The sequence below is a fragment of the Procambarus clarkii genome, chromosome 66, assembly GCF_040958095.1.
Source record: "Procambarus clarkii isolate CNS0578487 chromosome 66, FALCON_Pclarkii_2.0, whole genome shotgun sequence".
In the NCBI taxonomy this organism is placed as follows: Eukaryota; Metazoa; Arthropoda; class Malacostraca; order Decapoda; family Cambaridae; genus Procambarus; species Procambarus clarkii.
In genome coordinates this window covers 9,947,240-10,019,328 of record NC_091215.1, presented here as the reverse complement: position 1 = coordinate 10,019,328, position 72,089 = coordinate 9,947,240, and the positions used below count along the sequence as shown (strand labels likewise).

Genomic DNA, 72,089 nt, shown 5'->3' with positions numbered 1-72,089 from the left:
TTTTTTCGATGCCTCAGTGGTCCATGCACATGTTCGTTCAAGGGGATTAAATAGCCGGTCTATGGCCCCTGGGTTTTACAAACTTTTTTTTCCCAAGCCGGTCTATGGCTCGTGTTTTTTTTTCGATGCCTCTGGTCCATGCACATGTCCGTTCAAGGGGATTAAATAGCCGGTCTATGGCCCCTGGGTTTTACGAACTTTTTTTTCCCAAGCCGGTCTATGGCCCGTGTTTTTTTTCGATGCCTCAGTGGTCCATGCACAGGTCCGTTCAAGGGGATTAAATAGCCATTCTATGGCCCCAGGATTTTCTCAAATTTTCTTTCATAGCCGGTCTATGGCCCCTGGGTTTTACGAACTTTTTTTTCCCAAGCCGGTCTATGGCCCATGGGTTTTACGAACTTTTTTTTCCCAAGCCGGTCTATGGCCCGTGTTTTTTTTCGATGCCTCAGTGGTCCATGCACATGTCCATTCAAGGGGATTAAATAGCCGGTCTATGGCCCCTGGGTTTTACGAACTTTTTTTTCCCAAGCCGGTCTATGGCCCATGTTTTTTTCGATGCCTCAGTGGTCCATGCACAGGTCCGTTCAAGGGGATTAAATAGCCGTTCTATGGCCCCAGGGTTTTCTCAAATTTTCTTTCATAGCCGGTCTATGGCCCCTGGGTTTTACAAACTTTTTTTTCCCAAGCCGGTCTATGGCCCCTGGGTTTTACGAACTTTTTTTTCCCAAGCCGGTCTATGGCCCGTGTTTTTTTTCGATGCCTCAGTGGTCCATGCACATGTCCGTTCAAGGGGATTAAATAGCCGGTCTATGGCCCCTGGGTTTTACAAACTTTTTTTTCCCAAGCCGGTCTATGGCCCGTGTTTTTTTTCGATGCCTCAGTGGTCCATGCACAGGTCCGTTCAAGGGGATTAAATAGCCGTTCTATGGCCCCAGGGTTTTCTCAAATTTTCTTTCATAGCCGGTCTATGGCCCCTGGGTTTTACAAACTTTTTTTTCCCAAGCCGGTCTATGGCGTGTATGTTAAATAAACCAAATTTTTCACTTTTGACAATTGAGCACCTGCTACATCCAGATTCTAGGGAGGAAAGGAATATAATATAATATCTAATATATCTATCTGTGTGAAATAGATTAAATCCATTTATTTGATATTCAGCTAATAGTTCTGTATTTTCTACATTCATCCATGTTTTGGTAAGTGCAATAATATGTATTGTTTCATTGCAGATTAGAGATTCTAGATAGTTCTAGATTTCCGAAGTACTGAAACGCGCACCATACAGGCTTGGTGGATCTAGGTGCAAGGTAAAATTATTTACATTTACTTGTTTTTTATTTATATGCATATATGCATTTATATGCATTATTCTATAGAATAATAGATCTCGTAATAATTTTGCAAAAAATAGTGGCATTTACTATTTTTAAAAGATTATTAAAAAATTTACCGATATGGTGCATTTGGAAGACAAACCCAATTTTTCACTTTTGACAATTGAGCTCGGGTGCAGGGGGGGGGGGGTTGTGTAAAAGCCTGGTTTGTGCCTCGGAGAGGCTATGGGATCCAGTAAGATCGTCCTTCCTTTCCTCCCTAGAATCTGGATGTAGCAGGTGCTCAATTGTCAAAAGTGAAAAATTGGGTTTGTCTTCCGAATGCACCATATCGGTAAATTTTTTAATAATCTTTTAAAAATAGTAAATGCCACTATTTTTGCAAAATTATTACGAGATCTATTATTCTAATAAGGGTTTGATAAAATACAGTAGACTGCCTACTGGTTTTACCTGTAATAAGGTTTGATACAGATGATTATGATTATGGTTTTGGCCTCCACCACCCTCTCACCTAACTTGTTCCAACCGTGTCTACCACGCTGCTTGCGAAAGTTAATTTTCTAATATTTCTGTGGCATATTTGTTTGGTTACCTTTTACAATATCTTCTTTTTATTCTACCATCTAGTTTTGGCATTTTATGCCTCTAACCTGGGAGCCACTTATTGGCATGTCTATACCTTTTCCAGTTGATGTGATTCTTTAGATATGGGCACCATATCTCCAGGTGTTCTTCACATTTAGCTTTAATTATTTTTTCCAATATTTTCACTTACTCTTGTAATACAGGGTTCGAGGTTTCCTATAGTGTCCTTTATTGAAATAGAGTTTAACAACAATTTCAATGTCCCTATTTTCTTTTAGATTATATCTCAACATATAATTAATGTCCAACAGGACATGATTACTCTTTCCAAAGGGAGGATGGTATTGAATATTTGATCTAGTACTGATGGAATAATTTATATAATAATCACTAGAAATTATTTAGATAAGAATTTGAATTTATGCATGTCTTTGTTTTGGCATGCCTCTATTTCCACATGTTACATTTCTGCATGTCTCTAATTCTGGAAGTGTTCACTTTTGCATGTGCTTGACAAGGATGTTATATGCACCAGCTTTAATTATCACACATTGTATATAATGAATGACTTATTTTTAGAATTTTAGTACATATTGCATCTGTCAATACATTATTAACCGATGCCTCAGTGGTCCATGCACAGGTCCGTTCAAGGGGATTAAATAGCCGTTCTATGGCCCCAGGGTTTTCTCAAATTTTCTTTCATAGCCGGTCTATGGCCCCTGGGTTTTACGAACTTTTTTTTTCCAAGCCGGTCTATGGCCCCTGGGTTTTACGAACTTTTTTTTCCCAAGCCGGTCTATGGCCCGTGTTTTTTTCGATGCCTCAGTGGTCCATGCACATGTCCGTTCAAGGGGATTAAATAGCCGGTCTATGGCCCCTGGGTTTTACGAACTTTTTTTTCCCAAGCCGGTCTATGGCCCGTGTTTTTTTTCGATGCCTCAGTGGTCCATGCACAGGTCCGTTCAAGGGGATTAAATAGCTGTTCTATGGCCCCAGGGTTTTCTCAAATTTTCTTTCATAGCCGGTCTATGGCCCCTGGGTTTTACAAACTTTTTTTTCCCAAGCCGGTCTATGGCGTGTATGTTAAATAAACCAAATTTTTCACTTTTGACAATTGAGCACCTGCTACATCCAGATTCTAGGGAGGAAAGGAATATAATATAATATCTAATATATCTATCTGTGTGAAATAGATTAAATCCATTTATTTGATATTCAGCTAATAGTTCTGTATTTTCTACATTGATCCATGTTTTGGTAAGTGCAATAATATGTATTGTTTCATTGCAGATTAGAGATTCTAGATAGTTCTAGATTTCTGAAGTACTGAAACGCGCGCCATGCAGGCTTGGTGGATCTAGGTGCAAGGTAAAATTATTTACATTTACTTGTTTTTTTATTTATATGCACATATATATATATATATACATATATATATATATATATATATATATATATATATATATATATATATATATATATATATATATATATATATATATGACAATGTCAGACCACGGAGGAAAAATGAAACAGGAAATTTCCTTAAGTACTTTCGTATATTAAATACATCTTCAGAAGGTGAAGATGTATTCTTCATCATCACCTTCTGAAGATGTATTTAATATACGAAAGTACTTAAGGAAATTTCCTGTTTCATTTTTCCTCCGTGGTCTGACATTGTCACATTCTTAATCACGTGTTTATTTTCGTGATATACACACATATATATATATATATATATGTGTGTGTGTATATGTATTTGTATGTTTATAAATTTGTGTGTAAATCACGGAAATTAACTTGAGGAAACTGGCAACCAAAAACCAGTAGGCAGTCTACTGTATTTTATCAAACCCTTATTAGAAAAATAGATCTTGTAATAATTTTGCAAAAATAGTGGCATTTACTATTTTTAAAAGATTATTAAAAATTTACCGATATGGTGCATTCGGAAGACAAACCAAATTTTTTCACTATACATACATATATACATACATACGTTGGTACATATATCTAATTGATTTTTTCTAACAGTTAAACAGAAAATAGTTTAATGGTATTTATTTATTACATTAGAAAGTTATAAAATCTAATGTTGAGATTGAAAGACATACATTATACTCTATTGCCTTAAAGTTTATGCATTATTGTAACAGGTACAAATGCTGTCCTAGTTGGGAGGTGCATATTGTAATGACACAGTGAGATATATTTACATATCAAGTATTGCTGATATGTTGAAGCATGTACTGAACAAGATTGGTGGAAACAGATACAAGGTTAAGATTGCTGTAGTCTAGTCTAATTCAATCATTTTTAGTAAGCTTTGAGAACATTTATGGTTGAAGTTGCCGGTGCCAGTGGACCACTTTGTGCTTTAGGCCTGGTGGAGCTTGGTCCACCAGGCTGTTGTTTGGAGTGGCCCGCAGATCCACATACAGTCTGCATATGATATACAGTCTGTTGATCAATTGAACTACAGTAGTTAGTTTTTATCATCCGAATGCACCAATATGTGTTCATTCTTCCCAGATGAAGGAACTAGGTAATATTCATCATCTGAATGCACCATCTGAAGCTTTTCCACACTCATGATACACGAGAGGTTTAAAAAACTTTTAAAACTTTTTGACCTATGCATTTAAAAGCAATTCTAAAGTTAAAAAGTGTAGCATAGGCCCCTCGCAGAATGTTCTTAATATGATCCTCAGGTTATAGTTTTCTATCTAAAACCACCCCTAGATCTCTTTCTTGATCAGAATTCTTTATAGATCTCTGTGGCTCGATCATAGAAACTGAGTAAATTCGTTACACTGGACCTTCCAGATCGAATACCATGCTGACAGTCTGATATATCATTCAGTACGTCTGCATCTGAAATTGAGCAATACCGGATTTATTATTTGGTTTTATAAATTTTATACTTATAATCTTAACTTATTTCAGAGACCACGAGTAATCTGGGCTTCGAACTCAACAGAAAAGCCTTCCGTAGACCTGCTTCTTTGCTACATAATAGACAAAATTTAGTAGATATTGATTTATTATGTGTTTGTTTATTTATTTATTTTTTCTTTATATACAAGAAGGTACACTGGGGGAGAGTACAGTGACTTGAAGTTATACATTCTTGTAAAGCAACTAGCACTCATAGCGTTTCGGGCAGATCTAAGTATAGACCAAGGAACTTACCATCTTTTTTATTTCTGATGTTAACATTGTGTAACTGTAGATGAATTGCATTTGTTGATTTGCTCCCAAGTAAGATGTTGTAGGTCCTTTCTATGTTTAGTGCGAGTTTGTTGGTTGACATTAATAAGTGGATTTTTTTTTAATTTATTGTTTACATCATTATTTAATATGAGTGGGTTGGAGTCTGAGTAGATGAGGTTAGTGTCATCATTATCTCATATCTCAGTGATTTTGTCGTAATGGTCAAGTAGCTGTACTGTACAAGTAGAGGACATGAGAGATAGCTGTAAGAGGTATTTCAATATCTTCCTGCTCTAAATCCATGTTGGCCTGGATTGTGGAGGTCATTGGTCTATATAAAACTAGTAACCTGACTCCTGATCACTCTCAAATAATTTTATTATGTGGGATGTTAGTGCAACTTGTCTATAATTCTTTGCCAATGCTTGTGTTGTGTTGTGTTGTTTTGGTAGTGATGTGCAATGTGTTGTTTTGGTAGTGATTCGTCCAGTTCTGGTAGTAGTGCGGTTGTTGTGTGGTGTAGTACTTGTGTGCTTGTTAATGACTTGTATTCCAGTCTTGTGGGTATCTCCTTTTCCCTACGGGCCAACTGCTTTGTTCTTACCTAGCATTTTGCTTTGTTTGGGTATGAATGTTTGTGTGCTGTATATTTTGCAAAATTTGCCATATATCTCATTATTTACTCCTCTGCCTAGCAACAAGTCTGTCTAATTATACTCATTAACTGTTTTTCAAAGTTCCCCATAGTGTCCTTTATTGAAATCGAGTTCATGAACCGTTTCAATGTTCTTATTTTCTTCTAGATTATATCTTAAAGTATATTTAAATGTTATTGTTATTATTGTTATTAAATGTTATTGTGACATTGCATTGCAATTGAGCTATGTTGTTTGCCATACCGTTCATTTCGTGAGTATAAGTATAGATGCCACACTTGTGACAGGTAAAACCATGCCTTTTTTGAAAAACAGCACCGTCTGTTGACCGTAAGAGCAACCCACACTATATTATGTTGCGATATTATTTAAATATTTCCGATTGCATTGATAATTTGAATTTTCATAGATTTCAATTTATTTTCGTTTTGATTTAATAATTTTGTGTGACATTGCATTGAAATTGAGCTGTGTTGTTTACAATAATGTTCATTTCATGAGTATAGTTTATTTTTTTATTTTTTTCATTTCATTTTTTTAGCTGTTCTTATTTTTCAGTGATGGGAATATCAGATCATTTGATGTTCCCAATTTTCTGATGGAAGCATCAGACCATTATAGAATGCATCGGATGAGGTAGTTTGGAATGGTGGGGAGGACGAGAGGGGGGGATGGTGGGGAAGACGAGGGGACAGAGGAGAGGGTAATGGTGGGGAGGACGAGGGGACTGGGGAGTTGGGGATGGTGGGGACAGGGGAATGCTGGGGAGGACAAAGGGACAGGTGAATGGGAGATGGTGGGGGAGGAAGAAGGGACAGGGGAGGGGAAAATGGTAAGGAGGACGATGGGACAGGGAAGTGGGAATAGTGGGGAGGATGTGGGGACGGGGAAGTGGGAAGGACGAGAGGACTGTGGAATGGGGAATGGCAAAGTGAATTATAATTATATATATTAATTAATTGTTATAAATTTCCAGAAGCCTGTATCAACACCCACACTAATGCAACTGAAAGAGATGTTGAGACAAGTATTGCTGATATGTTGAAGAACGCCCCAAACAAACTCGGTGGAAACAGATACAAGGTAAAGTTTGCCAATTTGCTGTAGTCTAATTCAATTTCTTTTTAGTAACCTTTGAGAACATTTATGCTATGAATAAGATAAAATAATGTAACTCATTTTGACTAAATATGTAGATATATTTAATTTTCTGAGCACTAATAATGAAAGAAAACCAAAATAAGAGGTGGCTACTATCTCTAATAATGGGCTGGAATAATGCAGGATACAATAATATATATATATAAATATATATATATATATATATATATATATATTTATATATATATATTTATTTATATAAATATATATATGATATATAGATTCTATATAGATTCTATTCTATTATTCTATTCTATTCTATTCTATAGTTTTATATAGATTCTTGTTTTAGTTTTTTTTTCTATAATATGGAAACGGTTTTTGATTAATAAATTAAATATTATATAATAAAATAATGTATTATTGAAAACAATTAGTAACAAACAATATTTCATTACAGGGTGGTGAAGCAAGAAAACATGTGCATCACACAGCAGACTTGGATATGACGAATACTGAAAATGGTGGCGAGCCTAGTGCATGGCGTACCGCTGAATCGTCTCTAATGTCTATATAGAAGAATCTATATGTGTCTATAAATAGACACATATAGATTCCTATATATAACCTATATATACATATGTGTGTATACATATTATAATATATATATATATATATATATATATATATATATATATATATATATATATATATATATATATATATATATATATATATATATATATATATATATATATATATATAGGTTAGATAGGTTAGGTTTGGTAGGATTGGTTAGTTATCATATATCTACGTATAACTAGCTAGTTTTAACTTTATATATATATTATTTATATATATATATATATATATTTTTTTTTTGTTGAGATATATACAAGAGTTGTTACATTCCTGTACAGCCACTAGTACGCGTAGCGTTTCGGGCAAGTCCTTAATCCTATGGTCCCTGGAATACGATCCCCTGCCGCGAAGAATCGTTTTTTCATCCAAGTACACATTTTACTGTTGCGTTAAACAGAGGCTACAGTTAAGGAATTGCGCCCAGTAAATCCTCCCCGGCCAGGATACGAACCCATGACATAGCGCTCGCGGAACGCCAGGCGAGTGTCTTACCACTACACCACGGAGACTGTGGAATTATATTATATAAAAAGTTTGTGAGGAAGACCTCTGGTGCCAATGTGGGGACCCATAGCCTCGGTGAAGAAAATAAAAAGTATTCAGAGGAGACCTTGTGGTCACTCACTAAACACTAATATTATCTTCTACCACCCCCATTCTTTTGTATGTACACATATATATTTGCTTTATTTTAACTTTGTTACAAAGAGGGAGTTACATATAGGTTACAAAGATGGTTATCATATATATATTATTTATATATATATATATATATTATTTATATATATTATTTATATATATATATATATATATATATTATTTATATATATTATTTATATATATATATATATATTATTTATATATATATTATTTATATATATATTATTTATAAATATATTATTTATATATAAATGTATTATTTATATATAAATATATTATTTATATATAAATATATTATTTATATATAAATATATTATTTATATATATATATATTATTTATATACAAATATATTATTTATATATAAATATATTATTTATATATAAATATATTATTTATATATAAATATATTAATTATATATAAATATATTATTTATATATAAATATATATATATATATATTTTATATATATATATATATATATATATATATATATATATATATATATATATATATCTATAATAGTATATATATATAATATATATACTATTACACTACACCCTTATATATTACACTAATATATATATATATATATATATATATATATATATATATATATATATATATATATATATATATATATATATATATATATATATATATATATATATATAAATTACTTATATATATATATATTATTTATATATATATTATATATATATAATTATATAGGTCATATGTTTTTGTATTTTTGCTGATTTGTTAGTAAATAATAAAAGAAATATAAATTATTTGATTTTTTACCCTTAAATTGGTTTTAATATTTAAATTGAAAACAATAATATAATATAAAAAAATATAAGAAAAATAATAATACATTATAAAATAAAATATAATAAAAATAATATAATATAAAATAATATAATTTAATTTCAAGAAATTTAACTTTAAACACAAAGATGTGAAAAGGGTTCAAATAAGGCTCAAACATTTCACAAGAGATTCATATTGGTGTATGAATGGATTATGAATGACTCATGTTAGGAGTGTAAAGTTGCCACAACATCTCAAATTAGTGTTAGATACATATGTCTTGGTTATAAGTTTTGGAAACCTATTTAAGTTCACACACAATATCGTATCTGATACGATAAAACAAACGTTTCCAATCCTTTCAAATACTTTCCAGATATGTTGTGGCAACCTAAAATTGTTTGCTGGGTGGGGTTCTGGGAGTTCTTCTACTCCCCAAGCCCGGCCCGAGGCCAGGCTTGACTTGTGAGAGTTTGGTCCACTAGGCTGTTGCTTGGTGCGGCCCGCAGGCCCACATTTATATTTATATATATATTATATATATAATTATATAGGTCATATGTTTTTGTATTTTTGCTGATTTGTTAGTAAATAATAAAAGAAATATAAATTATTTGATTTTTTACCCTTAAATATATTATTATATATTATTTATATATAAATGTATTATTTATATATATAAATATATTATTTATATATAAATATATTATTTATATATATATATTATTTATATATATATACACCACAGCCCGGTTGGTCCGGCACTCTTTGGAGGAATAAATCTAGTTTCCTCTTGAAAATGTCCACGGTTGTTCCGGCAATATTTCTTATGCTTGCTGGGAGGACGTTGAACAACCGCGGACCTCTGATGTTTATACAGTGTTCTCTGATGGTGCCTATGGCACCTCTGCTCTTCACTGGTTCTATTCTACATTTTCTTCCATATCGTTCACTCCAGTACGTTGTTATTTTACTGTGTAGATTTGGTACTTGGCCCTCCAGTATCTTCCAGGTGTATATTATTTGATATCTCTCTCGTCTTCTTTCTAGTGAGTACATTTGGAGGGCTTTGAGACGATCCCAATAATTTAGGTGCTTTATTGCGTCAATGCGTGCCGTATATGTTCTCTGTATTCCCTCTATTTCAGCAATCTCTCCTGCTCTGAAGGGGGAAGTGAGTACTGAGCAGTACTCAAGACGGGAAAACACAAGTGACTTGAAGAGTACAACCATTGTGATGGGATCCCTGGATTTGAAAGTTCTCGTAATCCATCCTATCATTTTTCTGGCTGTCGCAATATTTGCTTAGTTATGCTCCTTAAACGTTAGGTTGTCAGACATTATTATTCCCAAATCCTTTACATGCTGTTTTCCTACTATGGGTACATTTGATTGTGTTTTGTACTCTGTATTATGTTTAAGGTCCTCATTTTTACCGTACCTGAGTACCTGGAATTTATCACTGTTAAACATCATGTTATTTTCTGATGCCCAGTCGAAAACTTTAGTAATATCAGCTTGAAGTTTTTCAATGTCTTCAGCCGAGGTAATTTTCATACTGATTTTTGTGTCATCTGCAAAGGACGATACGAAGCTGTGACTTGTATTTTTGTCTATATCTGATATGAGAATAAGGAAAAGCAGCGGTGCAAGGACTGTACCCTGAGGTACAGAGCTTTTAACTGCACTTGGACTAGATTTTATATGGTTGACCGTTACTCGCTGAGTCCTGTTTGACAGAAAACTGAGCATTTAGCGTCCTACTTTACCGGTTATTCCCATTGACTTCATTTTGTGTGCTATCATGCCATGGTCACATTTATCGAAAGCCTCTGCGAAGTCCGTGTATATCACATCAGCGTTCTGTTTTTCTTCTAATGCCTCAGTGACTTTGTCGTAGTGCTCAAGTAGCTGTGAGAGGCACGATCTTCCCGCTCGAAATCCATGCTGGCCTGGGTTGTGAAGGTCATTGGTCTCCATGAAATTGGTGACCTGACTCCTAATCACTCTCTCAAATACTTTTATGATGTGCGATGTTAGTGCAACTGGTCTATAATTCTTTGCCAATGCTTTGCTCCCTCCCTTGTGTAGAGGGGCTATGTCTGCTACTTTAAGTGCATCTGGTATCTCCCCCATGTCCAAGCTCCTCCTCCACACTATACTGAGTGCCTGTGTTACCGGCACTTTGCATTTCTTTATAAATATTGAATTCCATGAGTCTGGACCTGGGGCCGAGTGCATGGGCATGTTTTCAATTTCTCTTTCAAAATTTAGTGCGCTCGTGTTTATCAGTTATATTTACAGAGGTTTGAATATCCCACATTGAATATCCCGCATAAAGAAATTGTCTGGATATTCCACCTTCATGTTGTTTATTGGAGTGCTAAACATGTCCTCATACTGCTTTTTTAGGATTTCACTAATTTCTTTGTCATCCTCCGTGTATGAACTTTCACTTGTACGAATAGGTCTAATACTGGCAGTGGTTTTTGCTTTTGATTTCGCATATGAGAAGAAATATTTTGGATTTTTCTTTATTTCCTGAATTGCTTTCTGTTCTAACTGCCTTTCTTTAGTTTCATATGAGTGTTTCAATTTCCGCTCGATTTCTTCAATCTCCCTATTTAAATTATTCCTTCTTTGACGGGAAATTTGTGTCTGCATAAGCAGTTCCGTTATTTTTTTCCTGCGTTTATAGTGTCGTCTGCGTTCTCTTTCTACGTTAGATCTCTTTCTGGCTTTCCTCAAAGGAACATGTTTCAGACAGACTTGATACGCTTCTGAAGTCAGTTTTTCTATTCCTTCTGTAGGACTTGTATTACTTAGAACAGTTCCTCATGGAATGTTTGTAAGTTCCCTGTTTATTATCTCCCAGTCTATCCTTTTATTATTAAAATTGAATTTACTGAATAGCCCCTCTCGCTTTATCAACGTTTTAGGTCAATTCTGAGTATTGATGGTCGTTTGCACTTCAATGAGCTTGTGATCTGAGTATGTGGTATCTGATATCGTAAAGTCTCTGATAATGTCTTCATTGTTCGTAAAGACCCGATCTAGAATATTTTCATTTCTCGTTGGCTCCGATATCTGCTGATTGAGTGAAAATTTGTCACAGAATCTAAGTAGTTCTCTAATCTGTGGTTGGTTAGGTCCTGATAGATTTCCTGGTATAATATTATTGTTTGCAATTTTCCAACTGAGACTAGGCAAGTTGAAGTCACCTAGGAAGATAATATCAGGTACCGGTTTCTCTAAATTATCAAGGCTATTCTCTATTTTGCTTATCTGTTCTGTGAATTCCTCCGCCGTTGCATCTGGCGGTTTGTATATTAGAATAATCACTAAATTTATTTTCTCTATTTTTAATCCCAGTACCTCTACCACCTCATTTGTAACGTTTAGGACCTCCGAGCATACAAGGTCTTCCGTAATATACAGACCCACTCCTCCATGTGACCTAATTTTCCTATCACACCTGTATAGGTTATATCCAGGAATCCAGATCTCACTGTCCAACAAATCCCCTGCATGGGTTTCTGTGAAAGCTCCAAATACTGCATTTGACTCCGTGAGGAGGCCATTTATGAACTGTACTTTGTTGTTTGTTCTTGTTTTCAGTCCTTGTATGTTGGCAAAGATGAATGAGGTTACTCCATTAGTGATAGTTTGAATGGGAGACTTTTTCGGCAAGCCCATTATGCGTGGACATAATGAGTTTGTTCTGACCAGTACTGATTGTTGTAGGGCAGTTGTCTGTCGTAGTTGTAGTTCCCTTTCGGTGGGTAATTGAATCTGTAATTCTGGAATGCAAGTGGATCTGGCATACAGTTCCATACACTCTCCATGCTGCTCCTTTTGAATTCTCTGTCGGTCTGGTATAAAAAATTTATAGAATTTCCTCCAAATTCATTATCTTGTTTGCCACTCTTTATGTAGCATTCCGTGCCTTTCACGTGAAAGTGTGGGCAGCTGAGGTCATAGCATTTTCTGTCTTCCAGTGAGGTTTGGCACATGTCAGGATGGAAAAACCTACATATTGATCCAAATCGACACTCACCTTTCCTAAGCATATTTAAACATTTTTTGGGATGTTGGTGACTGCATTCTAATACTTTCTTATTACCAGCATATCTATGTCTGCATATGCCCTTTGCATAAAATTTGCATAAATCTGTCCTTCTGTTCTGAATTGCTCTATCGAGAACCGTCGTAGTGTCTGTACCTATCGAGCTGTCAGTGCTGTCTGGTACACTTTCTAGTTTACTGTCATCTACATCCTGGCCTACTGAGTCAGAGTTTACAACTTCCTGAGTTTCAGCCTCAGTTTCATCCCTGACTATAGCCTCCGTCTTTTGTATATTAGAATTGTTGTTCTTTTCCCACTCCTTCTGGATGGCTGGTAGGCTTCCAATGAATGATGTTTTCCGATCATGCGTCATGTTATCTAGAAGGTTTTTTAGGATATTCCAAGCTGGCAGATCATTTTTACACACCCAGAGCAAGTGGCCAGCTCTCAGTGCCGTAGTGTTACTCACTCCTGTACAAGCCGAATGGAATCTAGTCTTACAGATATAACATTCAATTCCCGTTACCTTCGTCTTTAAGGAGTTGTTACAGTGGCCACAAATTTGTTTATTTACTCCCATTTTGCCTTGTTTTGTTGTATATATCTATATATTTATAATATTATATGTATATTGTATATTTGTAACAATATATATGTTTATTTGTTCTACTGTATGGTCAGTATTTATCGTACGGTCGAGAGTGAGGGTCCCAGAGGCTGTACAGTTGACACGTTGTTATATTTGAGATTCACTGTATAGATCACTTGTTCATGTCAGTCCTTTTAACTCTTTATAAAATTATATGTATATATATTTATATGTTTAATATTTATAATAATATATGTATACCGTATATTTGTAATATTATGTATGTTATTTTGTTCAAACTTTATGGCAGGTACTTAGCGTAGGGTAGCGAAGCTGGTCCCCTGGTCGGTACAGGTGACATCTTGTTGTCCCAGGTTGATGTCACCAGTTTCCAGTTACCCGATTACTCTTGCCACTATTCTATATTTCTAGTATTCTATATTTATAATATTCACTTCCAACTTATATGTTGTTGTGATACCCGTTCCACTTCACTGTTCCACGAATCACCGTTCACTATTTTTTTTCCTAATACACGCATGTACACAAAGCCTCGTTCACTGGCTCACACGTGGTCTCCCGTTTATTCCCTATTTAACACAAAGTTCAATTGTTAATGACTATTTTCAATTTTTTCCAGCGAGTCACTATGCACTTTGTTATGTCTGTAATCAGTAATATTAAAATGCACGACCCAGCAGCAAGGAATCAAGCTTTCACGATAAAATATCGCCAAGATCTGATTCGTAATCAGATACATAAGGCAGAAAATGAAATCAAAGACAACAATCTCAACTACTTCATGCTACAAACCAATGGAGAAACAGCAACATCGACGAAAGTATTCGTACCCGCATTGAACAACACCTCGACATCCTCACAGATCTACATCACCTCAGCACCGAAACCAGGATAATCAAGAAACTAACAACGTTATATGGAGGACCTATGGCAATTCCACGACCAAGAGACGGCTTCGTGAACCTTGCAGGAATCAATCTCACTGAGGACCAAGTCACTCTCCTAAATCTGGGTATACACTGTCACGTTATGTCCAGACCAAGTGAGATGGCCCGGAAAGTGGAGTTGGAGATCCTGTTGGACGACATATTCGACCACGAGACACAAAAGAAGGTCACCACCAAAGACACCTTACAAGCAGAACTTATTGAGGAAGGAGGAAAGAATCGAGGCAACTACAGAAGCACCATACTGTCCCCCAAGCTCAAAGCGGCAGCTAAGAGCCTTCGTGAGAACAAGGAGATAGTCGTCAGATGAGGTGACAAGTCGCCAATATACGTCATTCTTAAAAAAAGATGAATATCTGGCGAAAATGAACCTCATTCTCTTTGACCAAACTAAATTCCAAAGGGTAACGAAGGACACTACAGCCGAATTGAAAGCAAACGTCAACAAATTGATCGAAACTGTGAACGCCAAGAAATGCGGACTCCACCTGCCAAAGATTATTGGGGAATATAAACCTGGATACGCGTATGGAAATGTCAAGACACATAAGCCTGGAAACCCACTTCGGCCAATCATCAACCAGATACCCACACCCACGTACAGACTGGCGAAGCGACTCAACGGCTTGCTGACTCCTTATGTCCCTTGCGCCTTCAGCCTAAAGTCTCCAATGGAATTTGTTGACTTATTGCGGGGAACACGGGCCACAAGGATAAGAGCCTCCTTGGACGTAGAATCACTGTTTACCAACGTACCTGTGGATGAAACAATCGGGACGATAGCGGACAGAGTGTATCGTGATACGGCCTGTACTCCTCTTGACATACCAGAAAACATTCTAAAGAAACTACTCCAAGCTTGTACTAAAGAGTCACCCTTCTTGAGCCCGGATGGGCACATGTATAAGCAAGTATATATGTATATCTATATATACATATATATATATATATATATATATATATATATATATATATATATATATATATATATATATATATATATATATATATATATTAGGTACGACATATATATATATATGTCGTACCTAATAGCCAGAACACACTTCTTGGCCTACAATGCAAGGCTCGATTTGCCTAATAGGCCAAGTGATTTTCTTTGTTTTCAATAAATTCTTTCCAATTAGTTTATTTGAATTATTATCATCATATTATATTAGGAACATAAATTATTGACTTAATTGTGTTAGTTTAGGTTAGGATAAGATAGGTTAGGTTAGGTTAGGTAGGGTTGGTTAGGTTCGGTCATATATCTACATTAGTTTTATCTCAAATTTAAAAAAAAAATAACTCATACGTAATGAAATGATAGCTTTATTATTTCATAAGAAAAAAAATATTGAAAATTATATCAATTCAGGAAAACTTGCCTTAATAGGCCAATCGGACCTTGCATAGTAGGCCGAGTATGACGTTCTGGCTACTAGGTACAACAAATATATATATATATATATATATATATATGTCGTACCTAGTAGCCAGAACGTCGTACTCGGCCTGCTATGCAAGGCCCGATTTGCCTAATAAGCTAAGTTTTCCTGAAATAATATATTTTCTCTTATTCTTTTCTTATGAAATGATAAAGCTACCCATTTCATTATGTATGAGGTTAATTTTTTTTTATTGGAGTTAAAATTACCGTAGATATATGACCGAACCTAACCAACCCTACCTAACCTAACCTACCCTATCTTTATAGGTTAGGTTAGGTTAGGTAGCCGAAAAAGTTAGGTTTGGTTAGGTTAGGTAGGTTAGGTAGTCGAAAAACAATTAATTCATGAAAACTTGGCTTATTAGGCAAATCGGGCCTTGCATAGTAGGCTGAGAAGTGCGTTCTGGCTACTAGGTACGACATATATATATATATATATATATATATATATATATATATATATATATATGTCGTACCTAGTAGCCAGAACTCACTTTTCAGCCTACAATGCAAGGCCCAATTTGCCTAATAAGCCAAGTTTTCATGAATTAATATATTTTCTCTAATTTTTTTCTTATGCAATGATAAAGCAACCTATTTCATTATGTAAGAGGTCAATTTTTTTTTATTGGAGTTAAAATTAACGTAGATATATGACCGAACCTAACCAACCCTACCTAACCTAACCTAACCTATCTTTATAGGTTAGGTTAGGTTAGGTAGCCGAAAAAGTTAGGTTAGGTTAGGTTAGGTAGGTTAGGTAGTCGAAAAGCAATTAATTCATGAAAACTTGGCTTATTAGGCAAATCGGGCCTTGCATAGTAGGCTCAGAAGTGAGTTCTGGCTACTAGGTACGACATATATATATATATATATATATATATATATATATATATATATATATATATATATATATATATATATATATATATATATATATATATATATATATATATATATATATATATATATATTATTAAATATGACCGAAAAAGTAAGATTAATAATTCTAACACGAATTTTCTCAATCTTTCGTGCATTACGCTTCACTGTTGGAGGTAAATCAAAAATCATTTTTGATTTCAAAAATGATTTTTGATTTGCCTCCAACAGTGAAGCGTAATGTAAGAAAGATTGAGAAAATTCGTGTTAGAATTATTAATCTTACTTTTTCGGTCATATTTAATAATATATGTCTACAGGAAAGACTGCTCCCAATATATATATATATATATATATATATATATATATATATATATATATATATATATATATATATATATATATATATATATATATATATATATATATATATATATATATATATATATATATATATATATATATATATATATATATATATATATATATATATATATATATATATATATATATATATATATATATATATATATATATATATATATATATATATATATATATATATATATATATATATATATATATATATATATATATATATATATATATATATATATATATATATATATATATATATATATATATATATATATATATATATATATATATATATATATATATATATATATATATATATATATATATATATATATATATATATATATATATATATATATATATATATATATATGTCGTACCTAGTAGCCAGAACTCACTTCTCAGCCTACTATGCAATGCCCGATTTACCTAATAAGCCAAGTTTTCATGAATTAATTGTTTTTCGACTACCTAACCTAACCTAACTTTTTCGGCTACCTAACCTAACCTAACCTATAGAGATAGGTTAGGTTAGGTTAGGTAGGGTTGGTTAGGTTCGGTCATATATCTACGTTAATTTTAACTACAATAAAAAAAAATTGACCTCATACATAATGAAATGGGTAGCTTTATCTTTTCATAAGAAAAAAAATTGAGAAAATATATTAATTCAGGAAAACTTGGCTTATTAGGCAAATTTGGCCTTGCATTTTAGGCTGACAAGTGCGTTCTGGCTACTAGGTACGACATATATATATATATATAGGGGTACCACCACTGGTTTAATTAAAGGGACCCACATCCTCGAAGAAGAAAATAAATAGTGTTCAGAGAAGACCTTGTGGATTCTCACTGAATACTTTAATCTTTTCCTCTCCTACCACCCCTATTATTTATTTTTTTTATTTGATTTTATTGCAATGTTACAGTTTACAGAAAACACACACTTATATAACAATATAACAATCAGTGTTCGAAGACCTCGTCCAGTTCCTCGGGGGTCAGGTGCGTACCCAAGATACAGCACGCATTTCCCCTCTGAACAGCGACACTGAGGCGCTGGAACATAAAACTGGCCGCTCTTGGGTCTCTAGTCTTCCCAATGAGTTCCTCGCCCAGCTCCTTCAGGAACGTAAGTGCACATTTACCCCAGGCGCCTAGAGTCTCAGAGCCTATTGGCACGAACCTGTAACAACGTTCTAGGTCCTTGTACTTGTTAGTTTTCTGGGTCTCCCTGAAGGTGGCCGCCCCGCCTCCCTCAGCTGCGCTGTAAGGTAGATAGGTATCAGCCAATGTGGATGCACACGTGTAGTCCCTCACGACCTGTTTACCTTCCCTCCACGGCTGCAGGGTGACTCCATCTGGGCGTTTTTGGCTGTTGTCAGGCCTGCACAACTGAGGTTCCCTTTGTGCTGGGCACCCAGCTGAAGCCAAACTTCTCTTGATGATGTCATTGACTGCTTCATGTCTGGCAATCTTTCCCTGTGTCTTACGACAGATGAGTCCATGGCTGCCGTATTGGTCTGCCCGTGCATGGCCGCAAATACACCGGTGCTCGGTGGAGATAGGGGCGGCAAGGCGCAGAGCAACACCAATACTTAGGGTCCGATGGTCCAGGCGGGTGCCCAAGGCGGAATTAGGGACTGCCAACAGGAAGTCCTCGGCATGGGGAGCTTGCACAGCTAGAAGACGCGCTTTGTCCTTCCTGGAAGCTGCCTCCAGCAATGATGTGGCGATGTTCTCCACTATGGGGCTATCCCATTTGGACTGTTTGCAGTCATTTGGAAAAGTCGGTCGAGGATGAGAGTTGACAAGAGTGTCCCACTGACCGGCTCCTTCCGCGAATTTGGGATCATGAATCCCAATGAAGTCTCTTAGGTGTTCCGGTAGTATTTCCTTAACTAATTCACCTGTTGCACTGGTCGAGGATAAGAATGCCGGCAATGCTAACTATGTCGCCTTGCGAATACCTATCCCCCCGAGTCTAACTGGGAGCGTTGATTGGTCCCATTGGTCATCTTGCAGGGAGAGGTTTAACACTTTCACGGTTATTGACCTTAGGAGTGTGTCATATTCTGTTAATTTTGGGCTGTCGAAGGAGGGAGCACACCTTAGGAAATAGGTCAGTCTGGGCAAAGCCAGGCACCTTGTGAGAAGGTACAGAGCATCGTGGGCGTCCAAAGCCCCTATTCTTCCCTCCATCCTCCTCAGGTCGTTCAGCTTTTCTTCGAAGACTACCTCAATGGCGCTCGAGCCCAGAGGTGCCCCTAGCAGCACACTGTCGGTGGGAGCGATCACTTGGGCTCCTGGCAATATGGTTCGCACTGCATCTATGGTTGGTTGGCTAGATGAGATGATTTCGCACTTTAATGGGTTTAGGGTGAGTCCTAACTCCTCTCCCTTAGATTTCACCAGCTGTAGATCTTCTAGCAGGGACCCCTGTGCCCCTGCCAGGGTGCCATCGTCCAGGAACCAGATGTTGAGTTCGCTGGTCAACCTGCTTGTGACCTCTTTAACAGCCATGCAAAAAAGAAAAGGGGCAAGTGGGTCTCCCTGCTGGACTCCTTCTGCAGAAACAACTTCATGTTCCCCAAACAGCAGCGTCGATTCCCTACTGTACCCTGCTGAGACGAAGGGGAGTAGAGAAGGAAAGCTTGTTCGAACTGCTTCCAGTACCACATCCCTTTTTACCTGGTTGAAGGCATTTTTAAAGTCTAATTTAATTAATGCCTTATTTTCTGGGAGGTGCTTTATATAGGCTCGTGCTGCATGAGCTGCTGCTTCACAGCCATGGGGAACACCAAAACCTAGTTGATGGGGTCGAAGCATCGTAGCAGCGTCCGTCTATGCTAATTTTTCTGACAGCTGCCCTAGCAACAAGGCGCCGAAGTGTGTTACCCACGGCAATGGGTCTGACTCCACCATCTTTCTTCTTGAGGGCACAAAGGGATGCTCCAAAGAAAAAGGGTTTAATTGTATCTGGGATCAACCCAGAGAGGCAGTCGTTGACAAACTTCGTGACCTCTGACAATAGTGTCTCGGCAACTTCTCTGAGAACTGGGTTTACCATCTCCTTGAGGTGCTGAGGTCTTACTCCAGTGTATTCCCCTGCCGAGCCTGGCGGAAATGACATGATGGCTTTGTATACCTCTGACGCTTGGAGGAATAGAGGTCCTATGTCTGGGACATTTGTGTCCTGAGCAGTGGGTTCCCATGGTACTCTAGGAGGGTGCTTCTCTCTCAGCGAGTTGGCGGTAGCGGTATTTCTAGGGGCGATTGTGTCTTCGCTGGTAAGTAACCTAATTAACTTTGCCTACTAACACCATTATTGAACTTATAAAATTGTGCATTAAAGATAATTATTTCAGCTTTAATGATTCATTTTATTTACAAACATTTGGCATGGCGATGGGTAATCCCCTCTCCCCTGTTTTGAGCAATCTGTACATGGAATGTTTCGAAACAAATATCCTTCCCAGGATTTTACCCTCAAATTTGCTTTGGTACAGGTACGTTGACGATATTTTGTGCCTGTGGCCGGTTAATCATGACGAAACTGATTTTCTCAATCAAATCAATTCGCTGGTTCCGTCAATTAAATTCACAATTGAGAACGAAATGAATGGTGTTCTGACTTTTTTAGACATCATGATTCATAGAATTGGTAGAAGTTTCAAATTCAATGTGTATAGGAAACCTACCAATGTGTGCTCGTATGTACATTTCTATTCAAATCATCATGTTCAGGTCAAGCGGGCAGTTTTTTCTGGTATGTTTCTCAGAGCACTGAGAGTTTGTAGTCCGGAATTTTTCGATGAAGAAATAGCAAATATATTTGAAATTGGGAAGAAGTTAAAATACCCAAAATCGATCTTGGATCTTGCGTTTGGTCAAGCAAAAAGGACTTTCTACAAACAGACTACTAAGTCGAAACCAGAACTGAAAAATTCGTTGGTATTACCATATTCTGAGGGTCTAGTAAATCTTGCCCCAGCCCTGAAGAACCTTAATATTAATCTAATGTTCAAAAATGATAATACAGTTAAGTCCATGTTAATTAAGAATTCGCCCTCGTCTGTAGCAGGTTGTGTGTATTCCATCCCTTGTAATGAGTGTGCATGTGTTTACATCGGCCAGACAGGTAAATCTCTTTCCTCGCGTTTAAAACAGCATTCATACGCTATTCGTACAGCCCAGCAATCCAGTGCATTGTATTTACATTCCAGTTTATGTAATCATTCTATCGACTTCACAGGGGCAAAATGTATTGTTAAAAGTAAGGATTTTGTTGAACGAAACGTGATCGAGTCTGCTCTGTTCAAACATTGTAACAACAGCCTTAATGTGAGCCCCGGTATGTACAAGTTGGATCCCTATTTAAGCCTCAATATAGCACGTCAAAACAATATAGCAATCATTTAAACACGTATGGCACTTGGAGATATTAATAGGAGCTGCCTTGTATGGGCCAATAGGCCTTCTGCAGTTACCTTCTTTCTTATAATTCCTTTCCTCCACTTATTTTTGGTGGTCAGGTGATGTGCCCAGGCGGATATAAAGGTCTGATCAGCAATCTTATCTTCATTCTACTTTGCTCTGATGAAGGCGAATTAGCCGAAAACGCGTTAAGCATTTTCTATTTTTCATATGTGGTTATTCTGCATATATATATATATATATATATATATATATATATATATATATATATATATATATATATATATATATATATATATATATATATATATATATATATATATATATATATATATATATATATATATATATATATATATATATATATATATATATATATATATATATATATATATAAGATTTCTTACATTCTTGAACAGACACTAGCATGCATAGCTTTGTGGGTAAGTCCTTAATCCTAATTTTAACACACACATTCCCAGTAAGCAGCCCATAGCAGCTGTCTAACTTTCCAAGTACCTATTTACTGTTAGGTGAATAGGTGCATCAGGGCAAAAGAAACGGCCCATTTTTTTAAGCTTCTAATAGGAATAGAACCCCGACCTTTAGGACTACAAACCCAGAGCACTGTCCAAACCCAGTGCTCTGGGTTTGGACAGTAACCCAGCACCGTCAGGCTCTGATGTTAATTTTAATATTACTGTTAACTGGAATAGATGAAAGTAAACTATATCAGCAGTGAAGTATAATACAACTAACAATTGAATTAATAGTGGTCCAGAACGGACCGAAACTTCTTTGTCTTTTCATCTTTTTGTGTGTGGTTAGAACAACATTCTTCAGCAATATTATTGTGACTCATCAGCTGTATGTAATAGAACTACTTTATAGAACAAATCAGTAATGTAATTGTGGAACCTAAAAACTTGTCTAACATATATACAAGTTTTGCTTTGTATTTAAAAATGAAGAATGCGTTTTGATTACCTTTAATAGATGAATCTTCAGACAGTCTTCGTTTCTTCTTCATTTTCTTTAACTTAACCTCTTGCTCCCCATTCTTTTCTTTTGCCTTACTGATGTTGATATCTTCTTAGATATCTATATCATTGTTTGGTATCTTGTTGACATTTTATCCATTGTCCTGCATGTATGCTGAAAATAAAGAAACATGCGTAAAAAATACGGTATCCTCAATACAAAATATGTGCTCCAAAATCTTTAATGGAAAGAAACACTGTATAGTGAAATTTGGCAGCAATAAGGAACTATGTCATTATGGGAATTTTGGTACCCATATGTAAAGGAAGTCTCATTATCTACTGATATAGACCTGATGCAAAGTAAAGTGTGTCAAAATTATTTGCACACCTTCCACCACTATGTGATGGAGTGCAAAAAGATATGTGAATTCAGATAATTCTATAACAAATGTTCAAAATATGAGTAAATATTTAATTCAAAATGATCTGCTGCCAGAAATCTTGGTCAAATATCACCAGTTTGCTAACTGTATGTAGTAACTAAGTGATTGTAACCTATCCACCGCTGTCCACTGGATGGAGGCAGTGTGCAAGATAAACATATCAATTGTGACATTAGCTCTCCACATATGCCAGTTGCTTAATTTAAAAACTGTACTATTGGTCGGTCTCAAGCCCCTTGTCAATGTGGTGATGTGCATTGAATTTTGTAATTAGGTCATCAAGATTGAAACTTGCTTAGCTAAAATGAATTGTTTGGTTCAGTCCCGGAGCCAATTAATTATGTGCCTCTGCAACCATTTTTACTACTGCTAACAACATGGATATGGGATGCATAATATATGAACTAAACTACTGTAAAGGCTTTTCATTTTTGCCAACACAAAGGAACATGCAGGTGTTTATGGTTTTCATTGTTAGCTTATGGAAAATAATAATAATAATAATAATTACCAAGATAAAACAATTCGGCAAGATTCTTAGCATTTTTTCTTGACAGACCACTTCCTGGTAGCATGCCCTTTGTGGTATTTTTATTGCCGACCTTAAAATAGATGACAGCAACTTGATAACCACCACCTTGTAGCTTAAGAGACCTGCAATACAACAAAATCTTTACAAATATAACTAAAATATTTTTATTGTTAATTTGAACACAGTGTTCAAGAGATATGGCTTCAATTATAAAAAAAAGAGATTAACTTTATGATTACAGAATATAAGATAGGATAACCATGAGCTTCTGAAACAGACCGCACTTCAACAGACAGCAACCCCCCCCCCCTCTCATATAGCATAGGGTTCATCTGCAAAAATGCAGTAGTACCGAAGTAGCTTAAGATGTACTTTTCTTACCTAGTTTAAGAGACCTACTGATAGTTATAACATTAAAGTATAATTACATAACTAATGGAAATTAAAAAAATACCAAATAACACAAAAATACTTATATAATGTACATTTCTTTATTAACAACAATAAGTACAGTATTCACCAACATTTAGAATGTTACTACTAATTAATTATCAAATGGCTTAAAATCTGTTTATATGTGGGACAATTTAAAAAATAACAGAATGGATATTAATACAATATTAAACAATTCTAATTGAAGAAATAACAGAATGCATGAAATACTTACAGATTTTTTCATGGCTTTAAATGACCTACAAAGGTTTTGATGCTTAGCAGCTCTTCGACCAATTTCCTTATATTTCTCCTCCCACTCTACATCTTCCTTACGTTTTGCATCTATAAAGCTGTGTCCACAAATGCAGAAATGTCGACGAACACTGATGACATTACTGCAGATGGGACAACACCGCTGGAAAGGTTTCTTCTGGCCTGTAAATAAAATAATCTGGGCAAAAAAAAGAGTAAAATGTTTAAAATGTAATACAGTGGTACAAAAAACACAGTAGCAGCATAATGAGAGAGCACCAAGCAGTACAGTGCTACAGAAGACTGAGCAGAGAATTGTGATTGTATTATTGAGAACCTGTACAGCACCAGATTTGATTAATTACACAAGTAAACCAAATTTAATATGTTTAAATAAGAGAAGAAAAATCTGGAATTTTCACTGTAAATAAAAACTGCAATTTGTTAATTGGAAATATTTGAATTGTGACTCAAATATTTATTTGACCAAGTTTTTTGATCTTCCAATAATATTAAATTAATATTCAATTCAACTAACATTTTGTGGTATTAATAAAGTTTGAAATGGATATGCAATTTTAACAGACAAAACAAAACTAGGATTTTATAATTTATATCTAATGATAATGTGAACTTACACCAAAATAAAATTAACAACCCACAAAATAATATTTAAAGTATATATTATATACAAATCACAATTATAATGAAACTTACATGAATTACTGGAAGCCATTGCTGTAATGTTCTCTCAGATAAAATTGTTGACAATGTTGTAATGTTGTTGCAATTGATAATGTTGTCTGATTTAAATTTTACCTAAAAAACACAAAAATCTTTTAATAACAGATATAGAATAGCATCAGTTTAGATTAATTATATAAAAGAAAAATGCATATTTCTCATATATTTTTTTCTACCTTGCATATAAATGCAAGGTAGAATGCATATATGCACCACTAAGATGGTGGTGCATGTATTTTATAACACATTTGAACAATGAAACTTTACAGATGATACAGAAGACACAAGAAAATTGGCACTGTATGAGACATTGAAAAAACTGAAATTACATGATGTTTAACAGTGATAAGTTACAGGTGCTAAAGTATGGTGGAAACGAGGAAATTAAATGAAGCAAGGAGTACAGGACACAATCAGACCTACTCTAAGAAGGAAAAAACGTGCAAGAGATCTGAGAATTATGACGTCTGACGACCTCACATTTTGTGAACATAACCGAGCAAATAGAGTGACGACCACAAAAATAATGGGATGGTTTATGAGAATCTTAAAATTCAGAGACCCCACCCACAGCAATGCTAATACTATTTATATAACTGGTGCTGTCCCATCTTGCAACCCATCCTCCAAATAGACAGTACGTTTTAATACTTAATTCAATAAGTACATTTTCATACTTACATATTATTACATAATTGCACTTATCGGGCTGTTACAGTTACCGGCTGGCCTCCCTAGAATATTCTCCCCGAAACGATGAGTTCGTTTTCTTTAATGTAACGGGTGTGCTGTTTTCTTTTTTTAATTTTTGCGAATACTCAGTCAATTTTGCTTATACTCGTATACTCAAAACAAATTTTGCCTTTATAATTTAAGGTATCATGAAAATTGGCCGCTTTTGAGGCAATTAAGCATAGCAGAAGCACAGTCACTGACATTCAAAGGAAAGAAGGGATGAGATAACTATTTAAATTACGATTTAAATCCTTCTAATTTTTGCTCGTTCATCAATGAGAACTGATGCCAACGCACTGGCCAATAAACTGAATAATACTGGCCACTAAACAATAGATTGATTGATTGATGAAGATTAAGCCACCCAAAAGGTGGCACGGCCATGAATAGCCCGTAAATGGAGGCCCTCTCTGAGCCAATACCAGTATCAATAGATGATACTGGAGATCTGTGGTGGTGCAATCGCACCCTGCCTGATGGGAGATGTCTCCCGTGACTAAACAATAAACTGAACCTATCATAAAGAAGAACGACGATCATTGACCGTCTAGTGCTCCTATAGAGTGTAACTGTAATTAACAATGCTCAAGTCCTGACCAACAGTCAAATATTAATCCATCAACCACGAAACAGAGCGTCTCCCAACATCAATTCTTGTGCAGGGTCCCATTAAAAGAAAAAAATACGATTTTACATAGGTCTACCGTGACAGACACTAATAATAGTAGCCTTGAAGAGGAAAGGAAATCTGTAGATTGTCGAAGGTTTGCCTTGATATTTTCCAGCTATACAGTACTTTAAAAGAAAAGTTAACAAATGTTTGACTTTTATCCTTCAGCGGGTAAGCTGTTTCACCAATATTTACAAACCCTCTGGATGAATACTTATATGACACAAACTAGACATATCAGTAGGGAAAAGAACTAACACTTCTCCAAATAGTAGGACGTGATTCAGTTTTCATGGATATATTAATTTTCGGGTGTTCGACTTCAGTTTGGAAATATGAAAAGGCACAGTTTGGTGCATTCAGATGGTAAAGCTTTATGACATTAATTACAAATGGCCTAAGAAAGAAGCAAATATTAGTTATATTTAGAACCTATAACAGAAAATAATTTAAGTAAAACAGTTGATATAAAAAGCTGTATAAAATTAAAAGTTGTTAGTTTCATCACAGTGAATGTAAACAAGTGATCATGGGCGCATTCTTTCAAAAACCATAACACACATGATTCTAGATTTTGCGGTTATCGGGAGAACAAATCCTTTATGCAAACTGCACTTACTATCAAAAAGAAGAAGATCCTAGATTCGGGCATGGTATGTAAAGTTTTCTCGGTATATATGTAAATAATTCCTTCATATGTACTATTTTACTAATTAAAAAGAATGCAAATGTTGCAATGCTGTTTAGTTAAATAATTTTCAAAAACTAGTTACAGTATTAAAGTTTTGCTTGTTATGTGTAGGAAGAATGTATTTTACTGCATATTGGTATACACATTCCAATACGTTTTTAATATGCAGCATGTTGTTTTTATCAATTATGTTTTTCATAATAAGCTTCCTGGAAGGTTGTAACAGATCCCATGAGCACCACACCAGAAACAAATACCTATTTGATATTCCAAGAGTACGACTTAGTCAAACTAGAAATGCTTTACAAATCAAGGGACCTCGAATGTGGAATGAGCTCCCCAATTATGTTAAAGACTGTACCTCTCCCAACCAGTTTAAGTTAAAAACTAAGTACTACCTAATTAACTCAATGTAACCTACCTCACCCCCAAAATGTCAACCCATCTCTTCTATTTAAAACAATGCTGTTTGTTGACCAAATTGTATTTTGCTTTTTTTCTGCCATGTTTCACCCCTCCCTTTTTTTCCATTTTTTTCTTATTTTTTCTCAACACAATTTATACTTTAATCTCTATTAGTATTAAGTTTTAGTCTTAGTAATTTTCCTGCTCGAAACGCTTTGCGTAATAGTGGCTTTAGGCATTGTATGTACTAGCTCTATCTATATGTCCATCAACTTTTGTATCTTACCTTGTATGTATGTACTTTACCTGAATAAATAATTGTATTTGTATTTGTAATAGGTAGATGATACAGAAAGCAGTACAATGTCTGTCACAAATCCTTTTATTGCGGCAGCATTAAAACCACAAGTCAGTAGAATAAATATGCCTGGAAGATCGACACCAGCCAGCATACTAGCAGGTAAAAAATATCATTTAGCACTTTCGCCCGCCCGGCTAACGTTAAAAAAAAAGTGGTATGTGCGCGGCGTTTTTGTCGCTTAAGCGGCAAAACAAAAATGTGTATACTCTTTTTACTCTCCTGCCATTAGTTCTCGAGCTACGTATTTCATTTTGCGACCAATGTGTTCGCAATAAAATTCACTAGAAGAACATTAGTAAAAAAAGGTCACGAAAGGTATAGGGATACCAGCACCAAATAAATAACTACGTAGATGACTCGCCGTGAGCGCCAAACAGCAACAAAATGTTTCTACTCTTGGGATTGTTGTCAACTCCACACTTGTCCTACAGCGTTAATTTTGGTATCAATGGACTCGCAATGAAATTCCCAACAGAGATATGAATATAAACGTAGAATCATGGTCGCTGCCCACCCGCAAGAGTGTGGGAAGTGGCCGAACTGTTACCCGGTATCGCTGACGCGACGACACATGTGCGATACGGCGCTTTGAAAGTTTATACTTATTTCACTGTCCTGATATTATTTTTCTATGTACGTCATTCATTTTTGTGCCAATGTGTTCGCAATAGAATGTTCTATGAGCGCTTAGGTAAAAAAGATAAAAAAAGCTTAAGTTAGAATAGCGCCAAATATAAAACAACGCTGGAACATATCAGTGAGCGTCAAACACACACAAAATGTTTTTACTGTTGTTATGTTTGTCAAGTTTATACTTGTTGCACACAGTTATTTTTGGTTGTACATTGATCGGAATAAAATTCCCTAAACAGACATATGCATATAATACATGATATGGGGGAAGCATTACCAGTTATTATAGAAGCATTATCCACAAAACAGTCTCCGTGGTGTAGTGGTAAGACACTCGTCTGGCGTTCCGCGAGCGCTATGTCATAGGTTCGTATCCTGGCCGGGGAGGATTTGCTGGGCGCAATTCCTTAACTGTAGCCTCTGATTAACGCAACAGTAAAATGTGTACTTGGATGAAAAAACGATTCTTCGTGGCAGGGGATTGTATTCCAGAGACCTGCCCGAAACGCTACGCGTACTAGTGGCTGTACAAGAATGTAACAACTCTTGTATATATCTCAAAAAAAAGTATAAATGGCTAAAGTCACCCACCTGCAACCCGTTTGAGACACTCATGCAGACACACGCTGCACCCAAAAAAAAAAATCTATGAAGTTTCGAGTCTACTTATGGCAGTTTATGTGATACAGTGTTCATTCTGGTAGCAAAATACTCGTTTCAGTTTGTAGTTCATGCGATTTTAAGAATCAACTGAATCGCTGGAGGTTCAACATTTGAGTCAGAGTCATCTGACAAAACCGTCTCGTCAAATGGCAGTGTGCCAGACATCTTGGGTTCTGATTCGGTTGCTGCTTCAGCTTGAGGTATTGAAGTGAACAAAGGCCACCTCACACCAGATGGTCCGGGAGTTTGCATGGCGTCATCATTTATGTCTGGAGCGTGCTGCAAGTGTTGAGATACTGTTGCTGTTTGAGGCCAATCTTCCGGGTCCAAGCGCAATAGAGCCCAAATTGCCACCTCGTGGAACTGTAGCAATGTTAGCTTTTTTTGATCAGTTGTGTTGTATTTGTGCAACATATGTTGTACAAATACAACACAACTGATATGTGTTACAACACAGCTGGTATGTGTTAATTTTTGTTTAATCAAGTTCTAAATTTTGTACCTTTCAATCAAATCAGTACAATGGTAATATTTGATAGTTATATATATCCAAATAATGTTATAAAATAATATAAGAATATAGGAAACTGCAGAAAGACATTTTGGCTCATATAAAGTAGCATTCATATGCAACCAACATATACATGTATAATCCTTGTTTGAAAAATCAAGTTATCCCTGTTTTTATGCTTTCTTTCACATCCTGATATTTTTAATCTTATTACTCTACCACTATTTTTGAGCTCTTTGTTTCCTCTGAAATAACAATGAATTCATTCCACTTAAGACAGCATCAATATCATCATCCTTTTACTTTCCAATCAGTATTTTGGGACACACAGTATTAAGATGTCAATGAATAACTAAATTTATTTCCACAGAGCGTACAAAAGAACTGACAGGCGGCACTCTTTTGGAATCACAGAAAAATTATTGGAATGCCTTGGGCATTAGTTGCGAGATTCAGAAAGGTATTAACATATGAATTGTTCTATACAATGAAAATATAGAATTATATATAAATATACAAAAATATACAATTGTTCTATACAATGAATCAAGTGTATATACATGTTTTTATTTAACTTTAATCTTATTATAAGACACTAATGGTAATTTCTTTTCATAGACAAAGTAAAATTGGATAAAAACCCACTTGTGTATTTGTGAAATTTATGTAAAGAATTACACCAAGTCTTTCACACACTCATATTTATTTAATTAAATTAAATTTTATAATTTTATTAAATTTTAAATTTAATAGATACATAAATATTTTATGTAATTTATATGGTAAATTTTATAGATACAATTTTTAATGATGTTTAATTCACAAATGATTCCCATTATTATAATTTCTCAATCACATACTGTATTTTCATTTTGCATTATAGTGTCCCTGACTGAAAAAAGAAGTGCAGTGGAAAAGTTTGAGCTCCAGAAGAGATGTAGAGAGGAGGAATCACTAACCATTCAAGAAATGATAACATGGTTACAGTACTACAAAAAGAAAAGGGACAAACTATCCGAGTATATTCAAGAATTACAATGTGATTCTTTCCCTTCATGTCTCTGCAAGGTAAGACATTCAAAATACTTTTTGCAATTTAGATCTTCGAAACACTCAACTCATTTAAATGTGTTCAATTAGTAAGAGTAATATTGCCATCACCTTTCAGATTTCCACTATAAAACACTTTCATTTTCAAGAGTGGTACTGTGGAGAATATGGCTTTAATTATTATTTGTATCCTTCTGTTTTACTTAATCTATACTTTTATATATTTGCATTATATACAACTAAATAGGTACAGTATATATTTGACCCTAAGATGTTTTAAATATTATATTCCAGGATTCTAACACATACACCATTGAAAACCCAATTCTGTCAGAAGAAGAGAAACGTGGATTATTGGCTCTTCTTAAGCAGGGTCAAAAGCAGTGTGCTGAAAAGCTTACTGAAGCCAAACATTTATTTAGTTCCTACCAGTAAAATGAGGTCTATAAGCCTTTCTTGGAGCTCTTAGAAAGTGATGAAGATGAAGACATGTATTTACAAAATGATTAGATACAAATGAACAAATCCACAAGGGCCATGATGAGGGTTCGAACCTATGTCCGAGAGGATCCCAGACGCGCCTTAGTGGACTGTGTTGCGACATGGCAAAAGAATTCCAACCGGAGGTTCAACTGACCTCAATCATAGATTCGAGGCATCACGCTATTGTGATTTCTGTGTTTAACAAATAGATACAAGATAGGCTCTTCAATTTTTTAATTTTTCCATATAAACTTACTTACTCTTGTCCTGTTGCTTGGTTACATGAATTGACCACACAAATTATGTTGCTTAGATACAGAGATGCTTATAACTACATGAATTTTGTTGTTCATTCATAAGCACATTATGTGCCTCTAAAAATTTCCACTGCCACTCACAGGATGGGTATGTTGTGCATAATAAATAAACTAAATTAATATTTTATATGCATATACTTTTGTCTATTAATACAATAAAACCGGATTATATTAAAATATTTTCCTCATGCTGTGTTTTGCTCAACCCTCTGAAACTATCACTGGAAAAAAAAGAGTGGTAGCCAAGAGGAGGATTCGAACCCCTCACTTGGTACTCTCAAGCTATCACCGTAGACCACCATGCAACTACTTTGTGAAAATTAATGCCACCTGGGATACCACTGAATCCTCTGATTAAATCCAATTCTCAATGATACATCACATCAATATGATTTCATAAAACAAAGGCATGCATACTCAATATAAAATACCTTAAACACTCAAGTGAGTGTTGTGTATTGATGTGTGATTTAAAAGTTGAGTAGGTATGGAGGATAAGTACTGGGCTTTATTGTTCGGGATGGTAAAAAATCAAGTCAAAATGTTTATTTAGGTAAATGTACATACATAGATGAGTTACGAACATAATGTTGGATTTATAGATAGAGCTAGTGCATACAATACCTAAACCCATTAATGTGCACAGCGTTTCAGGCAAGGTTTGGGGGGTGGGGGGGAAGGTGTCACATTTCATGGTTGCTTGAGAGAGGGGGAAGGAAAGAGAGAAATGGGAAGAGGGAGGCAACGGGTATTTGAGGCTGAAATACGCAGAGTAGAAAGCTTTCAATAGAAACTTGAAATAGCAGCAGTAAAAAATCGTCCTGAAGTGTCATAAAGGACAGGGGTCGTAAGAAGACTTTGAGAACACTGCCTACAGATATCATAAGGACTTCCAACCATTCGCCGTGCTGGAGGACGAATGAGCGTCGTCGTCCCTTCATTTTCTAGTGTGTGGATTGGTCAACATACTTCAGCCACGTTATTGTGCCTGCAATAAGGGAGGAATCCCGATCATATGTGGCATATTTAGTCGAGTATACAGAAGTATGCAGGTGAAACCTTGGCGAGCAATGGTGTGAGATGAGCGCACTGAGAGTCAGTACAGTATCTCGCAAGTGTGTTCTAGACCACACTTGAAAGTAGGTGTAATGGGCGAGGCTCACACACCTGGTGACATAAATACCACCACTCGTCTAGCTAGTGTGCTTGATATATCGCAGCTAGAACCCGCGGAAATTGACGACCTATTAAAAACAGTGTTCCCCAAATCCTTAAAAACAAATGTCAGAGAGTTCATAAGTAACAGTATCATTGAAAAAGAAACGAGAGACAATGTATTGCAGCTGTATTGTCTTGCAGCCAGCTGCATCACAGAACTTAGAGAGATACCAGGAGTGATACAAAGCAAAGCAAAGGGACAGTAAATTACATAAACATACATAAAAGCTTTTGGGGACTAATACTTAAATATATAATATGGATACCTCCACAAACTGTATGTATATATGTGTATATATATATGTATATGTACATGTATGCATGAGTATGTGTACATGTATATATAACATTAATAATTTTGTAACTAGCGTCAAAAGATTGTTATTTGCTTAGCTAAACGAACTAGAGGGTTCATATCCTGAACCGATTATGTGCCTCTGTAATCCTTTACACCACCGCCCACGGAATGGGTATGGGGTGCATAATAAAGAATGAAATTGAAATTGTACTAATGGTTTTACAAGAGTGTAAATACTGTACTATGCTATGTATTCTCACAAACCATATGTACCTTCTTGTATATAAATAAATTAATAAATAAATAAATAACAATGTTTATAAATAAATAACAATATATATATATATATATATATATATATATATATATATATATATATATATATATATATATATATATATGTCGTACCTAATAGCCAGAACGCACTTCTCAGCCTACTATTCAAGGCCCGATTTGCCTAATAAGCCAAGTTTTCATGAATTAATGTTTTTTCGTCTACCTAACCTACCTAACCTAACCTAACCTAGCTTTTTTTGGTTACCTAACCTAACCTTACCTATAAATATAGGTTAGGTTAGGTTAGGTAGGGTTGGTTAGGTTCGGTCATATATCTACGTTAATTTTAACTCCAATAAAAAAAAATTGACCTCATACATAGAGAAAAGGGTTGCTTTATCATTTCATAAGATAAAGGGACTTTTGGGGACTAATACTTAAATATATAATATGGATACCTCCACAAACTGTATGTATATATGTGTATATATATATGTATATGTACATGTATGCATGAGTATGTGTACATGTATATATAACATTAATAATTTTGTAACTAGCGTCAAAAGATTGTTATTTGCTTAGCTAAACGAACTAGAGGGTTCATATCCTGAACCGATTATGTGCCTCTGTAATCCTTTACACCACCGCCCTCGGAATGGGTATGGGGTGCATAATAAAGAATGAAATTGAAATTGTACTAATGGTTTTACAAGAGTGTAAATACTGTACTATGCTATGTATTCTCACAAACCATATGTACCTTCTTGTATATAAATAAATTAATAAATAAATAAATAACAATGTTTATAAATAAATAACAATATATATATATATATATATATATATATATATATATATATATATATATATATATATATATATATATATATATATATATATATGTCGTACCTAATAGCCAGAACGCACTTCTCAGCCTACTATTCAAGGCCCGATTTGCCTAATAAGCCAAGTTTTCATGAATTAATGTTTTTTCGTCTACCTAACCTACCTAACCTAACCTAACCTAGCTTTTTTTGGTTACCTAACCTAACCTTACCTATAAATATAGGTTAGGTTAGGTTAGGTAGGGTTGGTTAGGTTCGGTCATATATCTACGTTAATTTTAACTCCAATAAAAAAAAATTGACCTCATACATAGAGAAAAGGGTTGCTTTATCATTTCATAAGAAAAAATTTATAGTAAATATATTAATTCAGGAAAACTTGGCTTATTAGGCAAATCGGGCTATGAATAGTAGGCTGAGAAGTGAGTTCTGGCTACTAGGTACGACATATATATATATATATATATATATATATATATATATATATATATATATATATATATATATATATATATATATATATATATATATATATATATATATATATGTCGTACCTAGTAGCCAGAACGCACTTCTCCGCCTAGTATGCAAGGCCCGATTTGCCTAATAAGCCAAGTTTTCATGAAATAATTTTTTTCGACTACCTAACGTACCTAACCTAACTTAACTTTTTCGGCTACCTAACCTAACCTAACCTATAAAGATAGGTTAGGTTAGGTAGGGTTAGTTAGGTTCGGTCATATATCTACGTTAATTTTAACTCCAATAAAAAAATTGACCTCACACATAATGAAATGGGTAGCTGGGGAGTGAAGGGGAGGCTCACAAACCTGCTTGTATTACAACAGACTTATAGGTGAATGTGTGTGTCTTTTCAGATATTCGGTGAGTTTCTAGTGATAAACATAATGCACCAGTGAAACAGTGTTAATTGTGTGTGACCGCTGCCTGTGGTGGGACCCCTTTCCCCAAGCCTCCCGCAAGCCTCGCCAGCCCACCCAGCTACCCACTCCCGGCAGCTTACCCGACGACCATCGTCCACCCACACCCACTGTTTACCAATGCCCAGCGTCACCCCCCCCCCCCCCCACGCCCACATCACCTCCCGCGCATCGTCACCCAACGCCCACCGTTACCCCCCTCCCCCGTCCACCGTCACTCCACGCCCAGGCACGCGGCTCTAGGGAGCCGGCGGCCGAGCGGACAGCACGCTGGACACGTGATCCTGAGTTCGATCCCGGGCGCTGGCGAGAAACAATGGGCAGAGCTTCTTTCACCCTAAGCCCCTGTTACCTAGGTACCTGGTACTTAGTCAGCTGTCACGGGCTGCTTCCTGGGATGTGTGTGTGTGTGTGTGTGTGTGTGTCTGTATGTGTGGGTGTGGTGTGGAAAAAAAAAGAGTTGTAGTAGTAGTAGAAACAGTTGATTGACAATTGAGAGGCGGGCCGAAGGAGCAGAGCTCAACCCCCTTAAGCACAACTAGGTGATTACACGTCACACGCCCTGCGGCTCCCTCACCAGCAAAAGGGTGGACGGATACATGTGGTGTGGTCATGAGAGGGAGAGTCACCAGTGTGACAATAAGTGTTTGTAAAAGATAAGTTGATTCCAGCCTTGTGGTGAACATTGTGAATATCGTGTTGAGTGCACCACACGCAGCGAGCCAGAACACATTCACTAGTGTTTAGTGACAAAAGGAAATTATGCAAGTGTTAAGTGCCAAACCCCCAGAGTGTAGAGTTTCCCGCTCCTCCCCCCCCCCCCCCCCCCGCGTGTGTAGTGTCTCCCGCCCCCCGCAATGAGCTGCAGTGTCTTCCGCTCCCCACCCCCACCTCCAATGATCAGGTGGTCGCGCCTTCCCCTCCTCCCTCCCAGACTGCGCCAGCGCAGCCTCCCACCCCCCACCCACCACTTCCACGAGCCCACCCACCCCAGGCATTTGACTAGACATGACGCATGGTATAGGGGACTATCAGGTTCCCCCGAGGGAGAGAGAAATACTCCAGTGTAAGGTGAGAGTCACTTCAAGTAAGTGGATAGCAGAAGAGGCCGCTGCCAGTCAGCTCACCCCTCCTGAAGCCAACCAAAGAAGAGGCACATGCAGTGTTTGTGGGGGCAATTTCAGCATCAACTCAGTCTCCAGAGTCATACACCAGCATGGTGACTGTCCTGGGTCAGGGAGGCATCCCGTGAGAGGAGGTAGCACTCAGGAGTTTGATGCACCAGTGCAAATAGCAACAGATTACATTGCAACAGACGACCTGCTAGAGGCAATGAAAGCAACGTCAACCAGGACACTCACCCACATCCAAAATGCATCTCACTCATTTGCTGCCGGGAAATACACAGACCTCATCGGAAAAGTCAACAGAGGGTCAAATAACCTTGATAAACCAGATACCATCAAAGCTTGGCACATTCTCTTACTTTTTGGCAACGCTTGCTTAGGTGTTCCAGACAGAGGAGGCAAGACACTGGCCTCATCCGTCAGTAAAGCAATTAGGGATTTTCTAAGGGCTGACAACCTAATCCGCCTCCCCCAAACACACCAAACACCGCCGCTGCAGACCACGTAAGACCCTCAGCGACAACAGTAAATTAGTTACCCAAATCAGCAAGAAAATTGAAGAGGTCAATACAGTCGGGGCACTCAGATTGATCACAAGTGAGGACAAAATTTTGTCCAGGGATGAAACCACAGCCCAAGCACTGAAAGACAAACACCCCCTCTGGGACGTTGGGGGACCTCCCCAACAGGTCAAGTACCCCCCTAACCAGGAACCTTTCGTCCTCCGGGAGTCAGAAGTTTATAAAGCTATCGTTTCATCCCCCCCCCCCCCGGGCTCCTCAGGAGGCTACACAGGGGTAAGACCTCAACATGTGAAGGAAATGGTGAACCCTGTTCTTGGTCCAGCAGCAGAAGCGCTCCTGACAGAAATCACAACGTTTGTCAACAACTGCCTCGCCGGGTTAATCCCTGATGAAATCAAACCATTCTTCTTTGGTGCATCTCTATGTGTCTGAAAAAGAAGAGGGGAGGGATCAGACCCATTGCCGTTGGTAATAGCCTTCGCCGCCTAGTTGCAAGGGCTGCTGTCAGAAGTATCCGAATGGAAGCAGCCACCATGCTGCAACCCAACCAGCTGGGGTTTGGAGTCCCCCAAGGCTGTGAAACAGCGTCCCATGCTGCACGAGCCTACATTAGTTCTCCTACTGAAGACCAGGCAGTTGTAGAATTAGATTTTAAAAATGCTTTCAACCTGGTCAAAAGGGAAGTAGTCCTCACCACAGTCCAGGAACATTTCTCAAGCATTCTCCCGTTTGTGTCAGCAGACTACAGCAAAGACTCAACATTCCTGTTTGGCAAACACGAAGTCACCTCAGCAGAGGAAATTCAACAGGTAGACCCACTTGCACCCTTCCTCTTTTGCATAGCGGTTCAAGAAATTACCATCAGACTGTCCAGAGAGCTCAATATCTGGTTCCTGGATAATGACACTCTGGCAGGCACACAAGACTGCCTGCTGGAAGACCTGCAGCTGGCGAAGACACGGGGGTAGTCCATGGGTCTCGTTCTTAACCCCTCCAATTGCGAAATTATTGCATCCAGTCAGGTAATCATTAGAGCAGTGAAATCAGTTTTACCAAAAGCCTCAGTCATTGAACCCACCGACAGCAAACTACTTGGAGCACCTTTGGGCCACAATTCCGTTGCTGCAGTCCTAGACGTAAAGTTTAACGACCTAAAGAGGATGGAAGATAAAATAGGGCACTTGGGCTCCCATGATGTCCTCTACCTTCTCACAAAGTGCCTTACCTTGCCCAGGTTAACATACTTTTTAAGGTGTGCCCCCACTTTTCACAACCCACTTCTAAATCAATATGATGAGCTCCTCAGGTCAATATTCAGGAAAGCGCTCAACCAAGATTTAGATGAGAGTCAGTGGGACTAAGCAACACTACCAGTGAGATTTGGGGGGATAGGTATACGAAAGGCAACTGAGATAGCACTTCCAGCATTCTTACCCTCCTGTACAGCAGCCAACAAATTGGTAGGGCGGATCAAACCAGAGCATATGAGAGACACAGCGGGAACTCATGACCAAACGTTCATCGAAGCAGCCAGACAATGGGAGACCATTGCACACCCTCAACCCCGACCACAAGTCCCAAAAGACCACAAGCAGGCCCACTGGGATAGCCCCATAATGGAAAAGACTGTCACAGCAATGATTGACAACGCAGCTGCTGAAAACAAGGCCCGCCTCCTAGCGGTAACAGCACCCCACTCCGGGGATTTTGTATTTGCTGTTCCCAATGCAGCCCTAGGAACTCACCTCAATCATAACTCTCTCCGCATTGGAGTTGCCCTTCGCCTTGCTGCCCCCATCCTCACCGAACATAGGTGCATCTGCGGAACTTCGATGGCAGACCAATATGGTCGTCATGGTCTGGTATGTCGTAAATCATAAGGTAAGATTGCAAGACATGAAGAAGTCAACGACATCATCAAGAGGAGTTTCGCCAGAGCCTACTGCCCGGCACAAAGAGAATCACACTTATTCAGATCTAACGACCCTCAGAAGTGCCCAGATGGGGTCACCTTGCTTCCGTGGAAGGATGGTAAGCAAGTGGTGTGGGACTACACGTGCACTGCCAGACTGGCCAGTACCTACCTCCACTACAGCACACGTGAAGGGCGTGGCGCTGCTTCTTTCAGGGAATCGAAGAAAATTATTAAATACAGGGGTCTGGCACACTGTTACAGCCTTGTTCCGATCGGCTCGGAGACCCTCGGTTAGTGGCGAAAATGTGCTTTGAACTTCCTGAAGGAATTGGGAGACAAATTGTTTGGCGCTACTAAAGATCAAAGAGCAAAAAAGTTTCTTGTTCCAGTGCCTCAGTGTTGCGATTCAGAGAGGGAATGCTTGTTGCGTCTTGGGCACTAGTCGAACTTCAGAGGAACTCGAAGAAGTGTTTGACTTGCAACAATGATCGAACCCGTCTGTGACATTCATCAATGTTTCCCGTTGTCGAGTTTTTCAAGAGATCCATAACCTTTAATCACTTTTTGTAACAACCTATGTATATCTTGAAACCATTAAATACACAATAAAGCATATAAAAAAACATAAAGGGAAGAGGTGGTAGGAGAAAAGCATACAGAAACTGTTTTCGAGGGGAACTTAACATTCCCTCTAATGCGTTATGCATGGTTTCCTCCGAGGCTATGAGTCACCCTTCTTTCAGCCAGAGATGGTACTCCCTTCTCTTATTGAATATATATATATATATATATATATATATATATATATATATATATATATATATATATATATATATATATATATATATATATATATATATATACATATATTATTAAATATGACCGAAAAAGTAAGATTAATAATTCTAAAAACGAATGTTCTCAATCATTCGTACATTTCTTTTCACTGTTGGTGGTAATTCAAAAATCAATTCTCCAAAATTCATTTTTATTTCTAGTCTGACGAGACACTTGAGCGCGTTTCGTAAAACTTATTACATTTTCAAAGACGTTAGTTACACATACACAACTGAATAGAACTTACACATCTCCGATTTGTTTATATCTACATTTGAGTGAGGTGGATGGGGTGAGGTGGTATATAATAGGGTATTAAATTCGTCAACACAAGACAGAACACGAAACAATGGGATTGAATAGAAGTGATTGTAGAAAGCCTATTGGTCCATATATCTTGATGCTTCTATATTGGAGCGGAGTCTTGAGGTGGGTAGAATATAGTTGTGCATTAATTGGCTGCTGATTGCTGGTGTTGACTTCTTAATGTGTAGTGCCTCGCAAACGTCAAACCGCCTGCTATCGCTGTATCTATCGATGATTTCTGTGTCGTTTACTAGGATTTCTCTGGCGATGGTTTGGTTGTGGGAAGAGATTATATGTTCCTTAATGGAGCCCTGTTGCTTATGCATCGTTAAACGCCTAGAAAGAGATGTTGTTGTCTTGCCTATATACTGGGTTTTTTGGAGCTTACAGTCCCCAAGAGGGCATTTGAAGGCATAGACGACGTTGGTCTCTTTTAAAGCGTTCTGCTTTGTGTCTGGAGAGTTTCTCATGAGTAGGCTGGCCGTTTTTCTGGTTTTATAGTAAATCGTAAGTTGTATCCTCTGATTTTTGTCTGTAGGGATAACGTCTATTAACAATATCTTTCAGGACCCTTTCCTCTGTTTTATGAGCTGTGGAAAAGAAGTTCCTGTAAAATAGTCTAATAGGGGGTATAGGTGTTGTGTTAGTTGTCTCTTCAGAGGTTGCATGGCGTTTCACTTTCCTTTTTATGATGTCTTCGACGAAACCATTGGAGAAGCCGTTGTTGACTAGGACCTGCCTTACCCTACAGAGTTCTTCGTCGTCTTGCTTCCATTCTGAGCTGTGGCTGAGAGCACGGTCGACATATGCGTTAACAACACTCCTCTTGTACTTATCTGGGCAGTCGCTTTTGGCATTTAGGCACATTCCTATGTTCGTTTCCTTAGTGTAGACTGCAGTGTGGAAACCTCCGCTCCTTTCCTTGACTGTTACATCTAGAAAGGGCAGCTACCCATCCTTTTCCATCTCGTAAGTGAAACGCAGCACGGAACTCTGCTCAAATGCCTCCTTCAGCTCCTGCAGATGTCTGACATCAGGTACCTGTGTAAAAATGTCGTCAACATACCTGCAGTATATGGCCGGTTTCAAGTTCATGTCGACTAAGACTTTTTGCTCGATGGTACCCATGTAGAAGTTTGCAAACAGGACACCTAGGGGAGAACCCATGGTGACCCCATCTACTTGCTTATACATGTGCCCATCCGGGCTCAAGAAGGGTGCCTCTTTAGTACAAGCTTGGAGTAGTTTCCTTAGGATATTTTCTGGTATGTCAAGAGGAGTACAGGCTGGATCACGATACACTCTGTCGGCTATCATCCCGATTGTCTCATCCACAGGTACGTTGGTGAACAGCGATTCTACGTCCAACGAGGCTCTTATTCCTGTGGCCCGTGTGCCCCACAATAAGTCAACAAATTCCTTTGGAGACTTCAGGCTGAAGGCGCAAGGGACATATGGAGTCAGCAGGCCGTTGAGTCGCTTCGCCAGTCTGTACGTGGGTGTGGGTATCTGGCTAATGATTGGCCGAAGTGGGTTTCCAGGCTTGTGTGTCTTGACATTTCCATACGCATATCCAGGTTTATATTCCCCAATAATCTTTGGCAGGTGGCGTCCTGATTTCTTGTCGTTCACAGTTTCGATCGGTTTGTTGACCTTTGCTTTCAATTCGGCTGTAGTGTCCTTCGTTACCCTTTGGAATTTAGTTTGGTCAGAGAGTATGAGGTTCATTTTCACCAGATATTCGTCTTTTGTAAGAATGACGTATATTGGCGACTTGTGACCTCTCCTGACAACTATCTCCTTGTTCTCACGAAGGCTTTTAGCTGCCGCTTTAAGCTCGGGGGACAGTATGGTGCTTCTGTAATTGCCTGGATTCTTTCCTCCTTCTGCAATAAGTTCTGCTTGTAAGGTATCTTTGGTAGTGACCTTTTTTTGTGTCTCGAGGTCGAATATGTCGTCCAACAGAATTTCCAACTCTACTTTCCGGGCCATCTCACTCGGTCTGGACATAACATGACAGTTTATGCCCAGATTTAGGAGAGTGACTTGGTCCTCAGTGAGGTTAATTCCTGCAAGGTTCAGGAAGCCATCTCTTGGTCGTGGAATTGCCATAGGTCCTCCATATAACGTCTATCTATCAGTTGGACTATCAGTTGTATATAGTACTGGGGACCATTCAGGCTTGTTTGCATTTGTGTTCCTCAAGTGTGCCCCAAAGAATGAGGTGATTTGATAAAATGCTATGCCCAAGATTACCATCCGAGTGCCGGCGGGGAAGTGGTTCAAATAGCTTCGGCTATCACTTCCTTTTGTCCGTTCGTGATGGTCAAGCAGATTAAGGCGTCCCTGTACATACCAGTTGCGTTGCTCCTGGCAGTATGGGTTCGAGTCACTTCTGGGGTGTGAGTTTTCAGTTATATATATATATATATATATATATATATATATATATATATATATATATATATATATATATATATATATATATATATGTCGTACCTAGTAGCCAGAACTCACTTCTGAGCCTACTATGCAAGGCCCGATTTGCCTAATAAGCCAAATTTTCATGAATTAATTGCTTTTCGACTACCTAACCTACCTAACCTAACCTAACCTAACTTTTTCGGCTACCTAACCTAACCTAACCTATAAAGATAGGTTAGGTTAGGTTACGTAGGGTTGGTTAGGTTCGGTCATATATCTACGTTAATTTTGACTCCAATAAAAAAAAATTGACCTCTTACATAATGAAATAGGTTGCTTTATCATTGCATAAGAAAAAAATTAGAGAAAATATATTAATTCATGAAAACTTGGCTTATTAGGCAAAATGGGCCTTGCATTGTAGGCTGAAAAGTGAGTTCTGGCTACTAGGTACGACATATATATATATATATATATATATATATATATATATATATATATATATATATATATATATATATATATATATATATATAAATATATATATATATATATATATATATATATATATATGTCGTACCTAATAGCCAGAACGCACTTCTCAGCCTACTATTCAAGGCCCGATTTGCCTAATAAGCCAAGTTTTCATGAATTAATGTTTTTTCGTCTACCTAACCTACCTAACCTAACCTAACCTAGCTTTTTTTGGCTACCTAACCTAACCTTACCTATAAATATAGGTTAGGTTAGGTTAGGTAGGGTTGGTTAGGTTCGGTCATATATCTACGTTAATTTTAACTCCAATAACATAAAATTGACCTCATACATAGAGAAAAGGGTTGCTTTATCATTTCATAAGAAAAAAAATATAGTAAATATATTAATTCAGGAAAACTTGGCTTATTAGGCAAATCGGGCCTTGAATAGTAGGCTGAGAAGTGAGTTCTGGCTACTAGGTACGACATATATATATATATATATATATATATATATGTATATGTCGTACCTAATAGCCAGAACGCACTTCTCAGCCTACTATTCAAGGCCCGATTTGCCTAATAAGCCAAGTTTTCATGAATTAATGTTTTTTCGTCTACCTAACCTACCTAACCTAACCTAACCTAGCTTTTTTTGGCTACCTAACCTAATCTTACCTATAAATATAGGTTAGGTTAGGTTAGGTAGGGTTGGTTAGGTTCGGTCATATATCTACGTTAATTTTAACTCCAATAAAAAAAAATTGACCTCATACATAGAGAAAAGGGTTGCTTTATCATTTCATAAGAAAAAAATTATAGTAAATATATTAATTCAGGAAAACTTGGCTTATTAGGCAAATCGGGCCTTGAATAGTAGGCTGAGAAGTGAGTTCTGGCTACTAGGTACGACATATATATATATATATATATATATGTCGTACCTAGTAGCCTCAGCCTACTATGCAAGGCCCGATTTTCCTAATAAGCCAAGTTTTCCTGAATTAATATATTTTCTCTAATTTTTTTCTTATGAAAGGATAAAGCTACCCATTTCATTATGTATGAGGTCAATTTTTTTTTTATTGGAGTTGTAACTCAAATTTAAATATATTAAGTCATACGTAACGATATGAATAGCTTTATTATTTCATAAGAAAAAAAATAAAAATACTTAAATTCATGAAAATTTGGCTTATTAGGCAAATCGAGCCTTGCATAGTAGGATATATATATATATATATATATATATATATATATATATATATATGTCGTACCTAGTAGCCAGAACTCACTTCTCAGCCTACTATTCAAGGCCCGATTTGCCTAATAAGCCAAGTTTTCCTGAATTAATATATTTACTATAATTTTTTTCTTATGAAATGATAAAGCAACCCTTTTCTCTATGTATGAGGTCAATTTTTTTTTATTGGAGTTAAAATTAACGTAGATATATGACCGAACCTAACCAACCCTACCTAACCTAACCTAACCTATATTTATAGGTAAGGTTAGGTTAGGTAGCCAAAAAAAGCTAGGTTAGGTTAGGTTAGGTAGGTTAGGTAGACGAAAAAACATTAATTCATGAAAACTTGGCTTATTAGGCAAATCGGGCCTTGAATAGTAGGCTGAGAAGTGAGTTCTGGCTACTAGGTACGACATATATATATATATATATATATATATATGTCATACCTAGTAGCCAGAACACACTTCTCAGCCTACTATGCAAGGCCCGATTTGCATAATAAGCCAAGTTTTCATGAATTAATATATTTTCACTAATTTTCTTCTTGTGAAATGATAAAGCTACCCATTTCATTATGTGTGAGGTCAATTTTTTTTGTTTGAGTTAAAATTAACGTAGATATATGACCGAACCTAACCAACCCTACCTAACCTAACCTAACCTATCTTTATAGGTTAGGTTAGTTTAGGTAGCCGAAAAAATTAGGTTAGGTTGTCGAAAAACAATTAATTCATGAAAACTTGGCTTATTAGGCAAATCGCGCCTTGTATAGTAGGCTAAGAAGTGCGTTCTTGCTACTAGGTACGACATATATATATATATATATATATATATATATATATATGTCGTACCTAATAGCCAGAACGCACTTCTCAGCCTACTATTCAAGGCCCGATTTGCCTAATAAGCCAAGTTTTCATGAATTAATGTTTTTTCGTCTACCTAACCTACCTAACCTAACCTAACCTAGCTTTTTTTGGCTACCTAACCTAACCTTACCTATAAATTTAGGTTAGGTTAGGTTAGGTAGGGTTGGTTAGGTTCGGTCATATATCTACGTTAATTTTAACTCCAATAAAAAAAAATTGACCTCATACATAGAGAAAAGGGTTGCTTTATCATTTCATAAGAAAAAAATTATAGTAAATATATTAATTCTGGAAAACTTGGCTTATTAGGCAAATCGTGCCTTGAATAGTAGGCTGAGAAGTGAGTTCTGGCTACTAGGTACGACATATATATATATATATATATATATATATATGTCGTACCTAGTAGCCAGAACTCACTTCTGAGCCTACTATGCAAGGCCCGATTTGCCTAATAAGCCAAGTTTTCATGAATTAATTGCTTTTCGACTACCTAACCTACCTAACCTAACCTAACCTAACTTTTTCGGCTACCTAACCTAACCTAACCCATAAAGATAGGTTAGGTTAGGTTAGGTAGGGTTGGTTAGGTTCGGTCATATATCTACGTTAATTTTAACTCCAATAAAAAAAAATTCACCTCTTACATAATGAAATGGGTTGCTTTATCATTTCATAAGAAAAAAATTAGAGAAAATATATTATTTCATGAAAACTTGGCTTATTAGGCAAATCGGGCCTTGCATAGTAGGCTGAGAAGTGAGTTCTGGCTACTAGGTACGACATATATATATATATATATATATATATATATATATATATATATATATATATATATATATATATATGTCGTACCTAGTAGCCAGAACTCACTTCTCAGCCTACTATTCAAGGCCCGATTTGCCTAACAAGCCAAGTTTTCCTGAATTAATATATTTACTATAATTTTTTTCTTATGAAATGATAAAGCAACCCTTTTCTCTATGTATGAGGTCAATTTTTTTTTATTGGAGTTAAAATTAACGTAGATATATGACCGAACCTAACCAACCCTACCTAACCTAACCTAACCTATATTTATAGGTAAGGTTAGGTTAGGTAGCCAAAAAAAGCTAGGTTAGGTTAGGTTAGGTATGTTAGGTAGACGAAAAAACATTAATTCATGAAAACTTGGCTTATTAGGCAAATCGGGCCTTGAATAGTAGGCTGAGAAGTGCGTTCTGGCTATTAGGTACGACATATATATAAATATATATATATATATATATATATATATATGTCGTACCTAGTAGCCAGAACTCACTTTTTGGCCTACTATTCAAGGCCCGATTTGCCTAATAAGCCAAGTTTTCCTGAATTAATATAATTTTTCTAATTTTTTTCTTATGAAATGATAAAGCTACCCATTTCATTATGTATGAGGTCAATTGTTTTTTATTGGAGTTAAAATTAACATAGATATATGACCGAACCTAACCAACCCTACCTAACCTAACCTAACCTATCTTTATAGGTTAGGTTAGGTTAGGTAGCCGGAAAAGTTAGGTTAGGTTAGGTTAGGTAGGTTAGGTAGTCGAAAAAGCATTAATTCATGAAAACTTGGCTTATTAGGCAAATCGGGCCTTGCATAGTAGGCTGAGAAGTGCGTTCTGGCTACTAGGTACTATATATATATATATATATATATATATATATATATATATATATATATATATATATATATATATATATATATATATATATATATATATATATATATAGATATATATATATATGTATATATATAGATATATATATATATATATACATATATATATATATTTAAGTAAATTTTACTTAACTTAAGTAAATTACTGAATTTAAGTAAAAATACTTAAATTCATGAAAATTTGGCTTATTAGGCAAATCGAGCCTTGCATAGTAGGATATATATATATATATATATATATATATATATATATATATATATATATATATATATATGTCGTACCTAGTAGCCAGAACGCAATTCTCAGCCTACTATGCAAGGCCCGTTTTGCCTAATAAGCCAAGTTTTCATGAATTAATATATTTTCCCTTATGTTTTCCTTATGAAATGATAAAGCTACCCATTTCATTATGTATGAGGTCAGTTTTATTTTATTGGAGTTAAAATTAATGTAGATATATGACCGAACCTAACCAACCCTACCTAACCTAACCTAACCTATCTTTATAGGTTAGGTTAGGTTAGGTAGCCAAAAAAGTTAGGTTAGGTTAGGTTAGGTAGGTTAGGTAGTCGAAAAAAAATTAATTCATGAAAACTTGGCTTATTAGGCAAATCGGGCCTTGCATAGTAGGCTGAGAAGTGCATTCTGGCTACTAGGTACGACATATATATATATATATATATATATATATATATATATATATATATATATATATATATATATATATACATATATATATATATATATATATATATATATATATATATATATATATATATATATACCTAGTAGCCAGAACGCACTTCTCAGCCTACTATGCAAGGCCCAATTAGCCAAATAAGCCATGTTTTCATGAATTAATTATTTTTCGACTACCTAACCTACCTAACCTAACCTAACCTAACTTTTTCGGCTACCTAACCTAACCCTAACCTATAAAGATAGGTTAGGTTAGGTTAGGTTAGGTAGGGTTGGTTAGGTTCGGTCATATATTTACATCAATTTTAACTCCAATAAAAAAAATTGACCTCATACATAATGAAATGGGTAGCTTTATCATTTCAGAAGCAAAAAATTAGAGAAAATATATTAATTCATGAAAACTTGGCTTATTAGGCAAATCGGGCCTTGCATAGTAGGCGGAGAAGTGCGTTCTGGCTATTAGGTATGACATATATATATATATATATATATATATATATATATATATATATATATATATATATATATATATATATATATATATATATATATATATATATATATATATGTCGTACCTAGTAGCCAGAACTCACTTCTCAGCCTACTATTCAAGGCCCGATTTGCCTAATAAGCCAAGTTTTCCTGAATTAATATATTTACTATAATTTTTTTCTTATGAAATGATAAAGCAACCCTTTTCTCTATGTATGAGGTCAATTTTTTTTTATTGGAGTTAAAATTAACGTAGATATATGACCGAACCTAACCAACCCTACCTAACCTAACCTAACCTATATTTATAGGTAAGGTTAGGTTAGGTAGCCAAAAAAAGCTAGGTTAGGTTAGGTTAGGTAGGTTAGGTAGACGAAAAAACATTAATTCATGAAAACTTGGCTTATTAGGCAAATCGGGCCTTGAATAGTAGGCTGAGAAGTGCGTTCTGGCTATTAGGTACGACATATATATATATATATATATATATATATATATATATATATATATATATATATATATATGTCGTACCTAGTAGCCAGAACGAAATTCTCTGCCTACTATGCAAGGCCCGATTTGCCTAATAAGCCAAGTATATATATATATATATATATGTCGTACCTAATAGCCAGAACGCACTTCTCAGCCTACTATGCAAGCCCCGATTTGCCTAAGAAGCCAAGTTTTCGTCAATTAATTGTTTTTCGACCACCTAACCTACCTAACCTAACCTAACCTAACTTTTTCTGCTACCTCACCTAACCTAACCTCTAAAGATAGGTTAGGTTAGGTAGGGTTGGTTAGGTTTGGTCATATATCTACGTTAATTTTAACTCCAATAAAAAAAAATTGACCTCATACATAATGAAATGGGTAGCTTTATCATTTCATAAGAAAAAAATTTGAGAAAATATAATAATTCATGAAAACTTGACTTATTAGTCAAATCGGGCCTTGCATAGTAGGCCGAGAAGTGCGTTCTGGCTACTAGGTACGACATATATATATACATGTCGTACCTAATAGCCAGAACGCACTTCTCAGCCTACTATGCAAGGCCCAATTTGCCTAATAAGCCGAGTTTTCCTGAATTAATATATTTTCTCTAATTTTTTTCTTATGAAATGATAAAGCTAACCCATTCCATTATGTATGAGGTCAATTTATTTTTATTGGAGTTAAAATTAACGTAGATATAGGACCGAACCTAACCAACCCTACCTAACCTAACCTAACATATCTTTATAGGTTAGGTTAGGTTAGGTAGCCGAAAAAGTTAGGTTAGGTTAGGTTAGGTAGGTTAGGATGTCGAAAAGCAATTAATTCATGAAAACTCGGCTTATTAGGCAAATCGGGCCTTGCATAGTAGGCTGAGAAGTGCGTTCTGGCTACTAGGTACGACATACATAAATATATATATATATATATATATATATATATATATATATATATATATATATATATATATATATATATATATATATATATATATATATATGTCGTACCTAGTAGCAAGAACTCACTCACTTCTCAGCCTACTATGCAGGCCCAATTTGCCTAATAAGCCAAGTTTTCATGAATTAATTGTTTATCGACTACCTAACCTACCTAACCTAACATAACCTAACTTTTTTGGCTACCTAACCTAACCTAACCTATAAAGATAGGTTAGGTTAGGTTAGGTAGGGTTGGTTAGGTTCGGTCATATATCTACGTTAATTTTAACTCCAATAAAAAAAAATTGACCTCATACATAATGAAATGGGTAGCTCTGTCATGTCATAAGAAACAAAATAGAGAAAATATATTAATTCAGTATAAATTGGCTTATTAGGCAAATCGGACCTTGCATAGTAGGCTGAGAAGTGCGTTCTAGCTACTAGGTACGATATATATATATATATATATATATATATATATATATATATATATATATATATATATATATATATATATATATATATATATAAATATATATATATATATATATATATATATATATATATATATATATATATATATATAAATATATATATATATATATATATATGTCGTACCTAGTAGCCAGAACGCACTTCTCGGCGTACTATGCAAGGCCCGATTTGCCTAATAAGCCAAGTTTTCATGAATTAATATATTTTCTCTATTTTTTTTCTTATGAAATGATAAAGCTACTCATTTCATTATGTATGAGGTCAATTTTTTTTATTGGAGTTAAAATTAACATAGATATATCACCGAACCTAACCAACCCTACCTAACCTAACCTAACCTATCTTTATAGGTTAGGTTAGGTTAGGTAGCTGAAAATGTTAGGTTAGGTTAGGTTAGGTAGGTTAGGTAGTCGAAAAATAAATAATTCATGAAAACTTGGCTTAATAGGCAAATCGAGCCTTGCATATTAGGCTGAGAAGTGCGTTCTGGCTACTAGGTACGACATATATAAATATATATATATATATATATATATATATATATATATATATATATATATATATATGTCGTACCTAATAGCCAGAACGCACTTCTCAGCCTACTATTCAAGGCCCGATTTGCCTAATAAGCCAAGTTTTCATGAATTAATGTTTTTTCGTCTACCTAACCTACCTAACCTAACCTAACCTAGCTTTTTTTGGCTACCTAACCTAACCTTACCTATAAATATAGGTTAGGTTAGGTTAGGTAGGGTTGGTTAGGTTCGGTCATATATCTACGTTAATTTTAACTCCAATAAAAAAAAATTGACCTCATACATAATGAAATGGGTAGCTTTATCATTTCATAAGAAAAAAATTAGAAAAAATATATTAATTCAGGAAAACTTGGCTTATAAGGCAAATCGGGCCTTGAATAGTAGGCCAAAAAGTGAGTTCTGGCTACTAGGTACGACATATATATATATATATATATATATATATATATATAAATATATATATATATATATATATATATATATATATATATATATATATATATATATATATATATATATGTATGTATGTATGTATGTATGTATGTATGTATGTATGTATATATATGTCGTACCTAGTAGCCAGAACTCACTTCTCAGCCTACTATTCAAGGCCCGATTTGCCTAATAAGCCAAGTTTTCCTGAATTAATATATTTACTATAATTTTTTTCTTATGAAATGATAAAGAAACCCTTTTCTCTATGTATGAGGTCAATTTTTTTTTATTGGAGTTAAAATTAACGTAGATATATGACCGAACCTAACCAACCCTACCTAACCTAACCTAACCTATATTTATAGGTAAGGTTAGGTTAGGTAGCCAAAAAAAGCTAGGTTAGGTTAGGTTAGGTAGGTTAGGTAGACGAAAAAACATTAATTCATGAAAACTTGGCTTATTAGGCAAATCGGGCCTTGAATAGTAGGCTGAGAAGTGCGTTCTGGCTATTAGGTACGACATATATATATATATATATATATATATATATATATATATATATATATATATATATATATATATATATATATATATATATATATATGTCGTACCTAATAGCCAGAACGCACTTCTCAGCCTACTATGCAAGGCCCAATTTGCCTAATAAGCCAAGTTTTCCTGAATTAATATATTTTCTCTAATTTTTTTCTTATGAAATGATAAAGCTACCCATTTCATTATGTATGAGGTCAATTTTTTTTATTGGAGTTAAAATTAACGTAGATATATGACCGAACCTAACCAACCCTACCTAACCTAACCTAACCTATCTTTATAGGTTAGGTTAGGTTAGGTAGCCGAAAATGTTAGGTTAGGTTAGGTTAGGTAGGTTAGGTAGTCGAGAAAGCATTAGTTCATGAAAACTTGGCTTATTATGCAAATCGGGCCTTGCATAGTAGGCTGAGAAGTGTGTTCTGGCTACTAGGTACGACATATATATATATATATATATATATATATATATATATATATATATATATATATATATATATATATATATATATATATATATATATATATATATTTATATATATATATATATATATATATATATATATATCCTACCATATATATATATATATATAGTATATATATATACTATATATACCATATATATATATATATATATATAGTATATATATATACTATATATACCATATATATATATATATATATATATATATATATATATATATATGGTAGGAAGCACCACCTCTGGCTGGAAGAAGTGGGGCCCTTAGCCTTGGAGAAAACCACATACAACGCATTGGAGGGAATGTTTAGGTCCACTCCAACACATTTTCTGTGTGCTTTTTTCCTACCACCTCCATCCTTTTGTGTGTTTTTTTGTGCTTTATTATGTGTTTAAAGTTTACAAGATGTACATTAATCAATGCAAAAAGTGCCTAAAGGTTATGGATATCTTGAAGCTCCTCCGCTTCCCTACAGGAACCGAGGATGCAGCAGGCATTTCCCCTCTGGATCGCCACACTGAGGCGCTGAAACAAAAAACTGGAAGCCCTTTGGTTTCTGTTGACGTCAATGAGCTTGGAGACCAATTCCTTGAGAAATCCTAAGGCACTCTTACCCAATGGGCCATGTGTCTCAGACGCAATGGGAATGAAGGTGTATTGACCTTCCAGTCGCCTGTATTTGAGTGATTTTGCTGTTTCCCTGTGGTTGGCCGCCCTACCTGCTTGATCAGCACCGAAGTGCTGATCAAGAGGACCAACACCCGAAGTCATTCGGGTGTTGGTCCCCTAAGATGCGAGGTTCTCTCTCCGCTGGGCACCGAGCTGAAACGAGGCTTCTCTTGATGATGTCATTGACCTCATTGTGTCTTGTATGCTAGTAAGTAAGTAATTATCAAAAGAAGGCACCAAACCGGGAAGGCTATGTAGCACCATCAAATGTGCGGAATAATCAGAGGGTGCTAAATATCACCAAGGATGCCAATACGAGAACAAAAATGCATAAGGCGAACGATATCAAATGTATCCGAGTCACGAAGAGTTCTATTGAGAGACAGGTGACCCCGAGGGGTGGTCGGAAAGCAAGACACACGCTCGTCCTGGAAGTCAGGAAATTCAAGAAGGACATGCACGAACGTAAGAGGGACAATGGAGTTAGGACAATAAGGAGCAGGGCGGGGCGGCGCTCCATCAAGTGACCATGGGTTAAGTGAGTATGGCCAATACACAACCTCGCCCGAGCCGTTTCCCAACGCTGGTTACGGTGGTAGGAGGACGGCCACGAGGAAACACAACATTTAAGAGTAAGTAGTTTGTTACCAGTAACAGACGTCCAAGAAGCCTGCCAACGGGTAAGGATAGAGAAATGGATAACCGGGTAAAAGTCGGAATATGGAATACCTTTACAAGAGATGGGACACCATCGCAATATTGATGGTGCCACGACAACATTGATGGCTCTAACCACAACAGTAATGCTTCTGACCACAAAATTCATGCCTACCACCACAACATTTAAGCCACCTATCCACAACAATAACGTCTCTAACCACATCATTAATGCCTCCCGCCACAACATTGTTGTCTTCTACATCAAAATTTATTCCACCCTGCACAACATTGATGCCACTAACTACAACATTAATGCCTCCCACCACAACACTGATGCCTCCCACCACACTAATCATGCCACCCACTACAAAGTTGATGCCTTCCACCACAAAAATGATGTCTTCCCTCAAAACATTGATACCTCACACCACAACATTGATGCCTCTGACCAAAACGTTGAAAGCTCCCATCATAACATTGATGCCTCCCACCACAACATTATAGCTGCCACCACAACAATGATGCCTCAAGCCACAACATTGATGCCACCCCCCACAACATTTTTGCCTCCCACAACAACAATGATGCCTCCCACCACAACAATGATGCCTTCCATCACAACAATGACCCCACCTTCCACCACAACAATGATACCTCTCACCACAGCAATGATGCCTCCGACCACAACTTTGATGCCTTCCACCTCAAAACTACTGTCTCTCATCACAACTTTGATGCCTACCACCACAAAAATGATGTCTCCCACCAAAAGAATGATGCCTCTTACCACAAAAGTGATTGTGCCCACCGCAATATTGATGCCTCCTACCACAACAATGATGCCTCTGATCACAACAATGATGCCCCCGCCACAACAATGATGGCTCCCACAACAACATTGATGGCCCCCACCAAAACATTGATTGTTCCCTCCTCAACATTGATGCCATCACATCACAACTTTGATGCCTCCCACTACAACATCGATGCCTCTCACAACAACATTAATGCAACCCACCACAACATTGATGGCACCCACGACAACACTGATTCCTCTAACCACAACAGTAATGCTTCTGACCACAACATTGTTGTCTCCCACCACAAAATTTATGCCACGCTGCACAACATTGATGCCAATAATTACAACATTGACGCCTCCCACCACAACAATGATGACAACCACCACAACATTGATGCCTCCCTCCTCAACACTGATGCCTCGCACCACAAGAATGACGGCTCCCAGCACATCAATGATGCCTTTAGACATCAACATTGATGCCTGCCAATACGACAATGATGCCTCCGACCACAACAATGAGGCCACCCACCACATTATTGATACCTCACACCACAATATTGATGCCTCTCATAACAACATTGACGCCACCCACATAACATTGATTTCTCCCACCACAAGAATGATGCCACCCAATACAACAATAATGTCTCTGACCACAAACTTGATACCTCCCACCACAACAGTGATACCTCCCACACAAAATTGAGGCCACCCTCCACTTCATTGATAACACCCACTACAACATTGATGCCTCCCACCTCAACATTGATCCCTCCCACCACATAAATGATGTTTCCCCTCAGAAAATTTATGCCTTCCACCACAACATTGATGCCACCAATCACAACAATGATGCCTCCAACCAAAACATTGATTGCTTACATCACAACAATGATGGCTCCCACCACAACAATGATGCCACCCACCACAACATTGACGCATCCCATCACAACATTGATGGCTCACAAAACATCCCTGATGCCTCCAACCACAACAATGTTGCCGCTGACCAAAACAATGATGCCTCCTACATAAAAAATTATGGCTACCACCACAGTGATGGGTCTCACCAGAATGTTCATGCCTCCCAACAAAACATTGCGGCCCCCACCCCAACACTAAAGGTTCCCACCACAACATTGATGCATCCCACCACAACTCTGATGGCTCGCATTACAACATTGATGGCTCCCAGCACAACTTTGATGCCTTCCACTACAACAATGATGCCTCAGATCTCAACAATGAAGCCTCCACCAGAACAATGAGGCCTCTGACCACAACAATGATATGTCGCACTACAACATTGATGGTTCCCACCACAACACTGATGCCTGACTTCACAACCATGATGCCTCAGAACACAATAATGATACCTCCGACTAAAACATTGAATACTACCACCACAAGATTGAAACCTCCCACCACAAAAATGATGCCTCCCTCCACAACAATGATGACTCGTACCTCAACTTTGATATCTCCCACCACAACAATGATGCCTCCCAACACAAGAATGGTGCCTCCTACCACAAAATTGATGGCTCCCACCACAACATTGATGCCACTAACTACAACATTTATGCCTCCCACCACAACACTGATGCCTCCCACTACATTAATGATGCCACCCACTACAAAATTGATTCCTTCCACCACAAAAATTATGTCTCCCCTCAAAACATTGATGCCTCACACCACAACATTCAAAGCTGCCACAACTACAGTGATGCCTCAAGCCACAACATTGATCTCTACCACTACAACAATGATGCCCTCAACCTCAACAATCATGCCACCCACTACAACAATGAGGCCTCCGGTCACAACAATGATGCCTCCCACCAAACCATTAATGGCTTCCATCACAACAATGATGGTTCCCACCACAACAATGATGCATCCCATCACATCATTGATGGCGCACAACACATCCCTGATGCCTCCCACCACAACAAAGATGCCTCTGTCCAAAACAATGATGCCTCCAACCACAACATTGATGCCTCTCATCACAACTTTTTTGCCTCCCACAACAACATTGATACCTCCCACCACAACAATGATGCCTCCCACCACACCAATGATGTCTTCCATCACAACAATGACCCCTTTCCCTCCACAACAATGATGCCTCCCACCACAGCAATGATGCCTCCGACCACAGCTTTGATGCCTTTCACCTCAATAATAATGTCTTTCATCACAACATTGATGCCTACCACCACAAAAATGATGCCTCCCACCACAAGAATGATGCCTCCTACCACAAAATTGATGGCTTCCACCACACCATTGATGCCTGAACACTGCAGAGTACGCTACTGCATTGTGACGTGATTCTATCATGCCTTAAGGGTTCGAGCGGTCAAACATACACTCGAAGTCATGAAAGCAAATGTAACTAGGACCATATCCATGTTCATAGCTCCGGAAAGTATTCTTCCTCTCTGCTGCATAATATTTGAGAGTCTGATGCACTCTACATTTACTTTCATGAGCTTGCATATGATCTGGTGGGAGTGATATTAAACAACAATGACAAAAGCTATGGTGAGATGGGACCTTTTCAGGGTGCGAGTTAATATTGCGTACATAACGGTTAAAATCTTTAATTAATACTAAGTGTTGAGCATCCAACATCAACAATTAAATAATGTCTTTATGCCCTCCTCTTTCTTTCTAGCTAGAGTGATATAGTGACGCTGACGCTTAGCATTTTCATCCCGTTCTAGTGAATAGATGAAGACACTAACCTGATTTATTTTTTCAACCTTGGTGATTTCCTCGTAGATAATTCCAGAATTAACATCTGCTAGCCAATTAATGTGACTGAGACACCAACTAGCATTCACAGATCTAGCGCGAATATTATCCAGTTGCATCTCCTTGGCTAAACATTTATAAGCTCCAACACACTGCATAAGGCAAATATTGGCCTCACTCTCTGGATTGAAAACTAATCTCTCCCCCCGCAAGCCTTTAGGATACTTTACATGCGATCCTAATCTTATTGGGTGTTCAATCTAAGCACAGGTGATATAAAAACCAGTGATCAGCTCAACCAAGACATTGGACCCTCTCTTTCTCTTCCAAGCAGAGAGGATATTTTTTCTGTCAATTCATCAGCTTAAAAATTAATAAGTGTTTCTACCTCATCGTGAGTTACGGTTCTCCCCTTACCTCATATGGGAAAACCATCATTATTTATAGTATCAAGTAAATCCTCCTCCTCTTCATCGTCGTGTTGTACATTTAAAATGCGCACAATTAGTGTAATGTCCGGGTAAATTAGGAGGGCGGGAGGGATGATGAGGAGAGAAGAGAGAGCGAATCTCATTAATGAAAAGAAACTCTGTAAGTTCTCAGATACAACCCAGGGGAGGTGTTAACATGGTCTGGTATGGAGAATGAAAGCCGAACATAACCACCATTATAATTATCAATACGATCTAGTAGTTGTGGCTGAATTTCTAACACAAGTGGGGAAGAGAGAGTGATCGGAGGTGGAGGTGAGGGGGGAAGGGCATGGGGAGAGGGTTGTGGTGAGAGCTCTCCTCCAACCCCCCCCCCCCCCCTCCGCGCCATGAAAGGGCGGTGGGGAGGGGGGGGGGACACCGTCAGCTGTTACACCTAACATTGCTAACCAGTCGGAATTGTCAGACGATAACGAGACAAGGTCGTCTGAGCTGTCATCTACCTAACCGACATTCTCTATTTGCGCTGTTGTTCACACCCAAGGTAGGACCGCTAAAACAGTCCTGCTGCTGCTCCCAATCCTAGTTCCACTGGAGATAGTGGATGGTGGCAGGAAGGAGAGGAGTGAGGAATTGAGTGCATGGGTGAAGGTCCACCAATATCCCCATGAGCGCTACTGCTGCTGCTGCCACTTCTGCCACTGCTGTCGCAGCTGTTACTGCTGTGTGTGTTTAGTTCGCCCTCACTGCTGCTAGTTACCAAATTTAGTCTTATCCTTGACTAGATATGGACTCCATGTTGGGGCTGCATACTCCAGGATTGGCCTGACATATGTGGTATACAAAGTTCTGAATGATTCTTTACACAAGTTTCTGAATGCCGTTCGTATGTTGGCCAGCCTGGCATATGCCGCTGATGTTATCTGCTTGATATGTGCTGCAGGAGACAGGTCTGGCGTGATATCAACCCCCAAGTCTTTTTCCTTCTCTGACTCCTGAAGAATTTCCTCTCCCAGATGATACCTTGTATCTGGCCTCCTGCTCCCTACACCTATCTTCATTACATTACATTTGGTTGGGTTAAACTCTAACAACCATTTGTTCGACCATTCCTTCAGCTTGTCTAGGTCTTCTTGAAGCCTCAAACAGTCCTCTTCTGTTTTAATTCTTCTCATAATTTTAGCATCGTCTGCAAACATTGTGAGACATGAATCGATAACCTCTGGGAGATCATTTACATATATCAGAAACAAGATAGGACCGAGTACAGAGCCCTGTGGGACTCCACTGGTGACTTCACGCCAATCGGAGGTCTCACCCCTCACCGTAACTCTCTGCTTCCTATTGCTTAGATACTCCCTGTGTGTGTGTGTGCGTGTGTACTCACCTAGTTGTACTCACCTAGTTGTGTCTGCAAGATCGAGCATTGACTCTTGGATACCGCCTTTCGAGCATCGGTTGTTTACAGCAATGACTCCTGTCCCATTTCCCTATCATACCTGGTTTTAAAATTATGAATAGCATTTGCTTCCACAACCTGTTCCTGAAGTGCATTCCATTTTCCCACTACTCTCATGCTAAAAGATAACTTCCTAATATCTCTGTGACTCACCTGAGTTTCAAGCTTCCATCCATGTCCCCTCGTTCTGTTACTATTCCGTGTGAACATTTAGTCTATGTCCACTCTGTCAATCCTTCTGAGTACCTTATATGTTCGTATCATGTCCCCCTTCTCCCTTCTTCTTTCTAGTGTCGTAAGGCACAGTTCCCTCAGGCGCTCCTCATACCCCATCCCTCGTAGCTCTGGGACGAGTCTCGTTGCAAACCTCTGAACCTTTTCCAGTTTCATTATATGCTTCTTCAGATGGGGACCCCATGATGAGGCAGCATACTCTAAGACTGGCCTCACGTAGGCAGTGTAAAGCGCCCTAAATGCCTCCTTACTTAGGTTTCTGTGTGTGTGTGTGTGTGTGTGTGTGTGTGTGTGTGTGTGTGTGTGTGTGTGTGTGTGTGTGTGTGTGTGTTTGTGTGTGTACTCACCTATTTGTGCTTGCGGGGGTTGAGCTTTGGCTCTTTGGTCCCGCCTCTCAACTGTCAATCAACTGGTGTACAGATTCCTGAGCCTACAGGGCTCTATCATATCTACATTTAATACTGTGTATGGAGTCAGCCTCCACCACATCACTGCCTAATGCATTCCATCCGTTAACTACTCTGACACTGAAAAAGTTCCTTCTAACGTCTCTGTGGCTCATATGGGTACTCAGTTTCCACTTGTGTCCCCTTGTTCGCATCCCACCAGTGTTAAATAGTTCATCCTTGTTTATCCGGTCGATTCCTCTGAGGATTTTGTAGGTTGTGATCATGTCTCCCCTTACTCTTCTGTCTTCCAGTGTCGTAAGGTGCATTTCCAGCAGCCTTTCCTCGTAACTCACGCCTCTTAGTTCTGGGACTAGTCTAGTGGCATACCTTTGGATTTTTTCCAGCTTCGTCTTGTGCTTGACAAGGTACGGGCTCCATGCTGGAGCCGCATACTCCAGGATTGTTCTGACACATGTGGTGTACAAGATTCTGAATGATTCCTTACACAGGTTCCTGAGCGCTGTTCTGATGTTAGCCAGCCTCGCATATGCCGCAGATGTTATTCTTTTTATGTGGGCTTCAGGAGACAGGTTTGGTGTGATATCAACTCCTAGATCTTTCTCTCTGTTCGTTCCATTAAGTACTTCACCTCCTATTCTGTATCCTGTGTCTGGCCTCCTATTTCCACTGCCTAGTTTCATTACTTTGCATTTACTCGGGTTGAACTTCAACAGCCATTTGTTGGACCATTCACTCAGTCTGTCTAGGTCATCTTGTAGCCTCCTAATATCGTCCTCAGTTTCAATCCTCCTCATAATTTTTGCATCATCGGCAAACATTGAGAGAAACGATTCTATACTCTCTGGGAGATCATTTACATATATCAGAAACAGTATAGGTCCAAGGACTGACCCCTGCAGGACTCCACTCATAACGTCTCGCCAATCTGAGACCTCACCCCTCACACTGACTCGTTGTCTCCTGTTGCTTAGGTACTCCTGTATCCAACAGAGTACCTTCCCTTTCACTCCAGCCTGCATCTCCAGCTTTTTCACTAGCCTCTTGTGTGGCACTGTATCAAAGGCTTTCTGACAATCCAAAAATATGCAGTCTCCCCACCCTTCTCTTTCTTGCCTTATTGTTGTTGCCTGGTCGTAGAATTCAAGTAACCCTGTGAGGCAGGACCTGTCATCCCTGAATCCATGTTGATGCTGTGTTACAAAGTTCTTTCGCTTCAGGTGCTCCACTAGCTTTCTTCGCACAATCTTCTCCATCAGCTTGCATGGTATTCAGGTTAGGGACACTGGCCTGTAATTCAGTGCCTCCTTTCTATACCCTTTCTTGTATATCGGGACTATGTTAGCTGCTTTCCAAATTTCTGGCAGTTCCCCTGATGCCAGTGATTTGTTATACACTATGGAAAGTGAGAGGCACAGTTCTTCTGCTCCTTCCTTTAGTATCCAAGGGAAGATTTCATCTGGGTCTATAGCCTTTGTCACATCCAACTCTAGTAAACACTTCCTTACTTCCCCGCTGGTAATCTCAAACTCTTCCAGTGGTTCCTGGTTAGCTATTCCCTCTCTTATCTCTGGGATTTCTCCTTGCTCTAAGGTGAAGACCTCTTGGAACTTCTAATTCAGTTCCTCACACACTTCCTTGTCGTTTGTAGTGAATTTTTCTGCCCCTATCCTTAATTTCATAACCTGTTCCTTTACTGTTGTTTTTCTCCTGATGTGGCTGTGCAGCAATTTAGGCTCAGTCTTTGCCTTGCTTGCGATGTCATTTTCGTATTGTCTTTCTGCCTCTCTTCTCATCCTGACATATTCATTCCTGGCATTCTGGTATCTTTCTCTGCTCTCCAGTGTCCTGTTATGCCTATAGTTTCTCCATGCCCTTTTACTTTGCTGCTTAGCTAGCCTACATCTCTGATTAAAACCATGGGTTTCTCATCTTCATTTCACTGTTTTCCTTTTGGACTGGGACAAACTTGTTTGCTGCGTCCTTGCATTTTTGCGTGATGTAGTCCATCATATCTTGGGCCGTCTTTTCCCTGAGCTCTGTTCCCCATGCTATATCTGTTAGGAATTTTCTTATCTCCTCATAGTTTCCCTTTCGGTATGCTGACCTTTTGGTTTCGGTATCCCTCCTCGAGTTCAATAACCCTTCTTCAATCAGGTACTCAAACACCAATACACTGTGGTCGCTCATTCCTACTGGGGCCTCAAAACCTATTTCTCTTATGTCAGAGTCGTTCAGCGTGACGACCAGGTCGAGTCTCGCTGGTTCGTCCTTTCCTCTCATCCTTGTGGGTTCTCTGACATGCTGGGTTAAGACGTTTCCAGTCACCACCTCCAGTAGTTTGGCTCTCCACATATCCTCGCCTCCATGCGGTTCCTTGTTCTCCCAATCAATCCTTCCGTGATTGAAGTCCTCCATGATGAGCAGGTGGGATCTATTTCTACAGGCAGCAGAGGCTGCCCCCTCAATTATAGTGTTAACTGCCATGTTGTTGTTTTCGTACTCTTGACAGGGTCTTCTGTCATTTGGTGGAGGGTTATATATTACTGCTACTACTATCCTTGGTGCTCCCATTGTCATGGTGCCTGCTATGTAGTCTCTGAAACCCTCACAGCCCGGAATATCCATCTCCTTAAAATTCCATTCCTTTCTCATGAGTAGGGCCACTCCGCCTCCTCCCTGGTTGATACCTGGTTGATGGGGTTCTGGGAGTTCTTCTACTCCCCAAGCCCGGCCCGAGGCCAGGCTTGACTTGTGAGAGTTTGGTCCACCAGGCTGTTGCTTGGAGTGGCCCGCAGGCCCACATACCCACCACATCCCCTACCTTCCCTCTCTTTCCTTATTACTGTGTACTCCTGGGGAAACACGGCATTCGTTATGATTCCAGATATTTTTGTTTCAGTGAGTCCGATTACATCTGGGTTCACTTCTTGTACTCTTTCCCTTAGATCACTTGCCTTGCTTGTGATCCCATGTATGTTCGAGTACATTGCCCTGAAACTGACTCTCTTCTGCTTCTCCTCTGGGGGGGGGGGACCTGTGGGGTCTGGGTGAGCGGGAGCTGGGTGGATCTGGTATGGGGAGACTGGTGGAAGAAGAAGGGCTTGGGAGGTGAGGGGGAGGGGGAGGGTAGGGAGAGTGGGTGAGAGGGGGAGGGTTGGGTGATAGGAGGAGGGTTGGAGGGGGTGAAAGGGGGAGGGTTGAGGGGGTGAGAGGAGGAGGTTTGGGGGGATGGGGGAGAAGGGGGGGGCAGTAAAGGGGGGAGGGCTTGGGGGGCATTTGGGGAAAGGGAAGGCTGAGGTGGGTGAGGAAGAGGGGAGGGTTTTGGTGTGTGGTGGAGAGGGGAAGGCTTAGGTGGGGTGGGGAAGAGTGGGGGGCAGGGGAGAACGGAGGGCTTGTGGGTGGGGGGCGAGAGAGAGAGAGAGAGAGAGAGAGAGAGAGAGAGAGAGAGAGAGAGAGAGAGAGAGAGAGAGAGTGAGAGAGAGAGAGAGAGAGAGAGAGAGAGAGAGAGAGAGAGAGAGAGAGAGAGAGAGAGAGAGAGAGAGAGAGAGAGAGAGAGAGAGAGAGAGAGAGAGAGAGAGAGAGAGAGAGAGAGAGAGAGAGAGAGAGCGAAAGAGAGAGAGAGAGAGAGAGAGAGAGAGAGAGAGAGAGAGAGAGAGAGAGAGAGAGAGAGAGAGAGAGAGAGAGAGAGAGAGAGAGAGAGAGAGAGAGAGCGAGTGAGAGAGAGAGAGAGAGAGAGAGAGAGAGAGAGAGAGAGAGAGAGAGAGAGAGAGAGAGAGAGAGAGAGAGAGAGAGAGAGAGAGAGAGAGAGAGAGAGAGAGAGAGAGAGAGAGAGAGAGAGGGGGGGGAGAGATAGGTGTGTGAGTGTGTACTGAAGGGGGGGGAAGTGGGAGAGAGGGAGGTGATGGCGAGGGTGTGTGGGGGGATTAGAGTGGGACTGTTATATGTGGACCATATGGTTGGGAGGCAGTGTGTGTACTGTTGTTGCTCTGGTTGGAGGGGGTGGGGGTGAAAGAAGGGGGGGGGAGAGTTGTCTCGGTTTAGAGCGGAGTGTTTTTCACACTTGGATGTCAGAAAACTAGTTCCCACATGAGCCGCACATTTCCCTTGATATTCATTTCAGTTTGTTAACTTATATCCAAGACTAACTATTAAAAGACAATAACACTGCACACCGATTGACTGACTGACTTTGTGAGAGGCTTTACCTTACCGCCAATTCCAAATCCCGCAGCACAAACAGGTGTTAACCCAGCAAACACAAATCATCTAGAAAACGTTTGTCTATCTCTTCCCATAGGCGTGGGAATGATTTGCATTGAGAATGGTGCAGGAGAGCCTTTGAAAAACTTTTAATCAAAAAATCCAAACACAAAGGTTTTATAATAAATTGTTTTTCTACAACTTTTTTGTTCCTAATGTATTACAAATAGTTTTTACATGTTTAAATATAAAATTTATGGTGTTTTTTTTGTAAAATTCATTAATAAATTGTGAATGATATATATTGGCTGAGTGAAATGTTCAAAATCCATTTTGTTATAATATGATCAGAAAAAAGTAGTTTTCCAAATTTTCTAAAAATCGCTCTTTTTAACACAATTTGACTCCTTATGTATTCCACTAAACACTAATATCATGTTTAAATATATAATTTATGTATTATTCCCTAAGATAATTTATATAAATTATAAAAGTTGCTGGAAAGTGGTGTGAAAGAATCTGAAAACGTTTTGTTGTCTTATATTGGCGTGTTCTTATTAACTAGAGTGAGTAAGAGTGAGCGAGAGTGGGTAAGAGTGAGTAAGAGTGACTGAAGGTGAGTGAGAGTGCCAGAGAGTGTGTAAGTGTGAGTAAGAGTGAGTATAAGTAATAGTGACTGAGAGTGAGTAAGAGTGACAAAGTGAGTAAGAGTGAGAGTAAGGGTGACAGAATGAGTAAGAGTGAGAGTAAAAGTGATTGAGAGTAAGGGTGAGTATGAGAGTAAGAGTGATTGAGAGGTAGAGTGAGAGTAAGAGTGATTGAGAGTGATTGAGAGTAAGAGTGATTGAGAGTAAGAGTGATTGAGAGTAAGAGTGATTGGGAGTAAGAGTGATTGAGAGTAAGAGTGATTGGGAGTAAGAGTGATTGGGAGTAGGAGTAAGAGTGATTGAGAGTAAGAGTGATTGGGAGTAAGAGTGATTGAGAGTAAGAGTGATTGGGAGTAAGAGTGATTGGGAGTAGGAGTAAGAGTGATTGAGAGTAAGAGTGATTGGGAGTAAGAGTGGTTGGGAGTAGGAGTAAGAGTGAGAGTAGGAGTAAGAATGAGAATAAGAGTGATTGAGAGTAAGAGTGAGTAAGAATGAGAGTAAGAGTGATTGAGAGTAAGAGTGATTGAGAGTAAGAGTGATTGAGAGTAAGAGTGATTGGGAGTAAGAGTGATTGGGAGTAAGAGTGAGAGTAAGAGTAAGAATGAGAATAAGAGTGATTGAGAGTAAGAGTGATTGGGAGTAAGAGTAAGAATGAGAGTAGGAGTGATTGAGAGTAGGAGTGATTGGGAGTAGGAGCGATTGGGAGTAAGAGTGATTGAGAGTAAGAGTAATTGAGAGTAAGAGTATGAGAGTAAGAGTGAGAGAGTGAGTATGAATGGGTAAGGGTGACTGAGAGTGAGTATGAATGGGTAAGGGTGACTGAGAGTGAGTAAGAGTGACAGAGTAAGAATGACAGAGTAAGAGTGATAGAGAGTAAGAGTGATAGAGAGTAAGAGTGACAGAGAGTAAGAGTGACAGAGTAAGAGTGACAGAGAGTAAGAGTGACAGAGAGTAAGAGTGACAGAGAGTAAGAGTGACAGAGAGTAAGAGTGACAGAGTAAGAGTGAGTAAGGATGAATGAGAGTAAGAGTGAGTAATAGTGCATAAGAGTGATTGAGAGTAAGAGTGGGTAATAGTGTGTAAGAGTGATTGAGAGTAAGAGTGAGTAATAGTGCGTAAGAGTGATTGAGAGTTAGTGAAAGTAAGAGTGATTGAGAGTAAGAGTGATTGAGAGTAAGAGCGATTGAGAGTAAGAGTGATTGAGAGTAAGAGTGATTGAGAGTAAGAGTGATTGGGAGTAAGAGTGATTGAGAGTAAGAGTGATTGGGAGTAAGAGTGATTGGGAGTAGGAGTACGAATGAGAATAAGAGTGATTGAGAGTAAGAGTGAGTAAGAGTAAGAATGAGAGTAAGAGTGATTGAGAATAAGAGTGATTGAGAGTAAGAGTGATTGAGAGTAAGAGTGATTGGGAGTAAGAGTGATTGGGAGTAAGAGTGAGAGTAAGAGTAAGAATGAGAATAAGAGTGATTGAGAGTAAGAGTGATTGGGAGTAAGAGTAAGAGTAAGAATGAGAGTAGGAGTGATTGAGAGTAGGAGTGATTGGGAGTAGGAGTGATTGGGAGTAAGAGTGATTGAGAGTAAGAGTAATTGAGAGTAATAGTATGAGAGTAAGAGTGAGAGAGTGAGTATGAATGGGCAAGGGTGACTGAGAGTGAGTAAGAGTGACAGAGAGTAAGAGTGACAGAGAGTAAGAGTGACAGAGAGTAATGTGACAGAGAGTAAGAGTGACAGAGTACGAGTGACAGAGTAAAAGTGACAGAGAGTAAGAGTGACAGAGAGTAAGAGTGACAGAGTAAGAGTGAGTATGAGAGTGAGTAAGGATGACTGAGAGTAAGAATGAGTAATAGTGCGTAAGAGTGATTGAGAGTAAGAGTGAGTAATAGTGTGTAAGAGTGATTGAGAGTAAGAGTGAGTAATAGTGCGTAAGAGTGATTGAGAGTGAGAGCGATTATGAGAGAGTTAAGAGTGTGAGGTGTGAGAGGGTAGTAGGCCAGCAAAGCAGGATGTGTGGTCACAGATAGGCCTAGGCCTAGGCCTCGTGATCTCTAATGTTGGTTTTTATATATATGTTGGATTTTTTGTCCTGTTTCAAATTATAATTATTTAGCAGGAATGTAATAAGATATTGCACAGTATTAATGTGACAATAATATATGCATTATTTCCTTGATAATTAAACTTGTTGTTCAAAGATAATATACAATCTTTGAAGGAAACATTTTGAGAGCGCGAGCTGGCAACACTGGGCTGGTGGTGAGAGAGACATATGGTTAGTTGTGCTCAGACCTTCAGTGGTGAAGGGTGTGTCCCAGCTGGCCGCCACCAGCCGCCACCCGCCGCCACCCGCCACCCACCACCAGCCGCCACCCGCCACCACCCACCACCCACCACCAGCCGCCACCCGCCACCACCCACCACCAGCCGCCACCCGCCACCAGCCTCCGCCACCCACCACCGCCACCCACCACCCGCCGCCACCACCCACCACCAGCCGCCACCCGCCACCAGCCACCGCCACCCACCACCGCCACCCGCCGCCACCACCCACCACCACCAGCCGCCGCCGCCACCACCACCCACCACCACCGCAGCCACCACCCATCACCGCCGCCGCCGCCACCACCCACCACAGCCGCCGCCGCCACCACCACCACCCACCACAGCCGCCGCCGACACCACCGCCACCACCCACCACAGCCGCCGCCACCACCCACCACCGCCGCCACCACCAGCCGCCACAAGCCGCCACCGCCCGCCACCGCCCGCCACCGCCCGCCACCAGCCGCCATCACCACCACCACCACCACCAGCCGCCATCACCGCCACCAGCCGCCACCAGCTGCCACCACCACCAGCCGCCACCACCGCCCGCCACCAGCCGCCACCAGCTGCCACCACCACCAGCCACCACCACCGCCCGCCATCAGCCACCACCGCCCGTTGCCACAGTCGCCACCGCCAGCCGCCACCACCAGCTGCCATCACCGCGACTACCAGCCGCCATCACCTCCTCCACCAGCCGCCATCAGCTGCCACTGCCACCAGCCGTCACCACCAGCCGCCACCAGCTGCCACCGCCCGCCACCAGCCGCCACCACCAGCCGCCACCACCGCCACCACCACCTGCCACCAGCCGCCACCACCGCCCACTATCAGCCGTCACCGCCCGTTGCCACAGTCGCCACCGCAAGCCGCCACCGCCAGCCGCCACCAGCCCCCACCACCGCCGATCGCCACCACCCACCACAGCCGCCACCACCCACCACCCGCCGCCACCACCCACCAACACCAGCCGCCGCCGCCACCACCACCCACCACCACCGCCGCCACCACCCACCACCGCCAGCCGCCACCACCCACCACCACCGCCGCCACCACCCACCACAGCCGCCACCACCACCACCGCCGATCGCCACCACCCACCACAGCCGCCACCACCCACCACCCGCCGCCACCACCCACCAACACCAGCCGCCGCCGCCGCCACCACCACCCACCACCACCGCCGCCACCACCCACCACCGCCAGCCGCCACCACCCACCACCACCGCCGCCACCACCCACCACAGCCGCCACCACCACCACCGCCGATCGCCACCACCCACCACAGCCGCCACCACCCACCACCCGCCGCCACCACCCACCAACACCAGCCGCCGCCGCCACCACCACCCACCACCACCGCCGCCACCACCCACCACCGCCACCGCCGCCACTGTCCGCCACCGCCGCCACTGTCCGCCACCGCCGCCACTGTCCGCCACCGCCGCCACTGTCCGCCACCGCCGCCACTGTCCGCCACTGTCCGCCACCGCCACCACTGTCCGCTACCGCCACCACTGTCCGCCACCACCACCACTGTCCGCCCACCGCCACCACTGTCCGCCTGCCGCCACCACTGTCCGCCTGCCGCCACCACTGTCCGCCCGCCGCCACCACTGTCCGCCCGCCGCCACCACTGTCCGCCCGCCGCCACCACTGTCCGCCCACCGCCGCCACTGTCCGCCCGCCGCCGCCACTGTCCGCCCGCCGCCGCCACTGTCCGCCCGCCGCCACTGTCCACCACCGCCGCCACAGCCGCCACGGTCCGCCCGCCGCCACTATCCGCCACCGCCGCCACTGTCCGCCCGCCGCCACTGTCCGCCCGCCGCCACTATCCGCCACCGCCGCCACTGTCCGCCCGCCGCCACTATCCGCCACCGCCGCCACTGTCCGCCCGCCGCCACTGTCCGCCCGCCGCCACTATCCGCCACCGCCGCCACTGTCCGCCCGCCGCCACTATCCGCCACCGCCGCCACTGTCCGCCCGCCGCCACTGTCCGCCCGCCGCCACTATCCGCCACCGCCGCCACTGTCCGCCCGCCGCCACTATCCGCCACCGCCGCCACTGTCCGCCCGCCGCCACTATCCGCCACCGCCGCCACTGTCCGCCCGCCGCCGCCCTGTCCGCCCGCCACCACTGTCCGCCCGCCGCCACTATCCGCCACCGCCGCCACTGTCCGCCCGCCGCCACTGTCCGCCTGCCGCCACTATCCGCCATCGCCGCCACTGTCCGCCCGCCGCCACTGTCCGCCCGCCGCCACTATCCGCCACCGCCGCCACTGTCCGCCCGCCGCCACTGTCCGCCCGCTGCCACTATCCGCCACCGCCACCACTGTCCGCCACCGCCACCACTGTCTGCCACCGCCACCACTGTCTGCCACCGCCACCACTGTCTGCCACCGCCACCACTGTCCGCCCGCCGCCACCACTGTCCGCCCGCCGCCACCACTGTCCGCCCGCCGCCACCACTGTCCGCCCGCCGCCACCACTGTCCGCCCGCCGCCACCACTGTCCGCCCGCCGCCACCACTGTCCGCCTGCCGCCAGCACTGTCCGGCCGCCGCCACCACTGTCCGCCCGCCGCCGCCACTTTTCGCCCACCGCCACCACTGTCCGCCCGCCGCCGCCCCCACTGTCCGCCCGCCGCCGCCACTGTCCGCCCGCCGCCGCCACTGTCCGCCCGCCGCTGCCACTGTCCGCCCGCCGCCGCCACTGTCCGCCCGCCGCCACTGTCCACCACTGCCGCCACAGCCGCCACGGTCCGCCCGCCGCCACAGCCGCCACTATCCGCCACCGCCGCCACTGTCCGCCCGCCGCCACTATCCGCCACCGCCGCCACTGTCCGCCCGCCGCCACTGTCCGCCCACTGCCACTGTCCGCCCGCCGCCGCCACTCTCGGCCCGCCGCCACTGTCCGCCCGCCGCCACTATCCGCCACCGCCGCCACTGTCCGCCACAGCCGCCACTCTCCGCCGTACAGCCTCCCCTCTCTCCGTTAGTAAATAATTATAATTGTTAGTAAATAATAAAAGAAATATAAATTATTAGATTTTTTTTACCCTTAAATTGGTTTTAATATTTAAATTGAAAATAATAATATAATATAAAATATAATAAAAATAATATAATATAAAATATAATTTAATTTCAAGAAATTTAACTTTAAACACAAAGATGTGAAAAGGGTTCAGATTATAGGCTCAAACCTTTCATAAGAGATTCATATTGGTATATGAATGGATTATGAATGATTCAGGTTAGGATTGTAAAGTTGCCACAACATCTCAAATTAGTGTTAGATACGTAGGTTTTGATTATAAGTTTTGGAAACCTATTTAAGTCCACACACAATATCGTATCTGATACGATAAAACAAACGTTTCCAATCCTTTCAAATACTTTCCAGATATGTTGTGGCAACCTAAAATTGTTTGCTGGGAAGTACTGTTGACAGTGGTGTGTAGGCCTGCTGTCTCCATTCACGCCGCTTCCAGGCGTAGGTCCCTCCAACTTGTTGCTATATATCACCAGTATTCTGCTCCTTATTCCTCTTTGCACCGATATAGTTCAATGCCACACGTTTAGAATCACTTCTTCACTATCCTATTCACTATTTGTTATGATCCTCACTATCACATCTAGTTGTGTACACTCTGACCATGCAGTGGCCAACGTGCTTGTCCTGGCATTGTTGTCGTACCCCTGATTTTTTTTAGATATATACAAGAGTTGTTACATTCTTGTACAGCCACTAGTACGCGTAGCGTTTCGGGCAGGTCCCTGGAATACGATCCCCTGCCGCGAAGAATCGTTTTTTCATCCAAGTACACATTTTACTGTTGCGTTAAACAGAGGCTACAGTTAAGGAATTGCGCCCAGTAAATCCTCCCCAGCCAGAATACGAACCCATGACATAGCGCTCGCGGAACGCCAGGCGAGTGTCTTACCACTACACCACAGAGACTGATAATGTCTAATATGCACTTTCGGACACTATCCATAAGTTTTCTAGATTCAAATTGGTGTGTTGCACTTTGTATTATCTCTGAACACCGAATTTCCCGTGTATCCCTCTGATGTCCCGAGATATAAAGCCTTATTGACGAGCGCGGTGCATCGTGACCACCTCCCTTGACCCGCGAGAAAAGTGTTTGTGTGTGTGTGTTTTAGCGTGTGCTCTCTTGTGTGAGTGCATACGTACGTGGGCGGGCGTGCGTGCGTGTGTCACGAGTTCCCTTAAGCGTTACCTCTACCTAAATGAGCCACTTTGAGATTTTTAATTATATATGATATCCTGAGCAAGAATTTGATAATATTTTACCTCAATCTGTACACCTGATTAATTGACCAGAGAGGGGGGGGGTACATACCAGTCTGCCTTTCCGCTCACACAACTAGATGAGTAAGGACGATGTATGATGATGATGGTTATCTGTCGTTGTCTCCCACTAGGTGATTCACTAAGTGCTAGTAGATTGATGATGTCGGTTCTTCTCTGTCTACACAAAGCTCTGGAGTCAGTCACTGTATCGTTGTGTGACAGTTCACTAATTTACTGTACCACTGATCACAGTCACCACTCAACAAACACAATCAGGCAGTTCCATGGCGGGTCGTCCCACCTGGCCGTAAGGTCAGGTCGCTCCACGTGGTCCTCCACACTTATATGCACCAGTGATGCCACTAGCTCCACTTTGGTTTCTTCGCACTATCGCTAGCGATATGACTATGCTATGTTGCACCCGGCTAGCTACACACTGCGAGAGGCCAAATACTATGATCTAGCCTCTATACTCCTTCAATGTCCCGAGATATTGACGAATTTCCGCGGACCTCACTAATCGTGTGTGTGTCCCCTACCGGTTCACGGCTAATACTGTGTGTGTGTGTACTCACCTAGTTGTCCTTGCGGGGGTTGAGCTCTGGCTCTTTGGTCCCGCCTCTCAACAGTCAATCAATAGGTGTACAGGTTCCTGAGCCTATTGGGCTTTATCATATCTACACATGAAACTGTGTATGGAGTCAGCCTCCAACACATTACTTCCTAATGCATTCCACCTGTTAACCACTCAATCAATCTGATGTCAACCAATCTGACACTAAAAAAGTTCTTTCTAATATCTCTGTGGCTCATTTGGGCACTCAGTTTCCACCTGTGTCCCCTAGTGCGTGTGCCGCTTGTGATATATAGCCTGTCTTTATCAACCCTGTCGATTCCCTTGAGAATCTTGAATGTGGTGATCATGTCCCCCCTAACTCTTCTGTCTTCCAACGAAGTGAGGTTCAATTCCCGTAGTCTCTCCTCGTAGCTCATACCTCTCAGCTTGGGTACTAGTCTGGTGGCAAACCTGTGAACCTTTTCCAGTTTAGTCTTATGCTTGACTAGATATGGACTCCATGCTGGAGCCGCATACTCCAGGATTGGTCTGACATATGTGGTATATAATGTTCTGAAAGATTCCTTACACAAGTTTCTAAAGGCCGTTCTTATTTTAGCCAACCTGGCATATGCTGCTGATGTTATCCTCTTGATATGAGCTTCAGGGGACAGGTCTGGCGTGATATCAACCCCCAGGTCTTTCTCTCTCTCTGACTCTTGAAATATTTTATCTCCCAAGTGATACCTTGTATCTGGTCTCCTGCTTCC

The 72,089-nt window shown here is 39.6% G+C and overlaps 1 protein-coding gene across 1 annotated transcript; it reads left to right on the top strand.

Moving 5' to 3' along the window:
* The first annotated feature begins 38,537 nt into the window (after positions 1-38,537).
* LOC138355202 (dr1-associated corepressor homolog) lies at positions 38,538-54,453 on the top strand. The gene is made up of 2 exons (XM_069310056.1): positions 38,538-38,734; positions 53,676-54,453. The coding sequence occupies exons 1-2, from the start codon at positions 38,538-38,540 to the stop codon at positions 54,451-54,453; spliced, it is 975 nt and encodes a 324-aa protein (XP_069166157.1).
* Positions 54,454-72,089: the final 17,636 nt, after the last annotated feature.

What these genes read in the sequence shown, in the direction of transcription:
- LOC138355202 (XM_069310056.1), top strand. Translation starts at nt 38,538, where the DNA reads ATGGAAAAGACTGTCACAGCAATGATTGACAACGCAGCTGCTGAAAAC. An exon ending in CCCATCCTCACCGAACATAG is followed by an intron (nt 38,735 to 53,675) that starts GTGCATCTGCGG and finishes ACAACATTATAG; the next exon opens with CTGCCACCACAACAATGATG.